Below are 72,089 nucleotides of genomic sequence, written 5' to 3' on the forward strand. Positions count from 1 at the left end.
TTCTACATGTGGAAAAGGTTAAACAGGGTAGAGTTATCCTTGCTGGGGACCTGAATATGGTATGGGATGAGAGGATAGACAGGAAAACAGGCCCCTCCAAGAGACTCCCCCCCAATCACGACCCTACCAGTCGTAGGTTCCGGGAACTTATGTGCCAGTTCACGTATTTTGACATTTGGAGGTCCATACATCCCCTAGATAAAGATTTTACCCACTTCTCCCACCCTCACTCAACACACTCTAGGCTTGATTATTTTTTTTGCCACCCAACTGACCTAGATCGGGTCCGCTCTGTGAATATCCACCTTACCCCGTGGTCAGACCATGACCTTATCACCCTAGACATTGACTCTAGTCACACCACTAAAACCAGAGCCCCCTGGAGACTGCCACACCATCTTCTCTCGGATGTCCCATTTAGAGAAGAGATTAGGAAAGAAATCTGCTTCACCCTCCAGACCAATGATACCCCAGAAGTTAGTGAGAACACTATCTGGGGGGCATTTAAGGCCACCCTACGAGGCCTCTTCATCCGTAAGCAGGCTCATCTTAGGAGACAGGCAAGCCTTCCCCTCTCCCAAGCACACAACTGACTACGAGCACTCGAAACCCAAAGGCGGATCCCTGACTCTGTAACCCACAAATCCGAGGTGGAAGACCTCAGGCGGCACGTTTGCCAATTAGAATTCCGTAAAACACAATTCAATCGTCTGAAACACCTTTTATACTCTAAGGGCAATAAAGCAGACTCTTTATTAGCCAATAAAGTCAGGCAGCGTGCAGGCGCCACTCGTATCCATGAAATCAAACAGGGAGACCGTTCAGTCTGTCTCCCTTCCCAGATTGGCCAACAGTTCCATCAGTTCTATTCTGAACTATACAATATAGGCAATACAGCGGCGCTGAGGAAAGCCCCCTCGGAAAACATAGATTCCTTCCTTCATTCCCTCAAGCTTCCCTCCCTCGAGGACTCTCATAAAGAGTTCATTGACTCCCCGATCAATAGCCAGGAGGTTAAAATGGTTATTAAAAAACTAAAATCTCTTAAAGCCCCAGGTCCTGATGGCTTCACGGCCATTTTCTACAAGACATACCTAGCGGAACTCGTCCCCATGCTTACTAGATTTTTCAACAAAGCCATGTCCACAGGGAAGTTCGACAGGGAATTCCTTGAGGCCTCCATCATTACCATTCCCAAACCCAATAAAGATCCTACTCTTTGCACTAATTACCGACCCATTTCACTCATTAATACCGACGTTAAGATATACTCCAAAATCCTGGCTAATCAGTTAGCAAAATTGCTCCCAACACTTATTGACCCAGACCAGGTCGGGTTTATACCAGGGAGAGAGGGCCCAGATAACACCAGGAGACTCCTGAATATTCTCCTAGAGGCCAAGAGACTGAATAAGCCACTTGCGGTGCTCTCCCTGGATGCTGAGAAGGCCTTTGACCGTGTCAGATGGGAGTATCTCTGGCGGGTCTTGGAGAACTTCCAGTTCCCCACACGAATTATTCTGGCGATTAAAGCCTTATATTCCTCCCCAGTGGCCCTAGTGAGAGGACTGGGGTTTGACCCCACTCCCTTTCCTATAACCAATGGCACCCGTGAGGGTTGCCCCCTATCCCCAATTTTGTTCGCACTGGCCATGGAGCCTCTGGCTGCGGCCATCAGGACAGATAGCGAGATTTCGGGAATCACCCTACACAGAACGGTTCACAAAGTAGCCCTATTTGCGGATGATACTACCCTGTTCTTTTCCAGACCCTCACGAGAGATACCTAGACTCTTGTCCCTTTTAGAGACATTCAGTTCCCTGTCGTACTATAAATTAAATCACTCAAAATCCGAATTATTTACCTCTGGGTTTCCTGAGGAGGTCTCCAAAAACCTATGTAAAAAATATAAGTTTATCCCCAGCCATAAGTACATTTCCCACGTTGGTGTTAAACTATCCAACTCTCTCCCCCAAATTCTTGATGATAACCTCAAACCACTTTTGATTGAACTAAGGTCCTTGCCCACACGGAACTTCAAATGCGTATCCTGGTTAGGACGCATAGCGGCTCTAAAGATGAGCTATCTCCCTAAACTCACATATGCCCTCCGCTGTCTACCATTGAGAGTCCCAAGAACTCTTTTAGTTCAGTTCCAGAGTGCCTGCACCAAATACATTTGGCAGGGTAAACCCCCCAGAGTTGCTCATAATGTCCTGCAATACCCTAAGATACATGGCGGGGTTGCCTCTCCCTCTATTTTTAGGTATGCGGATGCCGCTATGCTCACTCATATTTCCCAATGGGGCGTCAAAGACTCAAACAGCAAATGGAGATCTATTGAGCAAGCCTCCCTACCATATAACCTTACGTTAAGAGACCTAATATGGACGCCACCCCATTGTAGAAGGAACCTGGGTGCCTCTAACCCGATTATTAAGGAATGCCTGTCTGCCTGGGACCGCCTAAGGCATAACCCCAAGGTAGCACCTCACCCTTCCCCAATTACCTCCGTAACTGGTCTTCTGTCTGGTTTGCCGGATTCCCATCCGAGCGCTTGGGCTCGGCTGGGTATTATGAAGGTGGGAGACCTATGGCCAACACCGCCACATACAACTTTTCCCCCTTACACCCAACTCAACATAAGTCCATCTACACCCTCGTATATGAAATTCGAATACTCCAGAGTCACTAGTTTCTTATTTAGATGGGGTTTTAAACCATCTTCATCCCGACAACTTACCATCTGGGAAGCGAGATGGCAACAGGGACTTAGATTGGGCAAACCGATGTCCTTACACTATTCTCTTATGGAAGGCACTGCCCCAGCTGACAAAGCCCAGCACATCCTGAAATGGGAACGGAAGTTAGACTTTACAAAACCCCCTCTGGAGGGGCAACGCACGCTCCTTTTTACAAAGAAAACCCTTCATTGCATTACCATACTTGAAACCTACATTAAAGTCCTCACACACTGGTATTATGTCCCAGCTAGGCTTGCGAAAATCTTTCCAGAGGCCTCCCCCACTTGTTGGAGAGACTGCTCACACATAGGAGATATGATCCACATTTGGTGGAACTGTCCCAGACTCAAACCTCTCTGGAACAAATGTTTCTCTACATTAACCAGTTTTGGCATCAACCTACCCAGAACTCCCGAGACGGCCCTCTTTCACCTAGGTGTATGTAAACTACCCAAACATTATGGTGCCCTTTGTATTTACCTCCTATCAGCAGTTAAACTTAATATAGCGAGATCTTGGAAAAGATCCCTTCCCCCAGCCTGGTCGGACATTATATCCAATATGGCATATATGTACTCTATGGAGAAGGGTATCTATTATGCCTCGGGTAGGACTGATTTCTTTGAACTGATCTGGTCCTATTGGAAAAATAGATTTGATACTATCTGGCTCCCCACCTTTGACAATTACATTTAAAAAAAAAAAAAACTCTAAATCTAGCCGTTATGAAGGTTTTTACGGGTGAGGTCGGCGAGGGGTTTGGCTAGGGTACTATAATTAGGTACAAACTTCCTATAATAGCCTGCGGTACCTAGAAAGGCTAGCACTTGGGTCTTGGTACTGGGAGTGGGCCACTTGGCTACGGCCTCTACCTTGGCCGATTCGGGCTTCTGCTGCCCGCTACCTACTCGGTGCCCTAGGTACTGGACCTCTGCCATCCCTATATGACATTAGCTAGGCTTAAGGGTTAATCCTGCCTCCCTAATGCGATCTAGGATCGCCCCTATATGGTTCAAATGCTCGTCCCAGGGGCTGCTAAATATAGCTATGTCGTCTAAATAGGCGCATGCGTACTCTTGGGACCCATCCAGTAGCCGATCTACCATTTGCTGGAAAGTAGCCGGAGCGTTCTTCATCCCGAATGGCATGACCTTGAATTGGTACAGGCCAAACGGGGTGACGAACGCTGATTTGGGGATGGCATCCTCGGCTAGTGGGATCTGCCAGTACCCCTTACACAGATCTATGGTGATGAGGTACTGGCCTTGAGCCATTTTATCCAGGAGCTCATCTATCCGGGGCATAGGGTAGGCGTCAGAGACGGTTTTATCATTAAGTTTCCGGTAGTCTACGCAGAAGCGGGTCATGCCGTCCCACTTCGGCACTAGAACTACCGGCGAGGCCCAGGGGCTGTCCGAGTGCTCAATCACTCCTAACTGTAGCATCTCGTCAATCTCCTTCTGCATATGTTCTCTCACTGATTCTGGTATGCGGTAAGGAGGTTGACGCATGGGGAGGTGACCTGGGGTTTCTACCCTATGGGTGGCCAGTCGGGTATATTCAGGCACGTTGGAGAACGTGTCTCTCTTTTCCTGCAGTAGCTCTGCTATTTGAGCTCATTCCCGAGGACTTAACCGCTCACCCAATTGTACCTCTCCCAGACCTTCGTTCCGGTTCTTCATTCCTAGGAGGTCGTGAAGAGGTAAACTGCCTGCGTCGTCCGCGGCAGAGGCGCAAATAGCATTCACCTCCTCTGCGCGTTCATGGTACGGCTTCAACATATTTACATGGAGCATGCGTCTACTGCCTGCTCCAGTACATGGGCCGATCACATAGGTGGTGTCACAGATTTGTTCCACCACCTTGTATGGGCCCTGCCAGAAGGCCTTCAGTTTATCATTTTTGACCGGTTTTAAGATTAGCACCTTCTGCCCAGTCTGAAAACTGCGGTCCCTGGCGCCCCTATCATACCAACGGCGCTGACGGGTTTGAGCCATCTGAAGGTTGGAGCGGACGGTCCGAGTCAGGGCCTCCAGGCGCTCCCTAAACTCCAGTACGTATGGTACGATAGGAGTACCGTCACTAGTGACTTCCCCCTCCCAATGCTCTCGGATTAAGTCTAGGGGACCCCGTGCCCTCCTTCCGAATAATAATTCAAAGGGAGAGAACCCCGTGGACTCCTGAGGTACCTCCCGGTAGGCGAAAAGCAAATGGGGTAGAAACCGCTCCCAGTTCTTCTGGGTATACATGAACGTGCGGAGCATCTGTTTCAGTGTTCCATTAAACCGTTCACAGTGCCCATTAGACTAGGGGTGATAAGCGGAATTTACAATGGGTTTCACCCCACATGCTCTTCACTACTGGTTGGTAATCTCGGCCGTAAACTGGGTGCCCCGGTCCGAAATAATCTCCCGGGGAAATCCCATGCGGGAGAAGATTTTGATGAGGGCATCCACCATGGTCTCGGTATGAATATTAGCCAGAGCCACCGCCTCGGGATATCGGGTGGCATAATCCACGACCGTGAGTATATACCTCTTCCCCGAGGGGCTAGGCTTGGCTAGGGAGCCAATGAGGTCCACCGCCACTCGACTAAAAGGCTCCTCTATTATGGGGAGGGAGTGTAGCTTCACCTTATATCGGTCTCCTCTTTTCCCTACTCGTTGGCAGGTGTCACACGTCTGGCAATACTGCCTAATATCTTTGGGGATCCCTGGCCAAAAGAAATTCTGAGTTAGGCGGTGCTTCGTCCGACTAACTCCTAGGTAGCCTGACAGCGGAATATTGTGGGCAACCCGTAGCAGTTCTCGTCTATACCTCTGAGGTACTATTAACTGCTGAACAGACAGGGAAATAGATCCAGCCACTATCTTCTCTGCATACCTGTACAGTAACCCCTTGTCCCAACCGTACCTCTCTCCTTCCAACCCCGCCTGATTCTGGCCTACCTTATCCCTATATACTTGCAACGAGGGGTCAGTGGCCACTTCGCTACCAAACTCTAGTGGAGGGGCCCAAGAGACATTAGGGGGGTGATTGCTTACCTGAGCCTCAGAGTGATCAGCCAGTGCGTTGGTGCGGGCCTGTTGTCGGGTAACCACGGGCAGTGCTGCTTGTGGGGAGGTTCAGGTGCAAACGCTGAAGTCAGCTCCCCTAAGTCGTTGTCCAAAATAACGTCTGCGGGCAAATTTTGCATAAGGCCCACTTCTACGTTCCCCGACCCTGCTGCCCAATCCAAGTGTACTTTGGCCATGGGAATCTTGTAAATGGCTCCCCCGGCCACCCAGACAGCTACACAGTCTCCGGTAAGTTGATTGGTGGAAACTAAATGTTGCTGGAGCAAGGTTATGGTGGCCCCAGAGTCACGCAGCCCTTGGACACGTCGGCCCTCTATATAGACCACCTGGCGGTGGCTTTGTAGGTTGTCCGAAGTGGCCTGTACTGGGTTTACCTCATGTAAGATTCCCATGGGTTCCTCGTGGAAGACTGCGGGTTGGGTCTGTAGTTGGGGCTTGTTCTGGTAGCAGTGTACAGCTGCCCGGTTGTTTGACAAGTTGTTCTGGTTGTTCCAGGTGGATCGGTTCTTGTTCCTGGGACAGTCTCTCTGAAGGTGCCCTTGTTGGTTACAAAGAGGGCAACGGATAGCTGATCGAGTCTGGTATTAGGGAGGGGGTGGGTGGATTCCCCCTCCAGGACGGGGTAGCAGAGGTGTGGGAGCTGCAGTGGGGGTTGGGGTGACCCCAATACTGGAGCATTGCTGTGTTCGTTGAGCTCTCCGAGCGCCTTGGTATTCGTCGACCAAGGTCGCTGCGGTATGTACCGTGCACGGTTTTCGACCTCTCAGCCAGTTTTGCAATTTGGTGGACACCCCTTGGAAGAATTGCTCCATCAACAGGAGTTGTAAAAGGTCTTCCAACTGGGTGACTTGGGCTGCCTGCAACCAGCCTTTAGCAGCCCTGGTTAGCCGATGCACCCACTCAGTGTGGGCAACTTTTTCCAGCTTCTTCAGGTCTCCAAACCGCTGTCGGTATGCCTCCGGGGTAATAGCATACCTAGTCAGGATGGCCTGTTTTACCTTCTGGTAGTCCGTGCTGTCTTCATCTGGCATGGTGCGGTAGGCTTCAGCGGCCCGCCCGGATAACTTGCCAGCCAGTAGGGGAACTTGGTCAGCGGTACTAATATTATGCAGTTGGCATAATCGTTCAAAGTCCTGTAGGTACCCATCGATATCCTCCGTGTCGGTATGATCCTTGAATGCGTGGTAGGGAATCTTAGCTTTCCCTGTACCAGCACTGGAGTGTACTGGTAGCCCCTCTCCGGGTCTCGGGGTGGTTTGTCGGGTTACCATCAAGTACTTCTGTACTTCTGTACGTCTGCTGATGTCCGTGTCAGGAGCTCCTCCGAATGGGGTAGCGGAAAAAAACCAACCGGGTCTGCATCTCTTTTTGGAATTCAGTTTCGTTGTTCGCCATGGGTATGGCCGTAACTGCTACCCGGTCTCCCTCCATGAGCTCCACAATCAGCCTTGCTTTGGTTTTATTGCTGGCAATAATTCCTCTCACCTCCAGTAATTCCTTCAATGCAGTTCTCTTTAGTCTGGTATAATCTGTCCCCATTCACCGTCCGTTCATATACATCACATGTCCTATGACTTGCTGTGCGGTTTGAATCCCACCGCTGCCACCAATTGTAACAGAGAAGCAGTAGGATCTGTAATATCTTTTGGGTAGGCAGAGACAAGCAAGTAACTACTCTTGGTAATTGTAGCAGAGAGGCAGTAGGATCTGTAATATATTTTGTGTAGGCAGAGACAAGCAAGTAACTAATCTTGGTAATTGTAGCAGAGAGGCAGTAGGATCTGTAATATCTTTTTGGTAAGCAGAGACAAGCAAGTAACTACTCTTGGTAATTGTAGCAGAGAGGCAGTAGGATCTGTAATATCTTTTTGGGTAGGCAGAGAAAAGCAAGTAACTACTCTTGGTAATTGTAGCAGAGAGGCAGTAGGATCTGTAATATCTTTTGGGTAGGCAGAGACAAGCAAGTAACTAATCTTGGTAATTGTAGCAGAGAGGCAGTAGGATCTGTAATATCTTTTTGATAAGCAGAGACAAGCAAGTAACTACTCTTGGTAATTGTAGCAGAGAGGCAGTAGGATCTGTAATATCTTTTTGGTAAGCAGAGACAAGCAAATAACTACTCTTGGTAATTGTAATAATAACCCCTTTCCACCAAGAACTAGACGACACATAGCTTGGGAGTCAACAACGACTTATTTTTCAACCGGAAAAACAAACACTTTTTAAAAACAGTCTCCCCTACAAGGGGTTTCCCAACTGAAACAGCAGGGAGTTTAAACAGTAACATACAGTTTAACATACATTTTAACTGTTACGGTACCAACCGGATACCAAGGGTTAATACCAGATGAACAATGTCCTGCATAGGGAATCAGCAATTCACAACCCCAATCAGTTTCACCCTCAACATGAGACCAGGCTCCACATTTCAGGTTTAAAACAGAATGTCATTTATTAAAGGCTAGATGCCTAGTATTTATACAGGTTTGACCCCAGATGGGGGGTTGGAAAACTGTTGTACATTAGATGGAGGGAACACGCCCTTTGACATGATACAATAGAATACCTTGCTCAAGCTGATAACAACTTAAGCACAAGACACACACTTGGCTTTTCTTATCACTGAGGCGTCTGCTCTCTAGATGTGATTAAACAATGGAATGTTTATTACTTAAACGTAATTATAGCACACAATAGCTGAGGCCAGCAAACCTGTCTTTTAGAAAACAGCTTCTCAAAGCTACACAAGGTCAATTTTTTTTTTTTTTTTTTTTTTTTTTTTTTTTTATTGAGGCAAAGTTTGGCATACAAACAAGAAATTAAAATATTCCACAAGTGTTATCACAAGAAGCATAATACAAGATTCATCATATAGTAGATATTTGATAAACATAAACGTCATTAGGAATACCATCTAACAAAATAGCGGGAAGCATAATACTAGTAGTACTATATAGCATTAGATAAGGACCCAATCTGGTTATGCCAGTGGTAATTGAGGCCTCCCTTCTCATTCAGAGGACCACTCTTGGGCCCCCAACCAAGTGTGATTTTAACTAAGAGAGAGGGCTAACTGTGATACAAGAGACCACTCGTGGGACTCATTCTATTCGCCTCAAATTTTATTTTTTTATATTAACAGGGTGTTCAAACAATCTTGCTCTATCTAAAGGGGGAACTATGGTTGATCTCACGGTACGCTGCAAGATTAACATAAAAAGATAATAATTAAGGTGCGGTACAGGTTAGAAAAACCGCGCAATGAACCCTCCTGTAGGAGGTATCTTAAGTGAAAAAGTGGGGGGGGGGGAGGAGGTAGGAATTGAAATAAACTGAACTAGGTATAACATGGGTTTGCATAGTACCTATAGGAAAGGGATAAAGCGCTGCAGCCTGGTAAAGAGTATATTATTTGCAAAAGGACAGAGACTCTATGCCTGTGGGGAGGGCTGGTGGGTCACAAATGAAAGCTAAATCCCACATATTGAGACCTAGGAGTTCCATATAGAACAAATAGCAAGAGCCATACAGTACTCATAGTGAAAATAGAGGCGAAAAGTTTTGCTACCAGATATAAGTGCAGGTCCAGCCTGCGCTAAAAGGTAGGACATCCTAAGGTGACTAGGATCAGAGCATGGTGAAGGCTAACAATGTGGTTAAAGCACACCTAAATATATATTCTAGGATTAGAAGTATTAAAATCAACTAAGTTAGTCAAGGTCACATAGCAACTATAGGTAAAATAATGAGAGCTAAACTATAATCTTAGTACACAATGAAGAGCTGAAACAATACTTATGTATTATAGGAGGTATTGTATTGCAAAACTATATCCAAGACTAGTCTATGGGGCTATCTGTTTGGTAGATGTAATTATCTCACCGCCTCGGCCGCTGGCGGCAAGAAGTCATGTACATACATTTCACCTAGGCACAACGTATAGACATACAGTATGGGAGCCTGCAAACTTGAAAAAAACTATGCAATGAAATGTTGGAAGACTGTTAGTCTCATAGTAAATGCAGACAATAAGGAGCCTGTAAACATAATATAATGCAATATATAGACAATGCCAGCATCCCACACAACAGTCTAGTTATCATATATAAAATATAGTTTAGCATGTCAACGGGAAACTAAGATATTGAAGATGCCTATTCAATCTGCACACAAAAGGTGCGACCTTAGGGTATTAACTTAAATAGTGTGATACAGCCTACCATGTAACTAATGAATATGTACAGGGCCAAACAGTAACAAGGGGGTAACCATATTGATAAAACCAGCAACCATGAAAATCGTAATAACATTTTGTAGACATGACCTTACAATGTGCAAAAGATTGCATGTCCGTGTCTTGAGTCCTCAATAAACAAGTGCTTTAGGTCTTAGTCCGACATGCATATTCATTATGTGCTTGGTGCCCGCATAAATACAGACAATTCTCAGGCTATGTCAAAATCAGGGCTAGGTGCTGCAGAAGTCTCGAGGCGACCATTAAACATGTCCCCCAGGGTCCCACTGCAGTTTCAATGAGTGCCCAATGCGGTATCTACAATGGTAGCTGTGGCGCTGCACTGTGGGAAGTACACCTCGGACAAACAGCCAGAAGCAGCCCGAGTGTAAAGCATGGCCACCTCCCAGTGTCTTCACCGGATCAAGAGGGCCCGGCATCTGAGCCTGTACGGGACATAGCGGGTAACTGAGTGAGCCGCACCAAGTCAAGGTAGCCGTGATACCGCCTCGCCGTTTAGGTTGCAGATCCCCGTCTGGCAGAAAACTCAGGTATTCTTGGGGAGCGGTTGCGGTGCGGTACTCTTGGGCCTCCTGAGCGCAGCGGGAAATAGTAGGTATGCCGGTAAGCTCCAATCCATCTGAAGTGATGCCACAGACATTGGGTTCTGATTGCTGATCAAAGATATCAGGGTGTGCTCTCAGAGTAAGTTGCGGAGCATGGAGGATGTTGTAGAGATCTGTAAGAATGCTTTGTTGGTAATCGTGCATGAGTCGCTGTAGCTCCTGTTCCCATCTGTCCACGCTCTCCATTTTAACAATGCAAGGTAGGTCGATCAGACTCGGTAGACAGCCGGAGTCAATCATAGCAGGGTAGATGGAATCCTCTAAAGAGGATGTAAAGTAGACTTGTTATCACCAAGAGTCAGCTTCTTGCTTTCCATAATATAATAGGAAGGAAGCCTTCGTAGTATATTTGCAGGCCTAAGACACTGGCTACCTCGTGGTGAGGCAAATGAGCGAGATTAGAGCCGTGATATTGTCCTTTGCTCCACAACTTTACAGTGGTATTCCACAGGTGTAGTTCTGCCGGGGTGATAGGTATTTCTATAAAATATCGTGATTATATCACTTATAAAAGATCCAAAACTTAAGAAAGTATGCAGGAGCTCTAGCTGTACACGTCCTATCACCTCGGCGGTTGGCTCCGCCCCCCCCAAGGTCAATTCTTTTAGTTCTGACCACAGGGTCTGTCACATAGCTCCCCCCTTGTGGAACACTCCGGCAGACCCAGCTTGACCCTTTGGCGGGTCAACCTGGGGATGACCGGACTAGGAGGTGGTAGGCATGTCAGTTTGCCAGGACAATCCATCTGGATTCCCGTTATGAGAGAGAATTCCTGTCCATACAAACAAGGGTTCAACTTCCTCAGTGCCCAGACTAGGGCTAAACAGTCCTTCAAAATCCCATCAGCTTCTTTACGAGTTTTCTGTACCTGCTCTTTATAGGTATCCACAATCCCTTCATACTGACATAGGGTGCCCTTGAGTTGCTGCACCTCACTATGAGCCAGCGTCAGCTTCTCCTCAAGTGTCGCTAAGTTTGTCTTTAATGTTTCATGTCCCACTCTCAAGCTGGTGTTTTCTGCAGTCTGTCGGTGCAGCTTGTCTAGCAGAGATTCACGTTCTAAACGTGCTTTTTCCTCTGCGCTTCTCTTCTCCTTCATCAGCGCATTGTAACGGGACTTCCACGTATCAATAGCGGATAGAGATTTACTGAGCTCAGCATCCTGGGGCTTAGCAGCAGGTGGGTCAGTCTCTGCTGCACGGATCTGGGCACGGGTAGTCACAGGGTTAACATCAGCGGGACCCATAGGAGCGTAGGCAGAAACAAGGGGGTAAACATCAGCTGGTAAATCCTTCATGACCCCCACATTCACAGGTCTAGCGCCCACTCCCCAATCTAAATGTACCCTGGCAACAGGTAGGCGGAACACAGCGCCCCCTGCTACCCTCACAGTCACAGTGTCTCCAGTGTGCTGTTTCTCAGACACCAAGTTCTTTTGAAGCAAGGTCGTGGTAGCACCAGTATCCCGTAGACCACTGACCTCCTTCCCATTCACTTTAACCAGTTGCCGGTTATTCCGGCGGGCAGCTTACACAAGGTCTGCTTCATGTAGGATGCCCCAGCATTCTTGCGCCTCTACATAGCGGGCCGCAGGCTGAGGGTTACGTGGGATTCCGCCGGCGGGTCTTCTCCAGGACTGTGCTTGGTTCACTGCACTCTGGTCTTTTGTGCCCAAGTTGCTTACATCCAAAGCACCGAATAGGCTGTGAGTAACCCCGTGAATTGAACCGGGCTCTCTGAGGGTAGTTTGTGGCCAGAGGCCGTGTGGTATAGCGGTGCGCCGGGGTTTGGTAACTGGCAGCAGCTGGGGTGACTGGGGGTCTGTACTCCACTCTAGCAGGGGGCTTAGTGGTAGCAGTGTCCAGTTTGCGGGCATCCGTATACTCATCTGCCAGGCGAGCAGCTTCATGCAGGGTGGAGGGTTTACGGTCCCGAACCCACTCTCTAACTCCTGCTGATAACTTGTCAAAGCAATGTTCCAACAGGAATAGCTGCAGCACCTCTTCCCCAGATACGGCTTGGCACCCCGCTATCCAGTGAGCTGCTGTGCGGTGCACCTTACATGCCCACTCAAGGTAGGAATCACCAGCTAATTTAACAGTGTCTCTGAACCGCCTCTGGTATGCCTCCGGTGTAACCGCATACCTGGAGAGCAGAGCCTCTTTCACAGTATTATAATCCCCAACTTCCTCATCTGGAATGGCCCGAAAAGCCTCACTGGCCCGGCCGGATCATTTTCCGGATAATATCGTGACCCAGTCCTCTGCGGGTACCTTGTGTAGTGCACATTGCCTCTCAAAATCCGCAAGGTACCCATCAATCTCTCCTTCTGTTTCCAGGAAGTTTTTAAAAGCTGAAAAATTTACTTTTCCCTTTTCCACTCGGGTTGCTGTGACTTGGGCTGCTGCAGCGCCGCTTTGGCGAAGTAGGTTGGCCTCCACATCTGCTATGACCCGGTCGATAATTTCCGCAGATGGGTTGGGGCCATAATGTGCCAGTCTTATTTTAACCGCCCGATCAAAGCTTGCTTCTTCAGGGGTTCTGTCTGATATGCTGGGCCCATTGGTTCCTTCTGTCCCTGGTACTCTTTCCATCTTAGTCAGTATTGTAGTAATCCCCCTCTTCCTGAGGTTACTGGCTTGTGTAGTTGCTCTTCTGGGCGATAAGGTTCATTCCGTCGCTTGCCACCAATTGTTACGGTACCAACCGGATAACAAGGGTTAATACCAGATGAACAATGTCCTGCATAGGGAATCAGCAATTCACAACCCCAATCAGTTTCCCCCTCAACATGAGACCAGGCTCCACATTTCAGATTTAACACAGAATGTCATTTATTAAAGGCTAAATGCCTAGTATTTATACAGGTTTGACCCCAGATGGGGGGTTGAAAGACTGTTGTACATTAGATGGAGGGAACACGCCCTTTGACATGATACAATAGAATACCTTGCTCAAGCTGATAACAACTTAAGCACAAGACACACACTTGGCTTTTCTTATCACTGAGGCATCTGCTCTCTAGATGTGATTAAACAATGGAATGTTTATTACTTAAACGTAATTATAGCACACAATAGCTGAGGCCAGCAAACCTGTCTTTTAGAAAACAGCTTCTCAAAGCTACACAAGGTCAATTCTTTTAGTTCTGACCACAGGGTCTGTCACATTAACCATTAGCCTAAATAACAATTCCTGCATAGTTCATAAGTGGCGAGGTTTGCCACAGTAACCAAGATTTTACTCTATTAAAACCATCTTGGATTACTCACATTTAGCTTGTTTCCTTCTTAATATAAGGAGAGTCCACGACATCAGTCCTTACTGTTTGGCAATACTGAACCTGGCCACCAGGAGGAGGCAAAGACACCCCAGCCAAAGGCTTAAATACCTCTCCCACGTCCCCCATCCCCCAGTCATTCTTTATTATTTTCAGGTATTTGTAGAGCGCCAACAGATTGCCTTTCATCACAGATTTCTCTGTATTGTCTGGGTCTAGGAGGTGGTGAGTGCCCCAGACATTGGGAGTATAAAGGTGCCGTTTTTGAGAAATAAACGGCCAGATTACGAGTTTTGCGATAGAGGCTATGCGGTGCTAACGAGCAGTTTTCTAACACCGCTCACTTACGTGCAGCCCTGGTATTACAGGTTTTTACAGACCTGGCGTTAAAAGGCAAGAAGTGAGCATTGAGCAAAATTTTGCTCCTTAACGCACTCCAATACCAGCTCTGCTTAAGTCAGCGGTGAGGTGGTCGTACGTGCTCGTGCACGATTTCCCCATAGGAATCAACAGGGAGAGCCGGCTGAGAAAAAGTCTAACACCTGCCAAAAAGCAGTGTAAAACTCAGTAACGCAGCCCCATTGATTCCTATGGGGAAACAAAATTTATGTCTACACCCTAACATGAACTCCGAGTCTAAACACCCCTAATCTTACACTTATAAAACCCCTAATCTGCCGCCCCCGACATCGCAGACGTCTGCATTATATTTATTAACTCCTAATCCTAATCTGCCACTCTGGACACCGCCGCCACCTACATTATACTTATGAACCCCTAATCTGCTGCCCCCAACATCGCCAACACCTACATTATATTAACCCCTAATCTGCCACCCCCAATGTCGCCGCAACCTACCTACACTTTTTTTGTTTCGTTTTTATTTTGTTATAACTGCAGCCTTTCTTTATTGACACAAGAACGCATGGATGTTATCTTCATGGTGCAGATTACAACCCTGCTATCTTACATGTAGTTTACAAATGACAAATAAATACAAATAAATATCAGCAGGTAACGTAATAAGACAACAGATAATAAACAGTGTAACAAGTTTGTATTTTTCATATCTGGTTCAAAATGCATTTTATAACACCTACCTACACTTATTAACCCCTAATCTGCTGCCCCAACGTCGCCGCCACTATAATAAACATATTAACCCCTAAATTGCCACACTCTTACCTCGCAAACATTAGTTAAATATTATTAACCCCAAATCTGCCGTCCCTAACATCGCCACCACCTACCTACATTTATTAACCCCAATCTGCCGCCCCAACGTCGCCGCCACTATAATAAATATATTAACCCCTAAGCCTAACCCTAACACTCCCTAACTTAAATAGAATTACAATAAATCTAAATAAAAATTCCTATCATTAACTAAATAATTCCTATTTAAAACTAAATACTTAACTATAAAATAAACCCTAAGCTAGCTACAATATAACTAATAGTTACATTGTAGCTATCTTAGGGTTTATTTTTATTTTACAGGCAAGTTTGTATTTATTTTAACTAGGTAGAATAGTTACTAAATAGTTATTAACTATTTAATAACTACCTAGCTAAAATAAATACAAAAGTACCTGTAAAATAAAACCTAACCTGTTACAATAACACCTAAAACACTATAATTAAATAAATTAACTAAATTAACAACAATTAAATAAATTAAATTAAATTAGCTAAAGTACAAAAACCCCCCACTAAATTACAGAAAATAATAAACAAATTACAAGATATTTAAACTAATTACACCTAATCTAATAGCCCTATCAAAATAAAAAAAGCCCCCCCCAAAATAAAAAAAACCCTAGCCTAAACTAAACTATCAATGGCCCTTAAAAGGGCCTTTTGCGGGGCATTGCCCCAAAGTAATCAGCTCTTTTACCTGTAAAAAAAAATACAAACAACCCCCCCAACAGTAAAACCCACCACCCACACAACCAACCCCCCAAATAAAATACTCTCTAAAAAAACTTAAAAGGGCAGTTAGCTCTTTTGTGGCCCAAACCCTAATCTAAAAAATAAAACCCACCCAATACACCCTTAAAAAAACTTAACGCTAACCCCTTGAAGATCGACTTACAGTTTTGAAGACCGGGAATCCATCCTCAAGGAAGTGGCAGAAGTCTTCATCCAACCGGGCCAAAGTCTTCATCCAAGCCGGGCGAAGTGGTCCTCCAGATGGACAGAAGTCTTCATCCAGACGGCATCTTCTATCTTCATCCATCTTACGCGGAGCGGGTCCATCTTCAAGACATCCGATGCGGAGCATCCTCTTCAAACAAAGTCTTCTTACTGAATGATGGTTCCTTTAAGTGACGTCATCCAAGATGGCGTCCCTTAGATTCCGATTGGCTGATAGAATTCTATCAGCCAATCAGAATTAAGGTAGAAAAAATCCTATTGAATGAGGCAATCACCCAATAGGATTGAGCTTGCATTCTATTGGCTGTTCCAATCAGCCAATAGAATGCAAGCTCAATCCTATTGGCTTATTGGATCAGCCAATAGGATTGAACTTCAATCCTATTGGCTGATTGCATCAGCCAATAGGATTTTTTCTACCTTAATTCCGATTGGCTGATAGAATTCTAAGGGACACCATCTTGGATGACGTTACTTAAAGGAACCGTCATTCAGTAAGAAGACTTCGTTTGAAAAGGATGCTTGCATCGGATGTCTTGAAGATGGACCTGCTCCGCGTCGGATGGATGAAGATAGAAGATGCCGTCTGGATGAAGACTTCTGCCGGCTTCGTTGAGGACTTCGGCTCGGTTGGATGAAGACTTCTGCCGCTTCCTTGAGGATGGATGTCTGGTCTTCAGAACTGTAAGTCGATCTTCAGGGGGTTAGTGTTAGGGGTTTTTTAAGGGTGTAGGGGTGGGTTTTATTTTTTAGATTAGGATTTGGGCTGCAAAAGAGCTAACTACCCTTTTAAGGGCAATGAGGAGCTTAGGTTTTTTTAGTTAGTATTTTATTTGGGGGGTTGGTTGTGTGGGTGGTGGGTTTTACTGTTGGGGGGGTTGTTTGTTTTTTTTTTTTTACAGGTAAAAGAGCTGATTACTTTGGGGCAATGCCCCGCAAAAGGCCCTTTTAAGGGCCATTGATAGTTTAGTTTAGGCTAGGGTTTTTTTATTTTGGGGGGCTTTTTTTATTTTGATAGGGCTATTAGATTAGGTGTAATTCGTTTAAATATCTTGTAATTTGTTTATTATTTTCTGTAATTTAGTGTTTGTTTTTGTACTTTAGCTAATTTAATTTAATTTATTTAATTGTTGTTAATTTAGTTAATTTATTTAATTATAGTGTAGTGTTAGGTGTTATTGTAACTTAGGTTAAGTTTTATTTTACAGATACTTTTTGTATTTATTTTAGCTAGGTAGTTATTAAATAGTTAATAACTATTTAATAACTATTCTACCTAGTTAAAATAAATACAAACTTGTCTGTAAAATAAAAATAAACCCTAAGATAGCTACAATGTAACTATTAGTTATATTGAAGCTAGCTTAGGGTTTATTTTATAGGTTAAGTATTTAGTTTTAAATATGAATAATTTAGGTAATAATTGTAGGTTTTATTTAGATTTATTGTAATTCTATTTAAGTTAGGGGGTGTTAGGGTTAGTGTTAGACTTAGGTTTAGGGGTTAATACATTTAGTATAGAGGCAGCGATGTTGGGGGCGGCAGATTAGGGGTTAATAAATGTAGGTAGGTGGCGGCGATGTTAGGGTCGGCAGATTAGGGGTTAATATTATTTAACTAGTGTTTGCGAGGCGGGAGTGCGGCGGTTTAGGGGTTAATATATTATAGTTGGGGCGATGTCCGGAGCGGCAGATTAGGGGTTAAAAATGTTATTATCGTGTTTGCGATGCGGGAGGGCCTCGGTTTAGGGGTTAATAGGAAGTTTATGGGTGTTAGTGTACTTTTTAGCACTTTAGTTAAGAGTTTTACACTACAACGCCGTAGCATAAAACTCATAACTACTGACTTTTAAATGCGTTAGGACTCTTGACGGGGTAGGCTGTACCGCTCACTTTTTGGCCTCCCTGGACAGACTCGTAATACCGGCGCTATGGAAGTCCCATAGAAAAAAGTCTTTACAAAGTTTCCTAAGTCGTTTTGCGGTAAGGCCAAAGAAGTGTGTGGTGACCCTAAACCTGCAAGACTCGTAATACCAGCGGGCATAAAAAAGCAGCGTTAGGACCTCTTAACGCTGCTTTTTTACCTTAACACACAACTCGTAATCCAGCCAAAAGTTTGTTTATTTTCTGTGTCTGCTGTTATTAGCTTAAGCTATGGACGATTCTGATATATTAGAGGGTACTCCATCTTCCAAATAGTAATATCTGTTTATATTGTGAGGAGGCTTTGGTATGCCTGCCCTCTGTTATGGTCCACATGCCTTGACAACATTGTTTGGTCAAAGAAGGTTAACCCTTTTGGTACCACTGAGCCATCCCGCGTGTTGCATACCCTACTTTCATCTCCTTTTTACACATGCAGCTTCCCGTAGCATGCTTAATCCTCCATCTGGATTTTACTGCGCAGTTACAAACGGCAGTGTCTGTGGCCCTCAGTGCTTTACCTTGCCCTGCTAAACACTTAGCCCAGGGGTCATCATGTAATTTTATTGGATTTCACTGCTCTGTCTCAGTTATCCGAGGATGAGTCGCACTCTGAGGCTTCAAAGGATGAACTTTCTGGGATGGAGTCTGCTGCCTCTAAGCCTCCTGCTGCGGAAGAACCAGCCTTTAGATTTAAGATTGGACACTTATATTTTCTTCTAAAAGAAGGCCTGTCTAAATTAGAAGTTCCAGAGGCCAAGCTGCCTGATGATTCCTAAATTAGACAGAGTTTACGAGGACAGGGTAGTGCCTTTAACTTTTCCTGTGCCTGTAAAGATGGCGAACATTATTAAGAACGAATGGGACAGAATTGGATCTTCCTTTTCACCTTCGTCTTCCTTTAAAAAATTATTCCCGGTCCAGGACTCTCAATTGGAGTTGTGGGGTTCCATCCCTAAGGTGGATGCCGCTATCTCCATGCTTGCCAAATGCACTACTATCCTGCTTGAGGATAGCTAGTTGTTCAGAGAGCCGATGGATAAAAAGATGGAAACTATTCTAAGAAAGATGTTTCAACATATAGGATATTTGTTTCAACTAGCAGCGGCGGTTGCTGGAGCAGCTACCTACTGGTGCAACTCCTTATTGGATTTTATCGAGGTGGAGGGGCCCCTCTACATTATCCAGGAAAGAATTAAGACCTTAAAGGGACAGTCTAGGCCAAAATAAACTTTCATGATTCAGATAGAGCATGTAATTTTAAACAATTTTCCAATTTACTTTTATCACCAATTTTGCTTTGTTCTCTTGGTATTCTTAGTTGAAAGCTTAACCTAGGAGGTTAATATGCTAATTTCTTAGACCTTGAAGGCTACCTCTTTTCAGAATGTATTTTAACAGTTTTTCACCACTAGAGGGTGTTAGTTCATGTGTTTCATATAGATAACACTGTGCTCGTGCACGTGAAGTTATCTGGGAGCAGGCACTGATTGGCTAAACTGCAAGTCTGTCAAAAGAACTTAAATAAAGGGGCAGTTTGCAGAGGCTTAGATACAAGATAATCACATAGGTTAAAAGTATATTAATATAACTGTGTTGGTTATGCAAAACTGGGGAATGGGTAATAAAGGGATTATCTATCTTTTAAAACAATAACAATTCTGGTGTAGACTGTCCCTTTAAGAATGGCTAATTCTTTTATGCAGATTATTCGCCTAAATGCTAAGGCTCCTGGCTTTTCGGTTCAGGCTTGTCGTGCGCTCTGGCTGAAGTCCGGGTCTGCGGATATGACTTCTAAGTCCAGACTTCTTTCTCGCCCCTTTAAGGGAAAGATTTTATTTGATCCAGGCCTGGACTCCATTATCTCCACGGTTACAGGGGGCAAGGGTGCCTTCCTACCGCAAGATAAAAAGATCAAGTCTAAGGGACAAACTTCTAATTTTTGTTCCGTTCTTTCTGATAAATCCCAATGTCAGCAGTCCTCTGCTAAGGACTGAGCAAACCAAGATTACTTGGAAGTCGGCTCAGTCCTGGAATAAGTCCCAGCAGAGCAAGAAGCCCGCCGAGACTAAATCGGCATGAAGGGGAGGCCCCAGATCCAGCTCTGGTTCGTGTAGGGGGTAAACTGTTGCTCTTTTCAGATGCTTGGTTCAGGGACGTGCAGGATCCATGGGTCCTGGAGGTCATAGCTCAGGGATACAAGATGAGTTTCAAGTCTCATCCACCCAAGGGCAGATTTCTCCTCTCAATCCTGTCTTCAGACCAGAAAAGAGGGAAGCCTTTCTGGGGTGCGTGCAGGATCTGTCCTCCTTAGGAGTTATTGTCCCGGTGCCTATGGCAGAAAGAGGTTTGGGATACTATTCAAACCTTTTTGTGGTCCCAAAGAAGGAGGGAACTGCCCGATTCTGGACCTTAAACAAATTTCTAATTCAATCCCCTCATTCAAGATGAAGATAAGGTCCATCCTTCCCTTTAGTTCAGGAAGGACAGTTCATGACCACTATAGATCTGAAGGATGCTTACCTTCACGTTCCAATCCACAAGGACCACTTCCAGTTCCTGGACCAGCACTTCCAGTTCATTGCACTTCTGTTTGGTCTAGCTACTGTTTCAAGAATTTTTACAAAGGTTCTAGGGGCTCTTCTAGCCGTTGCCAGAACCCAGGGCATAGCAGTAGCTCCCTACTTGGACGATGTTGTGGTACAAGCACCATCTTTTCGTCTGGCGGAAGACCATTCAGAATCTCTCCTCTCTTCTTTGGTCTCATGGATGGAAGATAAACCTAGAAAAGAGTTTTTATACCAAGCACCAGGGTGGATTTCCTGGGTACTATAATAGACTCCATATACATGAGCATATTTCTAACAGACCAGAGACATTGCAAGCTAGCTTCAGCATGTCTTGCCCTCCGGACCTCCTTAAGGCCCTCTGTGGCTCAGTGTATGGAGGTGATTGGTCTCATGGTGTCCAGCATGGACATCATTCCCTTTGCCAGGTTCCGTCTCAGACTGTTGCAACTGTGCATGCTGAGGCAGTGGAAAGGCGATCCTACGGATCTGTCTCAACAGATTTCTCTGGACAACCAGTCGAGAGAATTGCTCTCTTGGTGGCTTCGTCCAGATCATCTGTCCCGAGGGCCATCCTTCTTAAGACCATGCTGGGAGATTGTGATTATGGACGCAAGTCTATCAGGATGGGGAGCTGTTTGGGGTGCCAAGAAGGTGCAGGGATTGTGGACTCAGGAGGAATGCTCCCTCCCGATCAACATTCTGGAATTTCGGACAATCTTCAATGCTCTGAAGGCATGGCCCCTTCTGGGTTCATCCCAGTTTATCAGATTCCAACCAGACAATATAACCTTGGTGGCTTATATCAACCATCAGGGTGGAACGAGAAGCTCCCAAGCAATGAGGGAAGTATCTCGGATTCTGGAGTGGGCAGAGGCCCATAGCTGTTCGCTGTCAGCAATCCACTTCTGGGTGTGGACAACTGGGAAGCAGATTTTCTCAGCAGAAAATCCTTTTATCTGGGGGAATGGTCTCTCCATCCCGAAGTGTTTGCGGAGATATGTAACAGGTGGGGGACGCCGGAGATAGATCTCATGGCGTCCCGTCTCAATACCAAGCTACCCAGATATGGGTCGAGGTCCAGGGATCCTCAGGCGGAGCTAATAGATGCATTAGCAGTGCCTTTATAGGTTAAGTCTAATTTACATTTTCCCGCTGTTACCACTCCTTCCTCGTGTAGTGACCTGCATCAAGCAGGAGCAGGCATCAGTGATATTGATTGCTCCATCATGGCCAAAGATGTAGTTTGCGGATCTGGTGGGGATGTCATCTCCTCCGTGGAAGTTACCTTGTCGCAGGGATCTGCTGGAACAAGGTCCTTTTGTTCATCAAAATCTAGATATTCTGAGGCTGACTGAGTGGAGATTGAACGCTTAGTCCTAGCCAAGAGAGGTTTTTCTGAAGAGTTATTGATACTCTCATTCAAGCTGGTAAACCGGTTACTTGTTGCAGCTATCATAAGGTGTGGAGAACCTACTTATTCTGGTGTGAAGTGTGGCTTTTCCTGGAATAAAGTTAAAGGGACAGTCTACCATAGAATTGTTGCTGTTTTAAAAGATAGATAATCCCTTTATTACCCATTCCCCAGTTTTGCATAACCAACACAGTTATATTATTATACTTTTTTACCTCTGTGATTACCTTGTATCTAGGAACCTTCTTCCAGCCCCCTGATCACATGACTGTGACTGTTTATTATCTATTGTCTTAAATTTAGCATTGTTTTGTGCTAAATCTTAAATAACTCCCTGTGCCTGAACACAGTGTTATCTATATGGCCCACGTGTACTTTCGGTCTGTTTGTCTTGAAAAGAGATTTAAAAAGCATGTGATAAGAGGTAGCCCTCAAAGGCTTAGAAATTAGCCTATGAGCCTACCTATGTTTACTTTAAACTAAGAATACCAAGAGAAAAAAGCAAATTTGATGATAAAAGTAAATTGGAAAGTTGATTAAAATTAAAAGTCCTATCTGAATAATGAAAGTTTAATTTATACTAGACTGTCCCTTTAAGGTTGCCAGGATCCTATCGTTTCTCCAGGATGGACTGGAGAAGGACCTTTCTGCCAGTTCCCTGAGGGGACAGATTTCGGCCCTGTCTGTTTTACTGTACAAGAGGCTCGCAGAGCTTCCAGATGTACAGTCCTTTGTTAAGGCTCTGACTAGGATCAGACCTGTGTTTGGATCTAATGCTCCTCCTTGGAGTCTAAATCTTGTTCTTAAGATTTTGCAACGGGCTCCGTTTGATCCTATGCATGAAGTTGACATTAAATTGTTGTCATGGAAGGTTCTTTTGCTACTGTCTATTGCTTCTGCGTGCACAGAGTATCTGAGATTGCTGCCTTGCAATGTGAGCCTCCTTATCTGGTGTTTCATTCTGATAAGGCTGTCCTACGTACTAAGTTAGGTTTTCTTCCTAAGGTCGTGTCAGACCGCAACATCAGTCAAGAGCTGGGGCTCCTTTCTTGTGTCCCAATCCTTCTTCTTCGAAGGAATGTTTACTTCATAATTTGGACGTGGTTCATGCCTTGAAGTTCTATCTTCAGGCTACTAAGGATTTTAGACAAACTTCTTCCTTGTTTGTTGTCTATTCTGGGAAGCGTAAGGGTCAGAAGGTCTCTTCAACTTCCTTATCTTTTTGGTTAAGGAGTGTTATCCGCTTAGCTTAGGCGACAGCGAGACATAAACCTCCTCAGAGAATTACAGCTCATTCTACTAGAGCAGTGACTTCTTCTTGGGCCTTTAAGAATGAGGCCTCCATGGATCAGATTTGTAAGGCAGCTACCTGGTCCTCCTTACATAGTTTTTCTAAATTTTACAAGTTTGATGTTTTTGGTTCGGCTGAAGCAGCTTTCGGGAGAAAGATTTTTCAGGCTGTGGAGCCCTCAGATTAGGGTCCGCCTTTCTTTTTTGTCCCCCCGTTATCAATCAGTGCCCTCTAGAGCTTGGGTATAGTTTTCCCAACAGTGAGGAATGACAGGGGGCAAGGGGGACAATTGCCTCCCCCCCACTGAATTAAACAAATTTGGCTGCCATGCTCCCAATAGTCTTGGGTTGTGTGTGACGGGTCCAAATTTAGAGGTCTCGGGTCTGTCCTGTTGTCCCAGTGAGACTGCCTGCTACAGTCCTGCATTGCCCCACCTGTCACTAGTGCTCGGCACTGTCATGAGATGCAGGACACAGCAAAGATGGTACAACTCTATTTTATTGTAGAGCATGGAAATATACATCTGATAGCACTGATCTCACTAAGGAACTGCGACACAGACAAACGGACCTAAGCCCCGCCTCCAATCCAGTGACATTACTTCCCACTCTCATCACATCTTCCCCCTTTTCAAAGGACAAAGCATGCACATTTTTTCCATTTGAATATAACAAATAACAAGGTATACAACAACAGTTTTGTATAGTATATAACAAATAACACGTTACAGAAAATATAAACAACATGAATTACATCCTGACTTGAACATCGGGTTAGACTACCCTAGTCCACGGTGACCATGGGATTATTCTGCCCATACTTCCGGTCACTGTTCTAACTAAAGTTAATCCCGATATCGGGCCGGAAGTTTCACCACTCTTCCACTTGATGTAACTCTACATGAACTGTCCTCTGATACAGAAGAAGGTGATTGAGAGTCTGCTGGAGGCAAAGACATATCCCCGCTGTGATCTTGCTGCGGGGAAGGCACCCCTTTTAAAACAGGGGATCCCACCGGAGGTGGTACTGAGGCATCCAGTTCCAGACTCTCAGGTACAGGCTGAAGATGTTTTCGATTACAGCGTGTAACTGTCCCTCCATCAGTAAGGACTACATAAGACCTTGGTTCTGGAGAGCGTCCCATTAAAGGAGCAGGCATCTTCCATGTCTTCTAATCATCCAGTTTAATTCTGACACTTTGCCCCGCATTCAGCTCCTGCAAGGGTCTCACAGAATGTCTCCTGTCGTAGAAGAATTGATAGCCCCTTTTTGCCTCTTCATCCCTCCTAAGGACTTCGTCCCGAGGAATAGAGCTAGTTGGCTGGAAGACACCCACAGAGGGTAAGGTGGTACGAATCTGGTGTCCTAGTATCAGCTGTGCCGGGCTAAACCCCGTGGCTTGAATGGGAGTCGCCCTATAGGACAAGAGGTCCAGGTACGGCTCAGATTGCTTCAAAATGAACTTTGTTGTTTGAACTGCCCTTTCAGCCATTCCGTTGGCCTGCGGGTAATGTGGACTTGACGTGGAATGTACAAAATCATATTCTCTGCTGAAAGAACTGAACTCTGTGGAAGCGAACTGCATTCCGTTATCACTCACCAGCTCCATTGGTATGCCCCACCGGGCGAACAAGCTCTTGAGACGAGTGATAACGGCTTGACTTGTGATTTCATTCAAAGGTGCAATTTCTAAATACCTGGAATAGTAGTCGATCACGACTAAGAACTTTTTTCCGTGCAGTTTGCACAAATCAGCAGCCAATTTCTGCCACGGGCCTGCAGGCAGCGGAGTAGAAATCAAGGGCTCCCTTCTCTGAGTAGGCCGGCGTTCCCAGCAAAAGGCACATTTAGACACATGGCTTGCAATGTCGGAACTGATCCCAGGCCACCATACTGCCGTAGCTGCCCTTTCTCTGCACTTTGTAATGCTTAAGTGCAGCATGAGGCAGGAGATGTTTAACATCTCCTGCCTCATGCTGACAGGAATAACAATGCGGTCTTGGAACAGCACCAACCCATCCAGCTCCGTGAGCTGCGACCTCTCTGACTGGTAAGAACTTAGACATCCAGGCTGCCTGACTCTCGGGCCGACCTTCTTTTATGTACTTTATAACTTCTTGAAGGTCTGTATCTAAATATGTCTCTTTCTTTATTTATTCTAGCTTCCCTGAAGAGATGGACTTGGAGGCCAGAACTGAATCTACATACACTTTCACATCCAATTCCATTGAAGACTCTTCAGCAGCAGCCAGCGGGAGCCTGGACAGTGTATCTGCCACAACCAGTTGTTTCCCCGGCACATGCACTGCCTGAACGTTGAACCTGAGCAGCCTCATTAGAAGTCTCCGGCATCTTAGGGGTGTTTTGTCAATATCATAGGAGTTAATTAGAGGGACTAGCGGTTTATGGTCAGTCTCCAGACTAAATTTCTCTAAACCCACTAGGTAACGCTGAAAGCACTCACAGGCCCAAACTGCCGTCAGGCACTCTTTCTCAATTTGGGCGTATTGTGACTCAGCAGCCGTCAGTGTATGGGAACAGTAGGCGATGGCCTGTAGTTTGTTTTCATTCAACTGGAGGAGGGCGGCCCCTAACCCATAACTGCTCGCATCAGCACTAACCACAGTCTTTTTGGAAGGGTTAGTAGAACCCCAACACTGGGGCAGATCCCAGCAGGGACTTGACCTGCATAAAAGATTCTTCCTGTGAAGGTCCCCAGACCCAGGCAACATCTTTCTTTAGCAACCCTGTGATAGGATGTAGTATAGTGGATAAATCTGGTATGGAACCTGCCCACATAATTTACAAGGCCCAATATTTGTCTCAGCTCATGTACATCAGAAGGACTTTTCATCTGTTCAATAGCACAAATTTTCTCAGGGTCTGGCTTGATGCCATCCCCATTGAAGATATGCCCAAAGTAACATAACTCAGCTTTCCTAAAATGGCATTTCTCTTTATTTCACTTCAGCCCAGACTCTCTAATAGTCTGCAGTACGCAGCTCAGTCGCTGATCATGTTCCTCAAATGTAGACCCATACACCAAGATGTCATCCATGACAACTGCCGTGCCCACGTGGTCTCTTAGGAGAGAACTCATTTCTCTTTGAAAGATTTCAGGAGCAGAGGATATCTCAAAGGGGAGTCTGCAGAAGCAAAACCGACTTACCGGTGTGATGAAGGTAGTCAGTTTGCAGCACTTTGGATCTAGAGGTATCTGCCAGAAGCTGCTAGAAGCATCCAATGTAGAGAAGAACTTTGCCCCAGCCAATTTCGGAGCTATGTCTTCAAGTGTCGGCAACACATATCTCTCTCTCTTCACCGCCTCATTCAGCCTTTTCAAGTCTACGCAGAAGCGTACCTTTCCATTTTTCTTTGCAACAGGCACAATGGGGGTACACCAGTCAGTTGCTTCAACAACCTCTTCAATAACCCCCATATTCTTGATACGCAGAAGCTCCTTCTCCACTTGAGGCATGAGCGGGAATGGAATTCTACTGGGAGTGGTAATGCTGTATGGGACTGCGTCACCTTTAAGTGATATGCGGACTGGGTTGCAAATCAGTAGGCCCAATTCACCAAACATATCTTCTAAGATTTCATTCACTCTGGCTACTAGGCCCAAACCACAGGCTGCTTTTCTGCTCAATAAATTATTAACACACTGACCTCTAATCACATGCATCCACATGGTGAATTTCCTTTGCTTGTACTCGCAGCTGGCAAGAAATTTTCCCGCACAATCAATGCGTCCACCAGGACTATGAACTTTTGTTGTAACTTTTGCCAGCTGGGGCTGTCGAGGCAGTTTTATGAATGCTGCAAGGGACATTACTGCTCCTATGTCAATCTTAAAGGCAACTTTGGCTCCCATTACAGTAAGATTAACCCTCCAATCATCTACTGAACCTGGCCGTTCAATAACAGACCCCACAAAGGACACTTCTTGACCCTCCTGGTCACTATCCACCTGCATCCCTTTAATGTATTCAGTCTTACACACCACTTCAAAATGGCCCATCCTGTTACATTTTCGACATCTTTTGTCTTTAGCAGGGCATATGACACTCTGATCATGGCCACAGTTGCACCGTGTGCATCGGGCATGCTGCTCCCATCCACTTCTAGGCCTATCTGTTGCCCTTGGTCTACCGCTCACACTGTGCCTTTCCCTAGCAGCTCTCCTGAACTGCTGCACTTCATCCACAATATTCTCAGACCTCAGATCAGCACTTTGCTTTTTCACCAATTCACTCTGGTGGGCCATCCTAATAGCCCCATCTAATGTTAAATCAGACTCTAACTGTAGCTTAAGTGAGACTTCAGCATCTGCATTTCCTATGACTATTCTGTCTCTGATTTGCTCTTCTTTAGCAACACCAAACTCACAGAATTCAGCTAGTTCATACAGACTGCGCACAAATGACTCCACAGATTCTCCCACGCGCTAAGCACATTTGTGAAAACAAGCCCTCTCATGAATCACATTTCTTTTGGGCACATAGGGGCCTAGTTATCAAGCCGTCTACTTTTCTGGCATCGCCGGCCCAATACGCCCGCCTAAGCTCGCCTCACATCGCCGCCGCGGACCTGAAAAAATACGCCTAAGTTATCAAATAAAGCTGTCAAAAAGCTGCGGGGCGATGAGCAGCGGACTGTGACAGTTATCACTCATCCGATCTCACTGCCCTTCGGCTTTTTCCCAGCTTTATTGCTAGCCTGTCACTAAGCACTCACACTAAACTACACTGTTCTACCCCCTATACCGGCGCCCCCGGAGCCTCCCGCAACTCAATAAAGTTACTAACCCCTAAACCGCCGCTCCTAGACCCTGCCGCAACTCTTATAAATGTATTAACCCCTAAACCGCCGCTCCTAGACCCTGCCGCAACTCTTATAAATGTATTAACCCCTAAACCGCCGCTCCCGGACACCGCTGCCACCTACAGTATACCTAGTAACCCCTATCCTGCCCCCCTACACCGTCGCCCTCTATTATAAAATTATTAACCCCTATCCTGCTGATCCCGCACCTCTCCGCAACTAAATAAATAGTTTAACCCCTAAACCGCCGCTCCCTGAACCCGCCGCAACCTATATTAAACCTATTAACCCCTATCCTGCCCCCCCTACACCGTCGCCACCTATAATAAATTTATTAACTCCTAATCTGCCCCCCACTACACCGCCACCACTGTAATAAAATTATTAACCCCTAAACCTAAGTCTAACCCTAACGCCCCCCTAACTTAAATATTAATTAAATAAATCTAAATAAATTAACTCTTATTAACTAAATGAATCCTATTTAAAACTAAATACTTACCTTTAAAATAAACCCTAATATAGCTACAATATAAATAATAATTATATTCTAGCTATCTTAGGATTTATTTTTATTTTACAGGTACCTTTCAATTTATTTTAACCAGGTACAATAGCTATTAAATAGTTATTAACTATTTAATAGCTACCTAGCTAAAATGAAGAGAAATGTATCTGTTAAATAAATCCTAACCTAAGTTACAATTACACCTAACACTACACTATACTTTAATAAATTATTCCTATTTAAAAATAAATACTTACCTGTAAAATAAACCCGAAGATAGCTACAATATAATTAATAATTATATTGTAGCTATCTTAGGATTTATATTTATTTTACAGGTAACTTTGTATTTATTTTAGCTAGTTAGAATAGTTATTAAATAGTTATTAACTATTTAATAACTACCTAGCTAAAAGAAATACAAAATTACCTGTAAAATAAATCCTAACTTAAGTTACAATTAAACCTAATACTACACTATCATTAAATTAATTAAATAAACTACCTACAAATAACTACAATTAAATTCAATTACATAAACTAACTAAAGTACAAAAAATAAAAAAAGCTAAGTTACAAAAAATAAAAAAATAAGTTACAAACATGTTAAAAATATTACAACAATTTTAAGATACTTACACCTAATCTAAGCCCCCTAATAAAATAACAAACCCCCCCAAAATAAAAAAATGCCCTACCCTATTGTAAATTAAATAAATTTCAAAGCTCTTTTACCTTACCAGCCCTTAAAAGGGCCATTTGTGGGGGCATGCCCCAAAGAAAACAGCTCTTTTGCCTGTAAAATAAAAATACAACCCCCCCAACATTAAAACCCACCACCCACATACCCCTAATCTAACCCAAACCCCCCTTACAAAAACCTAACACTAATCCCCTGAAGATCATCCTACCTTTAGTTGTCTTCACTCAGCCGAGCCACCGATGGAACTAAAGAGGACATCCGGAGCGGAAGAAGTTAATCCTCCAAGCGGCGCTGAAGAAATCTTCCATCCGATGAAGTCATCATCCAAGCGGCGCTGAAGAAAAGTCTTCGATCCGGCCGATGTCATCTTTAAAGAGGCGCTGAAGAGGTCTTCTATCCGGGCGAAGTCATCTTCCAAGCTAGGTCTTGAATCTTCCTTCCGCTGACGCGGAACCACCTTCTTCACCGATGGACTACGACGAATAACGGCTCCTTTAAGGGACGTCATCCAAGATGGCGTCCCCTCAATTCCGATTGGCTGATAGGATTCTATCAGCCAATTGGAATTAAGGTAGGAAAAATCTGATTGGCTGATGGAATCAGCCAATCGGATTGAGCTCGCATTCTATTGGCTGTTCCGATCAGCCAATAGAATGCGAGCTCAATCTGATTGGCTGATTGGATCAGCCAATCGGATTGAACTTGAATCTGATTGGCTGATTCCAAGAAGGTGGTTCCGCGTCGGCGGAAGGAAGATTCAAGACCCGGCTTGGAAGATGACTTCGCCCGGATAGAAGACCTCTTCAGCGCCTCTTTGAAGATGACATCGGCCGGATCGAAGACTTTTCTTCAGCGCCGCCTGGATGATGACTTCATCGGATGGAAGATTTCTTCAGCGCCGCTTGGAGGATTAACTTCTTCCGCTCCGGATGTCCTCTTCAGTTCCATCGGTGGCTCGGCTGAGTGAAGACAACTAAAGGTAGGATGATCTTCAGGGGATTAGTGTTAGGTTTTTGTAAGGGGGGTTTGGGTTAGATTAGGGGTATGTGGGTGGTGGGTTTTAATGTTGGGGGGGGGGGGGGGGTTGTATTTTTCTTTTACAGGCAAAAGAGCTGTTTTCTTTGGGGCATGCCCCCACAAATGGCCCTTTTAAGGGCTGGTAAGGTAAAAGAGCTTTGAAATTTATTTAATTTAGAATAGGGTAGGGCATTTTTTTATTTTGGGGGGGTTTGTTATTTTATTAGGGGGCTTAGATTAGGTGTAAGTATCTTAAAATTGTTGTAATATTTTTAACATGTTTGTAACTTATTTTTTTATTTTTTGTAACTTAGCTTTTTTTATTTTTTGTACTTTAGTTAGTTTATGTAATTGTATTTAATTGTAGTTATTTGTAGGTAGTTTATTTAATTAATTTAATGATAGTGTAGTATTAGGTTTAATTGTAACTTAAGTTAGGATTTATTTTACAGGTAATTTTGTATTTCTTTTAGCTAGGTAGTTATTAAATAGTTAATAACTATTTAATAACTATTCTAACTAGCTAAAATAAATACAAAGTTACCTGTAAAATAAATATAAATCCTAAGATAGCTATAATATAATTATTAATTATATTGTAGCTATCTTCGGGTTTATTTTACAGGTAAGTATTTATTTTTAAATAGGAATAATTTATTAAAGTATAGTGTAGTGTTAGGTGTAATTGTAACTTAGGTTAGGATTTATTTAACAGGTACATTTCTCTTTATTTTAGCTAGGTAAGCTATTAAATAGTTAATAACTATTTAATAGCTATTGTACCTAGTTAAAATAAATTGAAAGGTACCTGTAAAATAAATATAAATCCTAAGATAGCTAGAATATAATTATTATTTATATTGTAGCTATATTAGGGTTTATTTTAAAGGTAAGTATTTAGTTTTAAATAGGATTCATTTAGTTAATAAGAGTTAATTTATTTAGATTTATTTAATTAATATTTAAGTTAGGGGGGCGTTAGGGTTAGACTTAGGTTTAGGGGTTAATAATTTTATTACAGTGGCGGCGGTGTAGTGGGGGGCAGGATAGGGGTTAATAAATTTATTATAGGTGGCGACGGTGTAGGGGGGGCAGATTAGGGGTTAATAAATTTATTATAGGTGGCGACGGTGTAGGGGGGGCAGGATAGGGGTTAATACATTTAATATAGGTTGCGGCGGGTTCAGGGAGCGGCGGTTTAGGGGTTAATACATTTATTATAGTTGCGGTGGGCTCCGGGAGCAGCGGTTTAGGGGTTAATATGTATAGAGTAGCTTGCGGTGGGCTCCGGGAGCGGCGGTTTAGGGGGTAATAACTTTATTTAGTTGCGGCGGTGTAGGGGGGACAGATTAGTGGTGTTTAAACTCGGGGTACATGTTAGGGTGTTAGGTGTAGACAGCTCCCATAGAAATCAATGGGATGTCTGTCAGCAGCGAACTTGTACTTTCGCTATGGTCAGACTCCCATTGATTCCTATAAGATCCGCCGCCTCCAGGGGTGGCGGATTGAAAACCAGGTACGCTGGGCCGTAAAAGTGCCGAGCGTACCTGCTAGTTTTTTGATAACTAGCAAAAGTAGTGAGAATGTGCCGCACTTGTGTGCGGAACATCTGGAGTGACGTAAGAATCGATCTGTGTCGGACTGAGTCCGGCGGATCGATGCTTACGTCACAAAATTCTACTTTTGCCGGTCTCGAGCCTTTGATAACTAAGGCGTATCAGCCTCGCCACAAATACGATGCGGAATTCCAGCGTATTTGAGGTTGACGGCTTGATAACTAGGCCCCAAAGTGGGCACTGAGTTTATTCATAACTATTTCAAAGTCAAATTCTTCCCCTTCTTGGAAAGTAAAAGCATTGAACACTGGCTCCACATCTTTCCCCATAGAGTATAAAAGAGAATTAACTTGTATTTCACCACTCTCCTGAATCGCTGAAACCGCTGATGCCATGTGGGCCAAGCTGCAGGCTGAGAGAAGTCAAAAGGCTCAGGTGGGGTAAACTTTGACATCGTCATTAATCAGGAAACAGAAGAGCATGCAAGAACTTCTGACACCATGTCATAAGATGCAGGACACAGCAAAAATGGTACAACTTTTATTGCAGAGAATGGAAATATACATCTGGTAGCATTGATTTCACTAAGTAACTGCGACACAGACAAACGGACCTAAGCCCCACCCCCAATCCGGTGACGTCACTTTGCCACTTTCATCACAGGCACATTAAAAAAAAATAGATTTTTTTCTGGGATCTAGCTGCTGCTACCATATTGCAAGATTAGCAGCTAGTTCCGACTTGGCTAAATAACCCTTGCTTCTTCCGTGATTACAAGCAGTGATCAAATTAAATATCTCAGAGAGCAGAAGGCAGTTAGGCAAACAGAATACAATTTTTTTTTCTTCCTAAAAAAATCGGCATAATTTAATCTCAGCAGTCACTGCCTGCTGTGACATCACAGGTTCTTTAACCGGATGGGAACTAGTGATTACCATCTCAGCTCTAATATGCTAGATTCTGCAAGGTATGTTTTAACTTTGATTTATTTTAATTATTTCTAATACTGTTCTTTGGTAACATATATGAGAGCACTAATACACATGTAGTATATATTTAGGCTTACCACAATTTTTAGAGGTAAAACTGGGACCACCTGGCTTCGTGCCAGTGGGGGTGTGGTCAGGGGCATGGTCAAGGGGGCATGTCTATTACCGGTCCTTTTAAAGTAGTAGCTTTTATGTGCGTAATGTTTTGTGGATACTCTACTCTTCCTCAGCCAAACAACAAGTGAATCACACAGTTTAAATAGACCATAACACCATCCCCTAGTGAAAAAGGCACCATTACGTTGTCATGGCAACCCATACATAACATAAGGAAACAAATCAAACATCAAGCATAATTAACACAGACATCCCAACCTGCAAAAACTAATTTCAGGGAGGTGCCCCCCCAGCGCTCCTCACTATACTACGTCACTGCATGCCAACCTCACTATAGTACCTGACTTCACCACCACCTCACTATAGTACCTCACTATAGTACCTCACTGTACCACATCTGTATAGTATCTCACTGTACCACCTCACTATAGTACCTCACTGTACCATCGCACTATAGTACCTCACTGTACCACTTCACTATTGTACCCCCCAGCCCCCCAATTCAGAATTCCTCAGTGCTCTGATTATGAAATAGTTGAAAATGTTATCACAAAACGTATGTGAGAAAAAATGCATATATAAATAAAAAAGCCAAGATGAACCTTGCATGTATAAATATATATTACCATCTTATAGCTATAAAGTATGGGGTCTGCACAATATAATGTATGGGAGTCTGCACAATATAGAGTATGGGAGTCTGCACAATATAGAGTATGGGAGTCTGCACAATATAGAGTATGTGAGTCTGCACAATATAGAGTTTACGAGTCTGCACAATATAGAGTTTGGGAGTCTGCACAATATAGAGTATGGGAGTCTGCACAATATAGAGTATGGGAGTCTGCACAATATAGAGTATGGGAGTCTGCACAATATAGAGTTTATGAGTCTGTACAATATAGAGTTTGGGAGTCTGCACAATATAGAGTTTGGGAGTCTGTAAAATATGGAGTATAGGAGTCTGCACAATATAGAATATGGGAGTCTGTACAATATAGAGTTTAGGAGTCTGCACACTATAAAGTTTGGGAGTCTGCACAATACAGAGTTTGGGAGTCTGCACAATACAGAGTTTGGGAGTCTGCACAATACAGAGTTTGGGAGTCTGCACAATACAGAGTTTGGGAGTCTGCACAATATAGAGTTTGGGAGTCTGCACAATATAAAGTATGGGAGTCTGCACAACTCACCTATATTAGGTCTGCTGCTATGTCTCGCACTGCACTAGAGATCTGGGGCGCGATCCGATATCGATCGCAGTTTGCGGCGCAAGCGAGGGAACCGGCGTCGCCCGCAGTTTCAGCTCGCAACTCGAGCCATCCCATATAGGTCGCCGTCAGATGCTAACGTGCCGTAAGTCTCACAAACCAGCGATGTCCAGAAATCTGCGTAAGTACAAATTTCTGGCGTCGCCAGTGACTTGCGCCACGTTAGAATCTGCCGGCGCCTATAAAACCTGACTAAAGTCTAAAACACCCGCACTGTCTAACACGCCTCCCTAACATAGCCCGCACTGTCTAACACGCCTCCCTAACATAGCCCGCACTGTCTAACACGCCTCCCTAACATAGCCCGCACTGTCTAACACGCCTCCCTAACATAGCCCGCACTGTCTAACACGCCTCCCTAACATAGCCCGCACTGTCTAACCCTCTATCCGCTATCCCCCCTCACTAGCCTAACAATAAAAATGCTATTAACCCCTAAACCGCCGCTCCTTTACCCCGCCGCAACCTAATAAAGTTATTAACCCCTAAACCGCCGCTCCCGTACCCCGCCGCCAGCTATATTATATCTATAACCCCCTAAAGTGAGCCCCTAACACCGCCGCCATCTATATTAAAATTATTAACCCCTAATGTAAGCCCCTTACACCGCCGCCATCTCTATTAAAATGATTAACCCCTAATTTAATCTACCTACCCCGCCGCCAGCTATATTATCTATATTAACCCTAAGTATATTATAGTTAATATAGGTATTACATTATATATATTAACTATATTAACCCTAATTATATTAGGGTTAATATAGTTACTATAGTATTTATATTAACTATATTAACTCTAGCTAACCCTAACTAAATTTATATTAAATTAATCTAATTAATTTATAAACTAAAATATTCCTATTTAAATCTAAATACTTACCTATAAAATAAACCCTAAAATAGCTACAATATAATTAATAATTACATTGTAGCTATGTTAGGGTTAATATTTATTTTACAGGTAAATTGTTAATTATTTTAACTAGGTATAATAGATATTAAATAGTTATTAACTATTTAATATCTACCTAGTTAAAATAATTACCCAATTACCTGTAAAATAAATCCTAACCTAAGTTATAAATACACCTACACTATCAATAAATTAAATAAAGTACAAACATCTATCTAAAAATACAATTAAATTAACTAAACTAAATTACAAAAAAAAACAAACACTAAATTACAAAAAATAAAAAAAAGATTACGAGATTTTTAAGCTAATTACACCTATTCTAAGCCCCCTAATAAAATAATAAACCCCCAAAATAAAAAAAATTCCCTGCCCTATTCTAAATTAAACATATTTCAAAGCTCTTTACCTTACCAGCCCTTAAAAGGGCCTTTTGTGGGGCATGCCCCAAAGAATTCAGCTCTTTTGCATTCAACAAATACAATCCCCCCCCCCATTACAACCCACCACCCACATACCCCTATTCTAAACCCACCCAAACCCCCCTTAAAAAAGCCTAACACTACCCCCCTGAAGATCTCCCTACCTTGTCTTCACCACACCGGGCCGAACTCCTGATCCGATCCGGGCGATGTCGTCCTCCAAGCGGCAAAGAAGAATTCTTCCTCCGGCGATGTCATCCTCCAAGCGGCAAAGAAGAATTCTTCCTCCGGCAACGTCTTCCTCCAAGCGGCAGCAAAGTCTTCATTCTTCCGGCGGCATCTTCAATCTTCTTTCTTCGCTCCGCCACCGCGGAGCATCCATCCCGGCCGACTGCTAAACTTGGAATGAGGTACCTTTAAATGACGTCATCCAAGATGGCGTCCGCCGAATTCCGATTGGCTGATAGGATTCTATCAGCCAATCGGAATTAAGTTAAAAAAATCTGATTGGCTGATTGAATCAGCCAATCAGATTCAAGTTCAATCCGATTGGCTGATCCAATCAGCCAATCAGATTGAGCTCGCATTCTATTGGCTGATCGGAACAGCCAATAGAATGCGAGCTCAATCTGATTGGCTAATTGGATCAGCCAATCGGATTGAACTTGAATCTGATTGGCTGATTCAATCAGCCAGTCAGATTTTTTTAACTTAATTCCGATTGGCTGATAGAATCCTATCAGCCAATCGGAATTCGGCGGACGCCATCTTGGATGACGTCATTTAAAGGTACCTCATTCCAAGTTTAGCAGTCGGCCGGGATGGATGCTCCGCGGCGGCGGAGCGAAGAAAGAAGATTGAAGATGCCGCCGGAAGAATGAAGACTTTGCTGCCGCTTGGAGGAAGACGTCGCCGGAGGAAGAATTCTTCTTTGCCGCTTGGAGGATGACATCGCCGGAGGAAGAATTCTTCTTTGCCGCTTGGAGGACAACATCGCCCGGATCGGATCAGGAGTTCGGCCCGGTGTGGTGAAGACAAGGTAGGGAGATCTTCAGGGGGGTAGTGTTAGGCTTTTTTAAGGGGGGTTTGGGTGGGTTTAGAATAGGGGTATGTGGGTGGTGGGTTGTAATGGGGGGGGGGATTGTATTTGTTGAATGCAAAAGAGCTGAATTCTTTGGGGCATGCCCCACAAAAGGCCCTTTTAAGGGCTGGTAAGGTAAAGAGCTTTGAAATATGTTTAATTTAGAATAGGGCAGGGAATTTTTTTTATTTTGGGGGTTTATTATTTTATTAGGGGGCTTAGAATAGGTGTAATTAGCTTAAAAATCTTGTAATCTTTTTTTTATTTTTTGTAATTTAGTGTTTGTTTTTTTTGTAATTTAGTTTAGTTAATTTAATTGTATTTTTAGATAGATGTTTGTACTTTATTTAATTTATTGATAGTGTAGGTGTATTTATAACTTAGGTTAGGATTTATTTTACAGGTAATTGGGTAATTATTTTAACTAGGTAGATATTAAATAGTTAATAACTATTTAATATCTATTATACCTAGTTAAAATAATTAACAATTTACCTGTAAAATAAATATTAACCCTAACATAGCTACAATGTAATTATTAATTATATTGTAGCTATCTTAGGGTTTATTTTATAGGTAAGTATTTAGATTTAAATAGGAATATTTTAGTTTATAAATTAATTAGATTAATTTAATATAAATATAGTTAGGGGTGTTAGTGTTAGATAGAGTTAATATAGTTAATATAAATACTATAGTAACTATATTAACCCTAATATAATTAGGGTTAATATAGTTAATATATATAATGTAATAACTATATTAACTATAATATACTTAGGGTTAATATAGATAATATAGCTGGCGGCGGGGTAGGTAGATTAAATTAGGGGTTAATCATTTTAATAGAGATGGCGGCGGTGTAAGGGGCTTACATTAGGGGTTAATAATATTAATATAGCTGGCGGCGGTATAGGGGGATTAGATTAGGGGTTAATAATTTTTATATAGGTGGCGGCGGTGTAAGGGGTCAGATTAGGGGATAGATAAGGTAGATGGCGGCGGTTTTAGGGGCTCACAGTAGGGGGTTAGTTTATGTAGATGGCGGCGGGGTCCGGGAGCGGCGGTTTAGGGGTTAATAACTTTATTAGGGATTTCGGGGGGGGGGGATCGCGGTTGACAGGTAGATAGACATTGCGCATGCGTTAGGTGTTAGGTTTATTTTAGCAGATCGCGGTTGACAGGGAGATAGACATTGCGCATGCGTTAGGTGTTAGGTTTATTTTAGCAGATCGCGGTTGACAGGGAGATAGACATTGCGCATGCGTTAGGTGTTAGGTTTATTTTCTAGTTAGTTTAGGGAGTTACGGGGCTCCAATAGTCAGCGTAAGGCTTCTTACGGCTGCTTTTTGTGGCGAGGTGAAAATGGAGTAAGTTTTCTCCATTTTCGCCACGTAAGTCCTTACGCTGCATATTGGATACCAAACTGCGCGGGTTTGGTATACCTGCCTATGGCCCAAAAAACTGCGGGCGACGGCAGAAATATACGCGCGTAACTTCTAGCTTACGCCGTATATAGGATACCAAATCCGCGCAATTATTGGCGTCGCCGGTTTTTGCGGGCGACGATTTTTATCGGATCGACCCCCAGGAAGGGGGAGAAAAGTCTAGAGAGGAACACAGTAACTATTTACATTAAGCTATAACGGAACAGTGACACCTAGAAGTAGAAATGAGAAGTGCAGGCACAAATTTGATTTTTTTCTGTCACCGCTATTTCTGGGAGATTTTGTTTAATTTGCAGGTGTCAGGGAGCAGCTTTTTCAATGCGGGAGACTCCCAAAACTTTCGGGAGAGTTGGGATGTCTGTTACCAATTTCATAAAATAGTGAAAAGCATATACATCACACAATATAATATCTGCAGTGTAATATGTGTTTTATGTGTCTAATCAGGGAACAGAACTGGATACTGATAAGGCATTAATACAACATTGAATGAAATGAGTCAAAAAGAAACACGTACCTGCTAAAGCTGTTTAAGAGGCTACGCTATACCATAATGCAGGAAGATTACAGCCAAAATGTTATCCTGCATGAAGTAAAGCAAGATCCACGCCAAAAATCCTGCCTGTCTGCACTTCCTGGTCATACGCACATGAGTCCCCTAAATGTGTATCACCGGTGATGTCACCAGGGGTCAAGGGGGTATTAAATTACTAGAAAAATAAACGGTAAAAAAGTAGTACTACAAAATTTAAAAAACCTATACTGCTCTCTCAGCCTGCATTACTTAATGTGAACTTTGAAGGGCACGAACGTTAAGCTAAACAGGGCTGTATGTAACAAATTATCAGCATCCAACTATGCTGGAGAGCCACAGACTCACAGTCAGGTCATTTTGAATAACGTGTCCGGGTTTCAGGCGGTCTTAAACCCGGACACATGATTCAAAACCCGGAGGGGGCAACCCTACTGGGACAGAATGAACAACTGGGTGGGACAATGGGACAGAGCCTCAAAACAGGGACAATCCCAGTCAAACTGGGACGCCTATATATATTAATACACTCAATGTTATCAAAGAGAAAAGGGAAAAAAGTAAAGTTATTTAAAAGGACTCTATCATGTGTCATTTCTGATTATCTACTCACACACTGGTAATTACAGGGAATTGTACAAATTAAAGGGACACTGAACCCACAATTTTTTCTTTTGTGATTCAGAATGTATAATGTCATAGAATACTTATGTAAAATCAATAAATACAGTTGATTTATTCCCCTAGATAATCCAGCATTGTGATGCTTGGATGTTAGGAAATTATAATGGAATACCAATAACTGAAATACAAATGATACACATATATATAAAGTATCATTTGTATTTCAGTTATTAGTATTCTATGACATAACTTGGTTTATGGACGTAATGTTTGTATGTGGATAGGTTGGAGAGAGATTGACTCGTTATACTGGCTCTGGAGCCCCTTGTGTGGCTTCTTTTGAGGCGCGTATTTAGCCTTGGTATCATTTTCACTTGTTGCAAGTGCTCTTGTTATTGCTTGTGGCTGCACTTGGACTTAATTTCCAGGATAGCGATTCATTAGATTATTATTGTTGGGAAGGATAGCGATTCATTAGATTATTATTGTTGGGAAGGATAGCGATTCATTAGATTATTATTGTCTGGAAGGATAGCGATTCATTAGATTATTATTTTATGGGAAGGATAGCGATTCATTAGATTATTATTGTCAGGATGGATAGCGATTCATTAGATTATTATTCTTGGGAAGGATAGTGATTCATTAGATTATTATTGTCTGGAAGGATAGCGATTCATTAGATTATTATTCTTGGGAAGGATAGCGATTCATTAGATTATTATTGTCTGGAAGGATAGCGATTCATTAGATTATTATTGTTGGGAAGGATAGCGATTCATTAGATTATTATTGTTGGGAAGGATAGCGATTCATTAGATTATTATTGTTGGGAAGGATAGCGATTCATTAGATTATTATTGTTGGGAAGGTGTCCATCATCATGCACTAGATAGGGTGGATAGCGATTCATTAGATTATTATTCTTGGGAAGGATAGCGATTCATTAGATTATTATTGTTGGGAAGGATAGCGATTCATTAGATTATTATTGTTGGGAAGGTGTCCATCATCATGCACTAGATAGGGTGCATTTTAGATTGATTTAAGATACTGTATACCGAACATATATCTTTTGTTTAGTAAATATACCTACAATATGAGTGTGCTAGTCTTGATACCAGTATTTGTTTACAGCCCAGATGAATTATGTTATTGTGGAATTTTAAACATAGATTATACATCATTTGAATAGGAAATGTAATCACATATAAGCGTGTTATTCTTGTTTTTAGTATGAGTTGGAATTTTATATCAATTTCAAATTAACTTTATATCCCTTTTGTGTGTATATATATATATATATATATATATATATATATAATGTACTGACACTTGATTGGTCCATGATACCGGCTCTCAAGTCCTATGGTAATTGTCATTTCACAGTAGACGTTGATGTCATCCTTGGCCATCCAAGTAGAGGCCGTTAGAGTGAACCAATAGAGTGTCATTTTATCATCTTTTATTGCTAGATGTTTTATTATTGATGTTAGTGTATTTGATTACTTATCGCTATGAACTGTTATATATGGATGTGTTAATTAACTTTAGCGCGCATATAGATATTGTTTAGTCTTTATCAATGTATTTTGGATATCAGTAACTCCTGTGTGATTGGTTTGATCGCTGGTCCGGTGTCCATTGATATGTGCAGCTTTAGTGGGTGTGTACGGTGTTGATCCTTTTGATTGATAGCGCCCCCCAAACATGTTTGTTTATTGTAATGTCTACTATTGGATCTCCGCACCGGCGATTGACCCAATGGGGTGTGAGATTATGGGGGGGGGTGCAATTTATGGTTGTTCAAATGGTATAAATAGAGCAATGTGTGAGATAATTGATACAGCCTGATGAAACTGCACATTCGCTGAGAAACGCGTTGCTGTGCTCCTGTCAATTTTAATTGTTTTTAAAATTCAAATAAAAAACATTTTATACTCGCACCTTGCTCTTTTGGATCTGGGGGAAAAAACATTTCCGCCCCTACAACGCTTCTGACATGTATTCCACAGGTGACCATATGGTGTGTTGGTTCTGGACGCCCTATGCACCTGGCCCAGCTGATCCTTCAAGTGGATTGAGTCAGCCGAGTGGCTCTAAAGCCTTGGTTCGCTGATTATTGCACTGGATGTGCATTTTGGTTTGTGAGTACCCATTATCTGCTCACCTGTCATCATATTAATTGTGTCTTCGTTATTACACTATCAGGCTCCTCTGTCTTTCCTATGGTTTAAGAGTTTGCTTGCTGTATTTCTATTCAATCAAGAGAGCTGCCTACTTATTCATCATTGGATATCCCGCCAGAGTCATGAAGCAAAAAGAATCTATACATATCACAAAATTTTCTTTTGCAACTCATCTTTCTGAGCTGGACTATATTGGATTGTATTATATTCTTTATTTTTATCACAAATGAGTACAAATTATCACGCACCTTTGTGATTTGTTTGTTTGTTTGAGAGTCACAATCTATTCACATCACATATACTGGATATTATATTATATTAGACTGATTGTGCTATTACACAATATATTTGCACATACTTTATAGACTTAAGATCTCAGTTCATTATTTATATTTGTTTTATATTTGTTGCATTCATATATAAATATTGACTTATTTGTAGAAGTAACACCACTTATATTTTACATGACTTATTTGTAGTAGGTAGTCGTTCAATCAGGGCTCACAATGTCTGTTCCTCCTCTGATGGCCTCATTCTCATCATCATCCGATCTGTATTGACTCGCGTATTCTTACTAGGAAGAGATGACTGACACAAGTATTTGGCATTCAAATACATCGACTTAGAATTTAAATTCTTTACCCACTGAGCTAGATACTTTATTTCTACTGGATCTTCTATACTTTACTACTGTGGTACAGGTATATCATTTAATCCCCCTTCTATGACTTGTAATTGGGACCTAGGATGGCATGCTCGCAACTAATTAATGTGGACCCATTTATCTATAAAAGTATCATTTTTAGGGATCCTTATTTTATAGGCAACTGGAGATATTTTGTCAGTAATGACAAAAGGACCCTTCCAAGATGGAAGGAACATCTTCTCCTTAACCTGATCTCTTCTAAAGTTATAAAGATAAACTTTATCATTTATTTCATAATCCTTTTTGGAAGTCTTGAGATCATAATAAGTTTTAGCGGCAGTTGCGGGCTTCTCTATGTTTCTTTGAGCAAATGCAAAGGCATATTGCAGATGCTTCCTTAAGTTCTCTACATACTGATGCGTAGTGGCAGCATTTATTAAATTCTGGTCTGAGGTGCGATACAGTAAATGCTGAGGTAGAACCATTCTACCAGTCATCAGTTCAAAAGGTGACATCTTAGTAGCACTACTTGGTGTTGCTCTTAATGCCATTAGGACTAGAGGTAATTTTACATCCCACTCCTTACCTGTTTCACTCACAAACTTCTTGAGTATTTTCACAATGGACTGGTTGTAACGCTCTACACCACCACCAGAGACTGCTCTATATGCCTATATGCTATGTGGAGCTTTCTTTTAACCCCTAGTATTTTCCACATCTTGTTCATCACTTCACTAGTGAAGTGGGTTCCCCAATCAGATTCGATTCTCTGGGGTAAACCAAATCTGGAAAACACATGGTTGATGAGCAATGCTGCACATGTTTCAGCGCTATTGTTAGGTGCACTGATGCACTCTACCCATTTGGTGAAGAGGCATGTTACTGTCAACATGTATCGGTTACCTCTTGATGACCTAATTACTGGACTAATAAAATCAATTTGTATAACTGACCATGGCATTACCATCCCCCTTTTCTACAATAGCGCTCTATGCGTTGGTGCAGTGGGTTGGAACTGTGGACAGATTAAACAACCTTGACAGTAGGTTTGAACATCCTTCAACATATGGGGCCAAAAGGCGTAATCACGCAATATTTCATACGTGAGTTTGACACCACGATGGGCATGTTGAAGCATGAGACCTCGGAACTGGGTAGGTACCACCCATTGTTGGATACCTGCTTTGGAGGTTCTAATTAACAAACCATCCTCTAACTTGAATTGCGATTTGGATTTCATTAAGATTCTAAGATCTTCCTTACCAATACAATCATCTTTTGAGATGGGGTTGTTTTCAGGATTTTCTATGTGTTTATAGAAAATACCTATAATGGGGTCTTCCTTTTGACTAGTGATCAGGTCATCACTAGGAGAATCCTGACTCCATTGTACTAGGTTAGGCTCATCCTGTTGTTTAGCCTGATTTCTGGTAATGACCTCTACATGAATTGCACCCATTAAGTGGTCATTATTAAGGATCTCTCCAGTTATAGCTCCTTGTTTGGCTAATGAATCTGCAAGATCATTGCCTTCCTTATCAGGACCTAGAATTCTGGAATGACCCTTGGTCTTTTTCCAGTGTACGGTTAAACCATTGGACACAACTAGCTTATCAATTTCGCAGAACAACTTGCAATGTTCAACTGCTTTGTTAGTTTTCTGCATGCCATTTCTTTTCCAAGCTGGCAGGTATTCATCAAAACTGAAATCTGTGAATAGAATCACAAAGACAGAGGGCACCACCTAGTGCAACACTGGTATGATGGGAAATGTAACAGATTAAAATCTGAAATGATACTCGCAACAGGAGCAGCACCAAATGTGCTAAATGGCGCAGGCTGGGGATTCACAGTGACCCAGCTACACTGATCCTGCAATAGGATGTGGGGATCCAAGATATCCAGATGGTGTGGTGGAAAGGACAGGCTCAGGCTTCCATATGGTAAAACATATATTTATTTTAAAATAAGATTAAAAGCAATAGGGGTGTGTAACATCACCCAAATGGTATATAAAAACCAATGTTGTAACAGATTGCAACGTGTTTCTCAGCACAAAGTGGCTGTTTCCTCAGGCATCTGTTCAGCTAATGGAAGCACTGACTTTTATACCTGTGGTTAAACCTGATGACTCCTCCCAACCCATATGTCTGCAATTAAACTAAATTGACAATTGATTATCTATCCATGACCTGCATTTGTTATATAAAACACTATACATTAAAAGGTATTATACAAAATGTCTCAGGAATGAAATTTTAGTAAGCTCTAGCATTCTAGCTTCATAATGAGTCATTAGATGTTTGCTAAAAAAATAATAATAAATAAATATATACAATAATAAAAACATCATAGCTTGAAAAAGATAAAATATTAACATATGATTGACCCTATAGGGATTGATGATATTATACATACATAAACAAACTTAATATATATACATAAATTGGTCCCATTCCACTCTCTTTACCTGAATCAATTCCTTGACAGCGGTGTTGATGCATTACTGTGGCTTTACATAAACATACCTAGGGGTTCATGATCGCATATAGAAAATGATCATATTTAGGCACACACAAGTCTTTAAGGTTGTTATATTAATATTACAACACCCCATAAGGGATATTATGGGTTAAAAAGTACTCAACATCACGCACCTAAAAATAATATCACATTTTGTAAAATATTGTCACTTGTATAACAGGATTAATAATCAGTCAGTCCTATATTATGTATTTCTTTTTATAGGTCATACACTCTGATTCACACATACCCCAACCACCACCATATGTGTGAATCAGAGTGGATGAACATTGATACTTTCCTACATCATGAGTTATATATGTTGTGTAGAAATAGACATAATTAAAATAAATAATTTTTTCTTGAATTTCTAAGACTCGCATGATGGGATTTATTTATCTTGTATTATTATTGAGTTAGGGTCCAGACTCTTTCCCGTGCATGAGCAAATTGCATTGTAGCTAGAAGGTGGTGCGGTCACTGGTTTTGAATATTTACAATTTAATCTTCGTTCACATATGTCACATATATTAGTCACAAGTAAGCACACACATCTCTAATACTATAGTATTATTAACACACCAGCAGTTTTTTTCTTCTTTTTTAAGTATAGGTTATACACATCGTCATCACTAAACACACCCCATCTTATTTTTTGATCTTTATTACTAAGGACACACATATCATGTCTTGTCAATTTCGACCACTACATATCACCACAACAGCTGTCACCTAGACACTGATAAGATATATCTATTAGGAATCACATCACAAAGCGATCCCATATTCTTATTAACTGACATACTTTATTCACCACGTCATTATGACGTGCTCTCACACACCCTCACCAGCTATACACACCCCCATTAGAAACAACCAATCACGCTATACCTACTATACATAGTTCACACCCCTGTATTTCACACCCAATCACACACATCCTACCTCCCAGAGTCTCACATATTTCCTGTCATGTTTGTTCCAAACAGCGTTAACAAACATAGAAGCAATCGGCTTACAAACTTTCATTAGTTTGCAACTAAAGTATTTGTAAAAACTCATGACAAGAATCTGATGTAGCGTAATCACATTGGTCTTTTTAAGCAATGTATTATCCGAACGATTTGGGATTATTTAGTCTAAAATAAAACATGGTAATAAAGACACATCATTTTCTCAGATCTAAATAGTCAAGTTCATGTCTATCATAAACCCCTAGGTATGTTTATGTAAAGCCACAGTAATGCATCAACACAGCTGTCAAGGCATTGATTCAGGTAAAGAGAGTGGAATGGGACCAATTTATGTATATATATTAAGTTTGTTTATGTATGTATAATATCATCAATCCCTATAGGGTCAATCATATGTTAATATTTTATCTTTTTCAAGCTATGATGTTTTTATTATTGTATATATTTATTGTTATTTTTTTATCAAACATCTAATGACTCATTATGAAGCTAGAATGCTAGAGCTTACTAAAATATTATTCCTGAGACATTTTGTATAATACCTTTTAATGTATAGTGTTTTGTATAACAAATGCAGGTCATGGATAGATAATCAATTGTCAATTTAGTTTAATTGCAGACATATGGGTTGGGAGGAGTCATCAGGTTTAACCACAGGTATAAAAGTCAGTGCTTCCATTAGCTGAACAGATGCCTGAGGAAACAGCCACTTTGTGCTGAGAAACGCGTTGCAATCTGTTACAACATTGGTTTTTATATACCATTTGGGTGATGTTACACACCCCTATGCTTTTAATCTTATTTTAAAATAAATATATGTTTTACCATATGGAAGCCTGAGCCTGTCCTTTCCACCACACCATCTGGATATCTTGGATCCCCACATCCTATTGCAGGATCAGTGTAGCTGGGTCACTGTGAATCCCCAGCCTGCGCCATTTAGCACATTTGGTGCTGCTCCTGTTGCGAGTATCATTTCAGATTTTAATCTGTTACATTTCCCATCATACCAGTGTTGCACTAGGTGGTGCCCTCTGTCTTTGTGATTCTATTCACAGATTTCTGTTTTTGGTTGATTATCTGCAAAGAGGAGCTGATCTCATCCACTGGAATCTTCCTGTTTTGGTCACTTTGGATCACTGTTTACAGACATTTTACAACCACTGATGAACACATCAGGACAATTTTGCTCACCTTCACTTGGGCTATTACAAAGATCCTATCAACAATTGGTGACTATAAATGTGCATCTGTTCGTGATTTGCTTCTAACTGTATGGTTGTAATTTTTTGTTTTTATGTGATTTAAACCTATGTTCTAGCCCACTACAGTAATTACTGAGAAAGTATTAATAACTATACTTAACTTATAGCTCAGTCTAATTAGATAGACTCACATATTCTAGTGTATATATAGCGCCCCCTAAGGTTGGACACTTCGGTGTCACAACAGTTGTATACATTCATCAAAAGTGTCACGCACATAATTTGAGTCAGTAATGATCACAAATTCATGAATACCTTGTTCAATAGCCATTTCAATGGTTTATAGAACAGCAGTGAGTTCTGCAACTTGACTGGATCTTGGTTCAATGTTTAAACCTACAGAAATATTTGAGAATCTATTTGCCCAAGTTATACCAATGCCTGCGACTAATCTGCGCTCACTATCAATAGTGGCATGGTAAGAACAACCATCAACATATACCCAAGGTAATGTTTGACAATGGTCCTCATTATATATTTTATATGGGGAAAGCAATTGTTCCTCCAGGAAATCATCTTCTAATAACTCTTCCCCATGATCCTTAGCAGTACAGTCATGGAGCCCAGCAAGCCCCTTTGGGACTGGATTCTTTTTATTTTGCTTGTAGCGAATCTCTAACGGCCAGCCTTGTAAGGAAAGGGTCTAAGCTGTTATGCGGCTATTTGACAAATTCCCATCTCTTATTCTCTCACTTTGCAAATATAGCAAAGGATGGTGGGCCGTTTCTACAATAATTTTCTTGCCCTGTATATAGCTGCAGAAATTTTGTAGAGCCCATACAGTAGATAAGAGGGCTTTTTTTCGCAATCATTACATTTTATTTCTACTGGGGATATAGTTTTGCTCGCATAAACAATGACTTTGCTTAAATTATCATGCTTTTGGTATAAGACAGCACTCATGCTTACATCCGTGTAACCTGTCTCTAAGAAGAACGGTTTACCTCCCTCAGGGTATGCTAAGCAAGGTGCTTGTGTGAGTTTTCTCTTCAGCTTTCTTATGGCTGTCTCTTGAGTCTCACTCCAGTGCCATTTCACATCCTTCTTTTGAATAAGTAGTAGTGGTTTAGCTAATTCTGCATAATTATCAATACATTTGCGAGAATAATTCGTCATACCCAGGAATGATCTTAATTCCTTTTTTAAGTTAGTGGGGTTTTTAGAATTCACTATAGCTTCCACCTTTTTCTTCTGAGGATTTAACCCTTCAGAAGTAACTTCATGTCCCAAGAAGTTCACACGGTTACGGCACCATTGGGCTTTTTGTAGGGATAGTTTGACACCTGCCCTTTTAAGTTGGCTGCGGACATGTTTAAGCTCTGTGATGTGTCTTTCAAAGTCTGTGCTTTTAATTAAAATATTCTCAACATAAGATAAGGTCCCCCTTTCGAGTGCATCAGGCATAGCCTTATGCATGAATACTGCAAATTCATGTCCTGAATTTATGTATCCAAACGCAAGTCTTTGGAATGCATATTGGACCTTTTGGAAGGAGAATGCAAGCTTATACTGGTCCTCCTCATGTACCTTTATGGTCCAGTATCCCTGCGTGCAATCAATGGCAGTGAATATTTTAGATCCCTGCATCTGCGCTAGGCACTGGTCAATGTATGGTACAGGCCAGCCAGACATATATACTTGTTTGTTCAGCTGTCTTAAGTCAGCACACAAACGCCATTGTCCATTGGGTTTAAGAATACCTAGAATAGGATTATTATAAGAGCTATGCACCTGTCTGATAATACCCCTTTCTTCTAAGTTCCTTATGATTTCTGCAAGAGCATCATAGGAAGCTAAAATAAGTTTGTATTGTTTAACAAATACAGGTGGTGCATTGGGATCGGTTTGGATTCTTGCAATGTGCAGGTCTGTAGTCCCACAGTCATAAGAATCCCTAGCAAAAATGTCCTGGTATTCCATCAGAAGTTCTCGTAGCTGTTGGCGTTCTCCATCATTGGAACAGCCATTAGCTAAGGATATTTGCTCATTGACTATTTGCTGAAATCCTGGATTTCAGGCTGCCTTATCGCATAGGCTTCTACAAGCCTAGATGTGAGGTCCCCTTGATTATAATTAACATTACCCACAGGATTCTGGGTATTGGATTATTCTTGTTCTTTGACCGGCTGATCAAATACCAGGGAGGCTTCTTCAATTTTACAGATTCCTTCCTGTAAAGGATAGATTAGATTGAATTGTAAACAATCCTTCTGGCATGGATGCAAATGATTGTTCTATTAATTGTTCCTCAGTTAAGTATCCTTCAGGTATTAGCCCAATTACATTATTCTGGAATCCAAAAGTCTAGTAACTGGATTCCAGCGCATATCCTATGGTATTCCCTTGGATAAGGTGATATCCTGTGGGGTCATGTTATGCACAATAACATGTAATGGAATATTTCCAATATTTACCATAGGAGTATGGGTCATTGTTATACCTAGATTTTGCATATTAGTGTTTCAGAAGTTTTTAATTTCTGACCCCTTTTTACCTGTAAGGGTAAGAGAAATTTATCAGCCCCAGCAGGTATTACAATATCATTAGACACCTGCATATTCACAGCAATATGGCAATTGCTGATTTGATTTGGGGCTGCATTTTCATCATTAAATATTTCAGGGTCCCCTTTCGACCTGCTCCAGAGGCAAAGGTTAATCAAATCTATTTGTATGGCATATCTATGTAAGAGATCGTTGCCAATGTAGGTGTATATTTGATTACGGGGATTATTTAAAACAAAAAACAGGTGTTTCGCTGATTTATTACCTATAGAAATAGATAATAAACATTTAGCTGTAATGTTATAGCTTTCAAATTTATCATGGGCCAAGTGATCTTGGGGAGAAAGATATTTAATTTAATCGTTGCCAATGTAGGTGTATATTTGATTACGGGGATTATTTAAAACAAAAAACAGGTGTTTCGCTGATTTATTACCTATAGAAATAGATAATAAACATTTAGCTGTAATGTTATAGCTTTCAAATTTATCATGGGCCAAGTGATCTTGGGGAGAAAGATATTTAATCACTTTAGGTTCAGCTATCTGTGCCAATAAGCCTTCGCTTATGTAGGTAGCTTCCTGTTTTAAGTTTAATTTAGCATACTTGGTTTTTCCAAGGTCATGCACTTGCATAGGGATAAATAGATCATCTTGAACTTTCTCAATTTCTGCGAGGAATTGAGGGGGATCTCTCCCTTTAGGGGACTTAGTGTACCCTTTGTGGAGAGATATGGTTAATACATCACCATCTAAGAAAACATTGGCTATCTTTCCAGGTGGAATTTTAAAAGTATGATCATCAGAGCCACTTAGGGAAGTCTGATCATCTATCTGCAGGATAGTTATTTCAGGTACAGAGTTATTCCTGAAATAAATCTCCACAGTATCTGGCTTCTCTTTCACCACTTGACAGTTATGTCTGATGTGAGGTATGCTGGACAGCTTATAATTAATAGGTTTTTTGACTTGTGACCAGATTACATTATTTATGCAATCAATTATGGTGCTTAATCGTTTCAGGAGATCACTACCAATTATTAAACGATCAGTTGGCAGATCCACTATAATGACAGGGTGTCTTATTACCCTATTCCCCAGCTTTAGCTTTAACCATGCAGTGCCCCAGACTTTGAGAGTGTCCCCCCCAACACCTATTAGTGAACCATCAAATTCCCTTAGTTTAGGTTTGTGGGGCGTTAGCTCATCTAGCTGTGTGTAGTACCTGTGGGATAGACTAGTTGCCTGAGATCCAGTATCAATTAATCCCATGATAGGGTTAGTAACAGAATCTTGAATCTCAGTTGATACATAATATCTCCCTGCAGTTTCTACCATTTCACACATACAGTTATCATGTTTAAACACTTGTGGACTTTGGCACAGTTTACTTGGATTCATTACATCACCAGACGCGGCACAATCCTTATCGACCACCTCCTCTGTAGTAGGGATAACGGGTTTCCTTCGTATTGCACTGCAGTTAGGGGATACTTCCTCCTGTGGGGATTGTTTTGCACGTCCATCTGTGGGAATAATGCTTAGGGACAACTGAAAAATAGGAAAGTCAAATAATACGTTTAGACTGGGGACACCTGTCATCACATTCAGGCCTTCCGTTGCTGGGCTGTAGGTTGAGAAATCGATTAGTATCATTTTTAACATTCATTATCTCATTCAGTATTTCTCTCCCCTCAGATAATAACTGAGTTTTTTGACTGTGCCTGTGGCCCACTGTTGACCACTGACTGTACCCCTTAAAAAAATATTATTCGGTTGCTAAGCCGTAAACGCTTGACTCATATTAGCGAATAGTTTGCTCATCTGATTTAACTGGGTACTAAGCTGATCTACTTGATTGTACAAGTTACCTCTACCCCTGGGCCTATCTCTTGATGCCCCATAGTATTGATTCCTGGACCATTGGGTCCCCTCAGAATCAGGGCTGCTGTTTCTATCCTGACGTGGTTGCCCCTGGGGTTCAGCTTGTCTTGTTACTTTCTTGGGGCGCACTATTTAACTTGGGTGACTGGTTATCCTGAGAATATCTGTGCCACTTATTGTATCTACCTCTACGGGGATACCTATTACCTTGTGGGTATTCTTCTTTTTGGGATACCTATTTATCTGGTCATGCCCCCCACTATGGGTATATTCGCTCTGTGCCTCAGGCCTTAGTGGGGATCTCTGATGAAGCGCATGTGCCAATACGCGAAACGCGTAAGATAGGAGCTTACCTTGTGTTCTTCATGGAAGCCTGCTCCTAATAAACTTTGCATATTTACTTCAAAGACTCAGCGCTCCATTTTCCTCGTTTCTTAGTGGGGATGGGGCAGACTCAAAACTTTGTGGGCTAGGCCTGTTTTCTCTGACCACTTCTGCATAAGTCTTCTTTTTGGACTCTAAATTGAGGGGGCTCGGTGACACCCTAATTTCGGGCACTACTTTAGGGTTGGGTTTTTCTCTCTTTTATCCCCATGGTCATTGGTTTGCTGTATGGCATATAATTTTGTACTTTCCCTAATCAGCCAATCTAATGAACAATTTTCATCAAAGTCTCTAGCCAAATTTACCTTGATATGAGGGGGTAAGGCTTCATAAATTAAATTAAATTCTGAGCTCTCAAATTTGGGATTATTTTCGGCCATACTGTAAGTTCCTTTTAGTGCAGAAAGGAATTCGATTGGACTTTTATTTGCGCCACATTTCAAATTGTATACAGCCCCTTAGCCATGGTTGTGGTGTGATATGGCCCAAACTCCTTTTTGCACTGTTGCTTTATTTCACTCCAAGAATTAATATTCATGTCTTTGAGTGAAGCAAAGTATTTATGTGTCAGGGTTTTTTCCCTGTTGTTTGCCATGTGCTGCTGGCAGCCATTTTACTCACCTCTCTTCCTGACTATGGTGCATTGTGGGGGATGCTGCTCAATTCCTGCACTTCCTTTTATGACCAGACTGGTGTGAATCATCCATGTGAGACAGGATGCAGTCTCAGAATTGTGATGTCATCACTTACTATTTACAGGGCCTCTGTTCAGTATGCTTTGCCTTTGCGTTGTCTCAGACCTGTTTTTGAGAGTTCCTGTGTATTACCTGGCTGCCTGACGTCCTTCCTGGTTCCTGATCCCTGGCTTGTTCCTGACTCTGCTGTTTTCCTTGTCCCTGATTCCGGCTCGTCTGACTTTTCGCTTTCGCTCCTGACTCGGCTCGTCTGACTACCAGCTCTGGTTTTGATTCCTGGCTTGTTATTTGACTTGTGGACTTTTTATTATTTTTTGCTATTAATAAAGGTGTGATTATTTTTGCACTTCTCGTCTCAGTCTGATTCCTGGCACCCTGACATTACGCAAAGTCCATGAATCCTGATGGTGCTAATAATCCACCTGCCATCATTTCCAGGATGAATGTACAGGATCACTGCTTGGATCAATTTGCACTAGCCCTGCAAACCCTGCTGACTCGCACTGCACATTTGGACCAAAGTGTCCCGCAAGTTATGGCTGCTCCTGTTTCCGCTGCTGCACCTATGCCTACCAGGAGCATGTCTGGTTCTGCACTTCTACCTCAGCGATATGGAGGCGATCCTATTCAGTGCAGAGGGTTTTTGAACCAGGTGGGCATTTACTTTGAGATGTTACCTCAGGCGTTTCCCTCTGACAGAGCTAAGGTGGGATTTCTCATCTCGTTACTCTCTGACACAGCTCTTGCCTGGGCTAATCCCTTGTGGGAGACTAATAAACCTGTGATTTCAAATTACCCTGAATTTGTGGCCTCCTTTCGAAGGGTATTTGATGTTCCGGCTCGCTCCTCCTCTGCTGCTAAACGACTCATGTCTATTCAGCAAGGTACAAGATCTGTTGCTCAGTATGCTATTGAGTTCCGTACGCTTGCCACAGAGGTAGGTTGGAACAATGAAGCCCTTGTTGCCGCCTTCTTTCATGGGCTCTCTGATGCGATTAAAGACGAAGTTGCTGCCAGAGATTTACCAGAGGATCTCGAGGCCGAGAGGGCCTTTAGGAGGAGGGAGGGGCCCTGCCTCTATTGTGGGTTACAGGGCCACCTTTTGAAGTCTTGTCCTACACGGCCGGGAAACGCTCACACCTAAGGTCCTGTCGGGGGCAGACCTTGGGTGGTTTATCCTCGTCCCTGGAACCACTTAAGGAGAAACCTTTGGTCATGGTTGTCCTTTCCTGGGTGGACTCCTCCATAGTCACTCAGGCTCTTGTTGACTCCGGTGCTGCTGGCTATTTAATTGACAGTGCTTTTGTATCAAAGCACTCCATTCCTGTTTTGCCTCGGTCCGTTCCGCTTGCTATTGAGGCCATTGATGGCAGGCCCCTTCAGCCCGCACTCGTTACTCACAAAACTGCTCCGTTGTCCATGGCTGTTGGGGCTCTCCATTTTGAAACATTCTGGGTTATCCCTGGCTCCAAAAGCACAATCCCAATCTCGACTGGCGCAGGTCGGAAATTTTGTTGTTGTCCCCGCAATGTATTTTCACTTGTCTTCGGAAACCAGTTAATGTCTTGTGCACTTCTTCGGTTTCTCAATTGCCAGAGGAGTACCGAGAGTTCCTAGACGTGTTTTTTACAAGGTGTGTGCCGGTCTTACGATTGTGCCATAGACCTGCAACCCGGAGCCATTCCTCCTCAGGGCCGGGTGTACCCTCTGTCTGTTGCAGAGAATTGTGCTATGGAGGAGTATGTTGCCGATGCTCTGTTGCGGGGGATCATCCGCAAATCCTGCTCTCCTGCAGGGGCTGGCTTCTTCTTTGTGAAGAAAAAGGGTGGCGAGTTAAGACCATGTATCGATTATAGGGGTCTTAATCATCTTACCATTAAGAATGCTTACCCTATTCTGCTTATTACTGAACTCTTTGACCGCCTCAAGGGAGCTACGGTCTTTACTAAACTTGATTTGAGAGGGGCGTACAATCTCGTTAGGATTAAGGAGGGCCATGAATGGAAAACAGCATTTAACACCAGGAGCGGGCATTATGAGTATCTTGTAATGCCCTTTGGCCTATGTAATGCTCCTGCTGTTTTTCAGGAATTTATTAATGATGTCCTACGAGATATGTTGGCTCATTGTTCTGATGTTACACGGGTTCTTCAGAGACTACGTGAGAACGGCCTGTTTTGTAAACTCGAGAAATGTGAGTTCCATCAGACTCAAGTAACCTTCCTAGGTTATGTTATCTCTGTTGCAGGGTTCTCAATGGATCCTGACAAGTTATCTGCAGTTCTGCAGTGGCCTTGCCCAGTTGGTCTTCGGTCTACTCAACATTTTTTGGGGTTCGCCAATTACTATAGAAAGTTTATTAAAAACTTTTCTTCCTTGGTCAAACCTATCACAGACATGACCCGTAAAGAGAATGATCCACTCCATTGGTCACCTACTGCCATTAAGGCCTTTGATAGTCTTAAGACTGCCTTTGCTGCCGCATCCTAACCCTGTCCTGCCTTTCGTACTTGAGGTTGATGCATCTGAGACTGGAGTAGGTGCCCTCTTGTCTCAACATCCTACGCCTGACGGTTCCTTGCATCCGTGTGGTTTCTTCTCTAAGAAATTGTCTCCAGCGGAATGCAATTATGAAATTGGCGACAGGGAATAACTGGCCATAATTTTGGCACTTAAGGAATGGAGGCATCTTCTCGAGGGTACTAGCATGCTAGTGCTCATTCTTACTGACCAGAAGAATTTAACTTATCTATCTGAAGCAAAACGTTTGTCGCCCCGACAGGCCAGATGGGCGCTATTTTTGTCTCGGTTTAATTATGTGGTCTCCTACCTGCCTGGTAGTAAGAATGTTAGGGCTGATGCCCTCTCTCGAAAATTTTCGCCTCTGTCCAAGGAGGAGTCTGTACCTACTCCTGTTATACCTCCTGACCATATTTTTGCTACCATACGTACTAATTTGACTTCTCCCTTGGGGGAGGAGATCCTGGCTGCACAAACCAATGCACCTCCTGAGAAACCTAGTGGTAAGTGTTTTGTTTCTGTGAATCTTCAAACTAAACTTTCACACACTTACCACTATCCTAAAGCCACAGGTCACCCAGACAAGAACCAAATGATTTGGTCTGTCACTTGACAATTCTGGTGGCCAGGTCTTCGTTCTGATGTTGCTGTGTATGTTGCCTCCTGCTCAGTTTGTGCACAGAATAAGATTCCTCGACGTCTTCCTGTGGGTCTTCTTCAACCTATTGCTAGTGGTGATTGTCCTTGGACACATCTTTCCATGGACTTCATTGTCGAGCTTCCTGTTTCCAATGGCAATACTGTTATCCTTATGGTGGTTGACCGTTTTTCTAAAATGTCACGTTGCATTCCCTTGATGAAGCTGCCTACCACTCAGGAGCTTGCTTCAATCTTTGCCCGGGAGGTCTTCCGTTTACATGGGTTACCCAAGGAGATAGTGTCAGACCGGGGTAGCCAGTTTGTCTCCAGATTTTGGCGTTCCTTTTGTGCTCAAATGGGGATCCAGATTTCCTTCTCCTCGGCATATCACCCTCAATCCAATGGGGTTGCGGAACGGTCTAATCAAGCTCTGGAACAGTTCATCTGTTGCTATGTCCCAGATCACCACAATAATTGGTCTGAACTGTTTCCTTGGGCAGAGTTTGCTCGTAATAGTGCTATTAGTGCTTCCTCCAAGATATCCCTGTTCATGGCGAATTATGGGTTTCAACCATCCTTGTTGCCCTATTCATTCATGTCTCAGGGTATTCCGGCTTTGGAGGAGCATCTCCGGCAACTCCGTTCCACGTGGGTGCAGATTCAGGATTGCCTTAATCGTTCTATGCAGCGCCAAAAGTTCCAGGCTGATCGTAGGCGTCTGCCTGCACCTTCCTACCAGGTTGGTGAGAGAGTTTGGCTGTCCTCCTGCAACTTGAACCTTCGTGTGCCTTCCAATAAATTGGCTCCCCGTTATGTTGGTCTTTTTCAAATACTCCAACGGGTTAATCCTGTGGCCTTCGCTCTTGACCTTCCTCCTGCTATGCGCATCTCCAATGTTTTTCATGTCTCCCTCTTGAAACCATTGGTTTGTAATTGGTTTACCACTGTGTCGCTTCGTCCCCGTCCTTTGTTGACAACCATGAGGAGTATGAGGTCAGCAGCATTATTGACTCTCGTATGTCCAGGGGCCGTGTACAGTATTTGGTTCACTGGAGGGGCTACGGTCCGGAGGAGCGTTCTTGGGTTCCCTCCTCTGATGTTCATGCTCCCGCCCTCCTCCGTGCCTTCCATGCCCGTTTCCCCAATAAGCCTTTTGTCCTCCCGCGGGGGAGGGGTCGTTGAGGGGAGGGTACTGTCAGGGTTTTTTCCCTGTTGTATTTGCCATGTGCTGCTGGCAGCCATTTTACTCACCTCTCTTCCTGACTATGGTGCATTGTGCGGGATGCTGCTCAATTCCTGCACTTCCTTTTATGACCAGACTGGTGTGCATCATCCATGTGAGACAGGATCCAGTCTCAGAATTGTGATGTCATCACTTATTATTTAAAGGGCCTCTGTTCAGTATGCTTTGCCTTTGCGTTGTCTCAGACCTGTTTGTGAGAGTTCCTGTGTATTACCTGGCTGCCTGACGTCCTTCCTAGTTCCTGATCCCTGGCTTGTTCCTGACTCTGCTGTTTTCCTTGTCCCTGGTTCCGGCTCATCTGACTTTTCGCTTTGGTTCCTGACTCGGCTCGTCTGACTACCAGCTCTGGTTTTGATTCCTGGCTTGTTATTTGACTTGTGGACTTTTTATTATTTTTTGCTATTAATAAAGGTGTGATTATTTTTGCACTTCTTGTCTCAGTCTGATTCCTGGCACCCTGACATTATGGTGCTTAGCCTTAAATACCCATGGCAGAAATTCAATTTTAGATTGCCCATCATTTATATTTAAAGTGACAGTTCACCCAAAAATGTTCTCCCCTTTAAATTATTCCCAATGATCCTTTTAACCTGCTAGAGTGTATTAAATTGGTTACAAGTAGCTCCTTTACTCCTATTTCAGCATTTGAAATAGCTGATTTAGCCTGTGGTATCGCCACCTACACTGAACAAATTAATACTGGAGTATAGGCTATTGAATAGCCTAAGTATACACAGCCAGCAGAAGAGATTGCACTCTCAGTGGGATGCAGGATAGTTAAGTAATAAAATTATAATTTTCCATTGTTCTCTCTATGTATTGAGCTTTGGTGTTCCAGCCAAATAAAATATAAGGAAGCAAATCTGTTTATACAAACTTAGAAAATAATGAGATCTGATATCACCTTTAAGTTCAACCCATTGTAATAGGCTGTGGTTTTAAAGCACAAAATCAGCTACTTCATATATACAAATAAGCATGAAAATGGAATTTCTCAAATATTTTATACTCTGCAGTTGGTATAACAAGTAATTTAAAATACATTAATGGAAAAACAATTTTACAGTGTACTGTCCCTTTAATACAGCTAGAGCATTTTCATAAGCTTCTAAATGATCAATTATGGAAGCTGTCCCCCTTTTGGAAAATGGGTGTACTGCTCTACTTAGGAACTTAATAATGTGTATGACACCCCTACAATAATTAAGTACATTCATTGGGACCTTATTGTTTGGGTTAGAGCGCCCTCTATCTGTCCTATCTTTACTATGCTGACCTGCTATAGTAACTGCCTTCTTCCTCTGAGACGTAATACTTATCTTGCCCATCCGAGTTAGGTAATGGCCTAAGGGTGAAGGTTATCTCTGGACCTGAGTTAGGTAATGGCCTAAGGGTGAAGGTTATCTCTGGACCTGAGTTAGGTAATGGCCTAAGGGTGAAGGTTATCTCTGGACCTGAGTTAGGTAATGGCCTAAGGGTGAAGGTTATCTCTGGACCTGAGTTAGGTAATGGCCTAAGGGTGAAGGTTATCTCTGGACCTGAGTTAGGTAATGGCCTAAGGGTGAAGGTTATCTCTGGACCTGAGTTAGGTAATGGCCTAAGGGTGAAGGTTATCTCTGGACCTGAGTTAGGTAATGGCCTAAGGGTGAAGGTTATCTCTGGACCTGAGTTAGGGTTATAATTTGAGATTTTTGTTTATCCTCCTGCCTTATATTTTGAAACTCACTTCTGACCCAGTCCTTAATTGAGTTAATAATTTCAGCGTTAGTGTTATTATTTGGAGGCTCCTTATTGCTGCTGATTTGTCTCTTTAATTCATTTATTTTCTATTCATATTCTTTTTCAAGCCCTAAGATATCTGGTTTTTAAAGTTTTATTTTCGTTTTGGCCCTTTTCATAATCTTCTTCTAAAGCTTTTAATTTAGCCACTAATTTCTGAATATATTCATTTAGGGTAGAAATCTTTTTATTGGCTTCTAGACTATCTAACTTTCTGTCAATAAACTCTTCTTCGAATTCTCGCAATGAATAATTTTCACCCCTTAGCTGTTCCAGTTGTACGTTCTGTCCTGTCATTTGGCTACACATCTCACAGCTCAAATACATTAGGATTGGCCAAGTTTTGAAAATTATCTCATTGCGCTCTTTTAATTCTTTACATTGACTAAGCTTCAGTAAAACTTGGTATAATTCACCATCTTCAACCCACATATCTTTAACTAAACCTTAGCCTTAAACCCCTTGATATAAGTGTATACATCATCCCCAATATCAAGCCTATTCCTGAGGTGGTTCACGGCCTCTATTTTAAGAGTTCCTGCCTGAACCATTTCATGAACAGAGGATCTTGGGGAGGGTACATTTTCATCATGTACAGATGTGCTAGAGTCGCTTTTTGTTGAAGACATAGCTATTTTAGTATGGTATTTAATAAGATAAAAACGCTTGTTTAATTTCTAGGAAATCACTGTTTGCACAATATAATTTTGTTATTAAAAATACAAATTTACTACACAAAATAATATCACTTTGAAAAATATCACTGATCGTCAGCTGTGCCTCCAACGTGTAATATAACTTAGATTACAATATTATTTATGACTATCTCGGCAGTAGCCTCCAAAGTGTTAGTATATCCTAGGTTACAAAATAATTTACTATTGTCTCATCAGTAACCTCCAATATATTTCTATTATTTTACTGTAGTTCTGATCAGGTGATATCTTTTTAAACATGGCAAATTATATTTGTGGAGTAAAGAGGATTCAGTTAGGATGAATATATAGATTTATTAAACAAGATATTAACAAGTTATATACCATTTAACCCCTTGAGTGCTAACGACGGCTCTGAGCCGTCGCAGAGTTTCTCACTCAGGTTCTAACGACGGCTCAGAGCCGTCGCTAGCACTCTCCCACCTTGAGGGAGATCTGGGGGCTCCCACTCCTACCCCGGCGATCGTGTAGAGTGACAGGCATCGCCGGGCCTTCCCGTTTTGCGTGATGACGTCACCCCGCAACTTTATGTAAAAAAAAGACAATGAACAATATAGGGAAAGGGGGCATGCTGCTTATAAGCCTGTATCTCAGGCATCTAAACAGCTGCAGACCCCCAAGACCCACCATTGGAAAGGTAATCGCCTAACCTTTCCAATGGTATAAGTCTTGAAATGAAAAGGAAAAAAAGTAAAAAAAATAAAATAAATTAAAAATGTAAAATTAAAAAAACCTCAAATGTGCTTAGCACCCAGGTGGGAAAGTGCTTAGCACTCAAAGGGTTAATTATACACAAAACAAACTCTGACGCACTATAAAATAAAATATATTACTTTGCTTAGGTTTTAACCCTATAGGTACAGATCTAACAGTGCAGTCATAGCAATACAAAATAAATCAGCGAGAACCAACTATGCAGTATGAGTTAATAACAACGGTTATTTAATACAATCTTAGCTTAATATTACCATTAAAATTATGTCTTTGTAACCTAACAATACAATGCAATTAGTCAGATTCAGAATGAATATGCACAGCTAATGAACACATAAAACCCTTTGTGAATGCTTCAACAGGTCTCAGCCTTAGAGAATATAATATAACCAAATGAAATATATTTAAACATAACGCCCAGAGCCTTCCTTATAACAAGCTAAAAATTAACTACACATTATCTATGAAAGGATTTCTTGTATTGTTAGGTTATTTAGATTCCTAGACAATATAAACCAGACTATAGGGGTAGTATATATATATATATATATATATATATATATATATATATATATATATATATATAGGCTTCCCCACAAATATTTGCTCTCCAAGCCTCTAGTCAAGTTGTATGTTCCCACTGTATCCCGTCCCACAGAATCTCTTAGTCCACAGGAAAAGCAGGCAAAAGTTTCCAAGGATATCAAAAATATAAAATGGGTACCTGCAGGATTCAAAGTTCTCATTCAGGGAATTTTTGGACAGAGCTTTCAGCTCACTTTCAATCAGTGTAAGATCCTCTGTGAGTGTCCTGTGACCCAATTTATCCTGAACTATAACTCCGCCCTAATCTCTAACAGCCATTCACCGACGTGTAAGGATCTGCAATGCTGTGATTGGATGAACACTAATTAACTTTTGGGAATAATTCACCCAATGTTAAGTAGCTGGTTGTTATTTTACTAACTGGCCACAAGATGGCGATTGTAAGTTGTGCCATGAAAGTGAACTATTTCTTACATTTAATTTTTTTTCTTTACTTTATATTTTTGTATGTCTTTGCAGAATTTATATTGTTCATTTATTTAAAGGGATGAGCTTAAGTTTGTAAATGGACCATATACACTTAAATATATATTCATGGCTTATCATTTGGCCACTGTCTTTTAAAATTGGGCATCTAGTTACTCTCATAACCTAATTTTTTTTTTATTTATAATTTTTATTGAGATCACAATACAACATAGATGTGATACATCAAAAGATGCATAAATACAGGAGAAAAGAATCACAATATACACATCATGCAGAACATATTGTCGTTTCTGTTGCATCCCAGAAAAATATAAGCATGTAAGAAAAAAAATAATCGTAACCTCGCTTTTTCTATTTTTTCCCTAGCTTCAAGATATTCGTATCAGAGAAGTAGAGTATAGTAGTATAGTACTTATTCTTTTTCACAAAATGTTATGAGTCCCATAAATTCCCTATGTATATTCTATGTTTGTCAGTGAGTTTAAGATAAACAACAGACATCCCATGGGAGTTTCACCACAGGACAGGAAGGGTTAATAACCGGGAATGAAGGGGAGTCTACAAGACTACTCATAAAGTATATATAGGATAGTGTATGATTATGAATGCGGTATTTTACAACTCAGGTTTTATTTTTGTTGATGAGTGAATAGGATTGCGGTATAGACAAGACAAACAGCTTATTTAATCCTCCTGAGCTAGGAGGCTCATTATATGTTTAGGAGAAGACAGCAGGAGTAGTAAGTCATGGTGCATTAGAAAAAGATATGACGCTCTAGGGCCTAATGTACAAATGTATTGCACTGGTGGTATAGTTTAGATGTAGCTCTTTAATAACAGGCATTCAGTATAGTCGTGACTATTATAGCTGCTCTACTGGTTGTTTGTTCGATATTAAAGGATAATGTTTATCTAAAGAGTCTGCTAACCTGTGACCCCTGTATAGGGTAGACTTACGTTAGATATGCTAAGATCTTTAAGTCTGTGAGAGTCAGGGTGCGAATGATGGTTAAGCTTGGGGTGAATTTTGAAGCAAGGCTTAGGTGAGACCAGGTCAGGGTATGACCGTTAGAAATAAAACCACTATTAACTCTGGTATGCCCTCTATACATATAGGCACGTATCATAAAAGGTCTTTAGTGACATTGCTAATGGAATATGTGTTTAATAAGCAGGGTCCGAACGTTCAGGTAATCCTGCACCCATACTCAGTGCCACTCAATCTTCACTTGTTTTCCTCATTGCAGTGCACAATACCCCGCACCGCGTTGGCCACTGGCGGTGCGGCAGAGGGCCCGGCAACTTTAAATATTTGAATGTGAACCTTGAGATCTATACTCTAGCTAAACAAGTGAATAAGGCATATTTTAATACAATCTACTAAAGCAAATGTATGATTTAGGTTTGGCTTGATGAGTTGATCTATCTAGAGGTAGCAGGTAGGCTCTTCTATTCTAAAGAATATACCTTAAGCAATATTTATCTACAGCTGCAGTTTTAAAGGGACACTCAGGTTAAATTACATTTTCATGATTCAGATACAGCATGTAATTTTAAACAACTTTCCAATTTACTTCCATTAAAAAAAAGTGCACAGTCTTTTTATATTTACACTTTTTGAGTCACCAGATCCTACTGAGCATGTGCAAGAATTCACAGACTATACGTATATGCATTTGTGATTAGCTGATTGCTATCACATGGTACAAGGGGAGTGGAAATATACATAACTTTGAAATTTGTTATAAAAAATCTACTACTCATTTGAAGTTCAGACTAAGTGCTATTCATTGTCTTGTTATCTTGCATTTGTTGATTATGCAAATCTAATGTGTTGACTGGTCCTTTAAGTACACGTGTTTTATGTAGGAAATATTATCAGGCTTGGCATAATTAACTAAAGAAATATAAAAAAAACTCATTTTGACGCAACAATATGCTTTAGTTAGAATAAGCTCCATTGAATAGAAAAAAAGACCATAGTCATAACTCAATCAAACTACATATATAAAACAACTTTGAAAGGATGCAAAGAAAATGCACAAACAATAGTCTGTGAGAGAGCCTGGTAATTGCAATTTAGCAATATCTGACGGTATCAGGTAAAGCTCGTCTAACAACGGGTTAGGTGGTATAGATTCGGTGTCTCGTATCAACTTTATCCAATCCCAAGTCTGGGGCTTCGGGATAGCTCAATTAACAATGGAATCAGACTTGCTTGCAAATGATAGGTCATGTCATTAGGAACGAGTCCTTTGTCGTCATTACGTGTGAAAGTCTCTCAGGGCGTGGCAATTCAAGCTCCCTGCCCCAAGTATTTATCTTAGTAGGCTGTGAGAATTCTCTGAGCTTCGTCAAGACCAGGGGGCTAAAAGGTAAATGGTAGCTCAGCTTCTGTGTTGGCCTCTCTAGAGTGCTAGGCAGAGTATCCACTTTATACTTGAAATCACTGATAGCTGCGTCTGATCGCGGGGGGTTCAGCCAGACCACGTGTAGGGAACTGTAGAGTGGAGGTAGGGCCCAGGGCCGCCGTCAGCACCGAGGTAGGGCTTGTCTTGTCCAGGGAACCAAATTGCTCAGTAGGCTCCCTCTGGGAAACAGCTCGGTGGGCTAAAGCTGTGAAGAGTAAGGAGGTGAGATCCCTTTCGAGTAGTTGGTGATATTGCGACATTGCTTCCTGCACTGCGCACTCCCACTTCGCCACAGCCTCCATGACTTCCACTATACACCCAAGTAGGCTCTTTTATTTATTATGGAAGTGATCCGTTGTGCGATGGGTTGTAAAGCACTCAGCTGATAGTTAGCTCTAGAGCGGATTAGTGCTGCTGACCCCAGATAACGGGGGGGGGGGGGAGGAGATGTTACTACTGTTCTTGCTAGGCCGCTACTTATGATCCGCCACCATCACCGGTTGCGAGGTTCCAGTAGGCTAAATTGGGATTTTTTGGTGTATAGAGGAAGATAGCCGACGAGTAATTGGAGATGCAGAGCTTCCTTTTTTGCGGCTTATCATGGCTGCTGCTTGATCACGCCCCCTCATAACCCAATTTGAAATAGGTATACATAGGCTTTAACATATGGAGACATATTTATATATAAATCAATTTCCATATATTTCATTTATCTGAATACATACATGCATATACATCTATCTATCTATCTATCTATCTATATATATATACACACATACATATGCATACATATACACACATATACATACACACATCCATGCTCACTTACATGCATGCACATATATTTATCAATGCATTACTGGAAGGGGCAGTTCGCCAGTATTTTGAAAACAATTATGAATTTGGGTTTCATGCGTGAAAGCAATGTATGTCTTAGCCTGTTAGAGTGTATAATTAGTTTATTTAGGTAACTAAGGGTTTTGTGATCATACTAGATATATAATCCTAATTACACACACACATATATATATATATATATATATATATATATATATATACACGTGCTTCCCTTCCTATTCAACTTATTTATACATTTAAAACATGTGATTACTATACATATAGTAATGGTGACTTTACATGTCTTCCTTACACATTTAATTTGTCTATACATTCAGATATGTGGTACATTATTTTTATTTTTTATTTTCAAAAAACTTTATTTAACATTCAGAAAGAAATGACTCACATGAGATCCAGTATACAATGTGACTTGTGTCACTTTACAAATAATAAATCTGTTACAAGATCATCTTACATAAGCGTAAGTTTCAGGAGCTCAGCATCTTTGATAACATAGTTAAGCAGTTTACGCCTCTGCTGCTTCTCATCATCTTTGGTTAAAAAAGGAAAAAGTACAACCTGCTCCGAAAACACCAAGATACAAACTAAAACAATTTATTAGGAATGATCAGTTCAGCTCAGGTGCTATATTGTGCACCTGTAGACCGTAAAATTGACGTGCAACAAAACCATCGATGCATGCCAGCTAAATTTATAGTAAGAAAGTAAGGAATAAAGACAAATATAACAGAATTTGGGGTGAGATATCCCCTAAGAAGGAAAAGGGAGGTGGGAGGTTATAGGGCAGAGGAGGTACTGTGAAAGGGTAAGTGGAAGGCATAGGAAGGTTGGGGGGGGGAAAGGGGGGGGGGAGGGGGAGGATGCAGGCGACATTTCAGACTTACACATCCATAGAGTGTAATTTTATCTGATCAGAGGTTTCCAGAGTTCTTTCATGTATTCATGAACCTCAATTTTATCGTCTCTCATGTATCGGTATCTCTCTAGTGACAGATATCTATCAACCCGATCTTCCCAGTCTAAGTACTGTGGGATTTGAGCAGATTTCCAGTTCTTGGGAATGAGGGCTTTGGCGCTGTTAAGCATTATATATAGGAGGTATTTTTTAGGTTTCTCTGCTAATTTGGGTAGGCCATGAAACAGCAAGAGATTCGGGTTTCTATTTGTTGTAAGGTTTAGCTTAGTGTCTATCGTGTTTATTACCGATCTCCAAAAAGGTTGGATTAGTTCGCATGTCCACCAGATATGGAGAAACGTGCCAGTTTCGCCGCACCCTCACCAGCATTTGCCGTCTGATTTCTTATAAAATTTTCTGATCTTGTCAGTGTGAGGTACCAGCAGGATAGGTATTTATAATTGGATTCGAGAACCCCAGCGGAGACAGATGCTTTGCTATGGTTATAAAATTTTGCCATTCTGCCTCCGTAAGGTCCTCGCCCAGCTCGCTATTCCATTGTTTGACAAACTAAGGCGTGACATTCTCTTTATGAGATGATAACAGATTGTACATAGTAGAGATTAAATGTTTTGGTGTGGTCGGTAGTAGACAGAGCATCTCTAGCTGTGTAAGTTGCCTCGTTATGTTATGTGCTTAGATAATGTTGTATCTGTCTGTGAAAATACCATGAGATATGTAAGCCCGACTGTTGTAGCTCTTCTAAGTTTTTGAGTTTTCTGTTTGAGATTAGTCTATAAAACATAGTTTGATCTAGTTGTGCCTTATTTATATTTGTTTGCTGCGCGTTTGTGAACATGATATCAGGGTTGTATATGAATGGGGTTAGCGGTGAAGGGGTGGTGGAAATGTATGGATGTTCAATGAGTGTTTTGTCCCATTGTGTGAAGAATTCCTCAAGGAATGGGTAGTGAGTGGTTATGCCAGGTCTGCCCTTTCTAGAGATCCATCCCAATGTACCCAGGTTTCGTACTCCCATGATAGTACGTCCTATTTGGACCCATGTCTTATCATTTGAGTTAGTACACCATTCCACCTGGGTTTGGAGATTGATAGCTTTCTTATATAAAAGAAGGTATGGGATACCAAAGCCGCCATTTTCCTTTGCTAAGTATAGGGCGTGTCTAGAAATGCGGGGTCTCCCACCTCCCCAGATGTATTCTTCTAGTTGCCCCTATAGTTTTCGTAGAAATTGGGGCGGGAATGGAATCGGTATAGTTTGTAAATAATATAGGATTCGGGGAAGAATATTCATTTTAACTTCACCTATCCTCTCTAACCAAGAGATCCTCTTGTTTTTCCATGCTGATAGATCGTCAATAATTGACTTTGACAATTGGGGATAATTAGCATCAAATAAATTACATGGATTTGGGGTCAAGTTAATCCCCAGATATTTAAGAGTATGGGTTTTAATCTTAAGTTTACATATATTCGGTATTTGGCACAATTCTGCTTGGGGCAGGTTTATATTTAAAATTTTGGATTTTGTATGATTCAAGTGGAAATTGGACACCTTACCGTATTCATCGAATTCCCTAAGGATTTCTGGGAGAGCGGTCAGGGGGTTGGAGATAGATAACAGGACATCATCTGTGTATAGTGAAACTTTGTGGTCCTGATCCTCTATTTTTATCCCCGTAATGTTCTGATTAGCACGTATTTTTTGTGCCAGACCTTCGATCGAAAGCGCAAATAACAGGGGTGATAGTGGGCAACCCTGTCTTGTACCATTTGAGATATTAAAAGGGTCAGATAATATATTATTAATTTTAACTTGCGCAGTGGGTTTCGAATAGAGGGCAAAAACTTTTTGTATGAAGGGTTGGCCGAAGTTCATTTTTGACAGGACATCTTTGAGAAAATCCCAGCTGACCCTGTCAAACGTTTTCTCAGCGTCTGTCGAGACGAGTATAGAGGGAATGTTGTTGTGGCGGGCGTAGTTCACTAAGAGATTGGCTTTTATAGTGTTATCCCTGGCCTCACGACCAGGGACAAATCCTACCTGATCTGGTGAAACCAGCTGGGGTAGGTAATTATTCAATCTTGTTGCGAGTATCTTTGCATAGATCTTTAAATCCACATTAAGAAGGGATATTGGCCTAAAGTTCTCCGGGCGGTTGGGTGGTTTCCCAGGTTTCGGAATGGTGGTCACATGTGCCAATAACATGGAAGGCGGGAAGTTTTGTGTGTGTCCAATAGTGTTGAATAGAGATGCTAAATGCGGTGATAAGGTATCCTTGAATAATTTTTAGTACTAAGTACTAAAGCCGTCTGGGCCAGGGCTCTTGCCAGATTGTAAATTGTCTATAGTTTTGGCTACCTCCTCCACAGAAATGGGGGCGTCCAGCCCTTCTCTATCTTTATCCAATAATTTTGGGAGTGTGAGAGAGTCCAAATATTTTTCAATATGGGGCTGTGGGGCAGCCCCCTCTGTCTCCTGATGTGGAGCCTCCTCGCCTTTTAGATTGTATAGCTTCTGATAGTATGATCTGAGTACCGCCGCTATGGACGGGCTGTCTGCGCAACTTTGATTATGATGATTTAGGATAGAGTGTATATGGGTTTTTAGTTGTTTCCTTTTCAGTGCCCGCACTAGAAGTCTACCGGGTTTATCTCCAAATTCGAAATATGTCTGTTGTAATTGTAATGCTCTTTTCTGGTGATCTACCGAGTGAATGTCTTGTAATTCCTTTCTAGCTTGTTGCAAAGCGCTTTTAGTTGTCATGTCTGTGGGTGTCTTTTTATGTTTAATCTCTAAGTCCCGAATTTTAGAGAGAAGAGTGGTGTACCTAATTTTAAGCTGTTTGGAGTGTAGTGCTTTTTGTTTTATTAACTCACCCCGTAATACACTTTTGTGTGCTTCCCATACTATTTGGTCCGACACCTCCCCGTATCATTGAGTTGAAAGTATTCCAGTAATTTTGTCTCTATTTGTGATTTAATCAGCTGGTTATTCAGCAGGAAGTCGTCGAATCTCCAGATAAAAGGCCTGTCTGGTATAGAAGGCCAGTTTATTTTACATAAGACAGGTGAGTGATCGGACCACGTCATAGGGAGTATTTGAGAGCTCGTGACCCCCGCAAGTGTAGACTGATCCGTGAAGTAGTCAAGTCTTGTGTACACGCTGTGCGGGTGTGAATAAAAGGTGAAGTCGCATCTGGTAGGATTTAGTGTACGCCATGTATCATGAACCGCAAGTTCCTCCAGTCTGGAATTACACTGTCTGATAACTTTTTTGGGAGTGGAAGCTGTCATTCTGGACGTGTCTAATACAGGGTCCAGGGGAAGGTTGAAATCGCCTCCAGTATCAACGCCCCTTTACGGAGGTCTAGGATTTTGTTAGTGAGGATAGACATGAATTTGTTTTGTCCCTGGTTCGGGAAGTAAGCGTTTACTAAGGTAACCAGTCTATTAAATAGGAGGCCTACAACAATCAAAAACCTACCATCTGGGTCCCGCTCCACATGAATGAGGGAAAAGGGGGAAGAGTGCTTAATCATGATTCCCACCCAGTTTTTCTTTGTCGGCCCAGAAGCAAAATATGAAGTCGGGAATTTTGGGCTTGGCCAGGCCGGTTCTTTACCCTTGCAGAAGTGTGTCTCCTGCATAAAAATGATGTCACAGTGTGTTCTAATAGCGTCTATTTACAAAAAAGGGGGGAGGGGTGGGGAAGAGGGGGAAGGGAAGAAAAGAGGTTATAGAACTGAAGGGTGGAGGGATAAGGGCAAGGAGGAGTAAGAGATAGTGAAGGAAGAATTCAGAATGATTGAGTATAGTATAGACACAGATTCCTATGAATAGGAAGTATCTAGAAAAGTCAAGGAATAGTTTATGCACTTTGAAGTGCAGTTGGTCCTGAAACTACCAACAGAGAAAGTGGGGGAAAAGAAGTGTCAGAAAATGTGGGATAAGTATCCCTTCGCCTGATACAATTATTATGAGAGAGAAAGAGTTAATTAGGAGGGACAGAGCTTGTCTAGGAATAGATAGAGGAAAAAGAGCATTTTACATCATCCTATTAACACATTGTAACAAATAAGACAGATAATAATGCCAATTCTTAATTTAAAACATTCAACATTAACGTATCACATTGCAACTTAACAAAGTGGGTATATATAAAGAAGACCAATTATGGGGTGGTTTGTGATTAAAGTGACTATCTTTCTAATATAATATCTATATGTAGCTAGGTTAAGAATAGGTTTCTAATGTGGATAGCCTAGATTAACGGACATCGCCTCGTGTAATTAAGCAAGGGCCTAGGGCCGGAAGGCCTCTTATTGCAGCATTAGGCCTACAGAGTATATGCTGGGAACCCTGTTTCTGTACGGAAATACGGCTAAACATAGAGGCGGTTATCATTGATTCTAATAGATAGAACCATAAGTTCGATATGGAGTGGGAGAAAGTAAACATATAAACCAAGTTATAAGAAAAATATAATTCAACATGCACAATACTCATCTGAACTCTGTATAGATATAATTGGGAATGTTCGGCAAGTAGTGTGGAACTGTCCGATAAAGTCACATTTATTTATCAACATTTGTATCTTGTGAGTTGCGGGCACTTTGATGAGGTTCATCTTCGTCAGGCGTGAATGTCCTGTTTTTTTCCTAAGGTGTTAACTTGTTGGCTAATCTGCTGAAAGTCTTTCTTTAAGCTAAATAAAGATCTCATCTCAGTTAAAACGACTTTAATATCAGCTTTCGAAGATATAACATTTAGGTCGTCTCTAGTTAGAGGTTCCTGGGGTTGTGTGTCATGTGATAAGCTTGATGTAGGCAATAGTGAAGGGGTCTGTGGCGCAGTTTCAGCCACCATTTGGTCAGTGCTTGTGTTAGGCATCTTAAGAAAATTAGTCAGGCTAGCACTTTTGAGATCTTTGTCACCTTTAGTATTTTTTCTGTTAGACATATTTAAGTACCAAGGGAAACTGTGGTAAAATGTTACAGATAGCCTCTCAATGTCTAAAATATATGCCTGTCAACGTCCTCAATATGGTAAACACTGTGTTTAGGTTGTGTCAAATGATCCTCCTTCTACTCTTTTTTGTTCCCTTAGACAATTTATTTTATGTGTCCCGGGTTATTCAGTCTCCAGCACCCCAAGTCCTCTCTTGGTGTAATGTGTCAGGCTTATTATAGTACCTGACTGTTGCACCGCTACTCGGTATGCCCCCTGACAGCTAGAGACCACTTACAGGCCCAGGTGATGCGGCTGTTATTAGGACCCCACATGGGTAAGGTCTCAGTTAAAGTGCGGGTACCTGCATCCGCCGAAGCGGGCTCCTGACTTCGCAAGTGTGTTGTTGCTCCGGTCCACAACTCAGCTCCTCTGTTCACCGGTTGGCGCTTCACCTGACAAGATGCGGCGGGGAGGGGGAATCCCCTGTGGATCAGCTGTATGGCCGCGGCGGCAGTAGGTAACGGCCACCGGTGATTCGCCTTGCTTCTTCTAGGTCAGTTGTAGATGTCGGGGCAGTGTTGTCCCTATAGTCGGGTGCAAAAAAGAGGGTTCCGTAGGCAGTATCTGTTGGAGCGGGTTATAGGCAGGTGTGGGAAGTGCCGGTATCTGCTGGATCACAGGGTCAGTTAGGCCGCAGTCTCCCGGGACTTGATAAGATCACCAGTTACCCCTTATGATGTAAGGATCTTAGGCAGGATGCGTTTATACACTATTTCTCCGTTTTGCATACGATTTTAGGTATTACCCTCCGTGTTATACAGTTTACATCAGGCGCAGGGCATAGGAGCCAGAAGTTAAGCAGCCATGTCCCTGCGTGGCCAGGCTCCGCCCCCATGTGGTACATTATTTGTACAGCATTTATCACAATTTTATGTAACAATTTTTATATTCAATTCTAACATTTTAACTTATATTTTAAAATTGTATTTCTTTTCCAAACAAACATTGTTTTTAGCTTATGGGAGTAGCCTGGAAGTCTCATTAACATGTGAGTGAGGGCCTATTTGTTTGTAATTCTATTCACCAAAGCATAAACAAAATCTTAGACAATGGGACTCAACTCTTGAGAAGGGACAAAAGGTCTCTCTTTGTGTTGACAAACAGCAGAGTTTCTTCCTGGCAAAAGTCTTGTTACCTTTTCTTGGATAGTTTAATCCACTTAAGTTGTGTCTATAAGATAAAGTCTTAGAAACAAATGGTGTAGCGTGATTCAATTTGGAGACTGGATGCATCAAAGTTTTAACAATGGTGGGGGCTGAAGAGGAAGTCTTTTGAAAACAGGTTTTACACCTTAAAGGGACAGTCTAGTCCAAAATATAATTTCATGATTCAGATAGGGCATGTCATTTTAAACAATTTTCCAATTTACTTTTATCACCAATTTTGCTTTGTTCTCTTGGTATTCTTAGTTGAAAGCTTAACCTAGGAGGATCATATGCAAATTTCTTAGACCTTGAAGGCCACCTTTTTTCAGAATGCATTTTTAACAGTTTTTCACCACTAGAGGGTGTTAGTTCATGTGTTTCATATAGATAACACTGTGCTCATGCACGTGAAGTTATCTGGAAGCAGGCACTGATTGGCTAAACTGCAAGTCTGTCAAAAGAACTGAAATAAAGGGGCAGTTTGCAGAGGTTTAGATACAAGATAATCACAGAGGTTAAAAGTATATTAATATAACTGTGTTGGTTATGCAAAACTGGGGAATGGGTAATAAAGGAATATCTATCTTTCTTCTTAAAGACACAATGAGTCCACGGATCATCTTCATTACTTATGGGATATTCACTTCCTGGTCAGCAGGAAGAGGCAAAGAGCACCACAGCAGAGCTGTTAAATAGCTCCTCCCTTCCCTCCCAC

Source organism: Bombina bombina, chromosome 5 (assembly GCF_027579735.1).
Source record: "Bombina bombina isolate aBomBom1 chromosome 5, aBomBom1.pri, whole genome shotgun sequence".
Taxonomy (NCBI): Eukaryota; Metazoa; Chordata; class Amphibia; order Anura; family Bombinatoridae; genus Bombina; species Bombina bombina.